This window comes from Nicotiana tabacum, chromosome 11, assembly GCF_000715075.1.
Source record: "Nicotiana tabacum cultivar K326 chromosome 11, ASM71507v2, whole genome shotgun sequence".
In the NCBI taxonomy this organism is placed as follows: Eukaryota; Viridiplantae; Streptophyta; class Magnoliopsida; order Solanales; family Solanaceae; genus Nicotiana; species Nicotiana tabacum.
In genome coordinates, this window is record NC_134090.1 from 155539905 (window position 1) to 155611993 (window position 72089).

Below are 72089 nucleotides of genomic sequence, written 5' to 3' on the forward strand. Positions count from 1 at the left end.
GACTGGCCGGGTCGTCACAACAGGGTTTCGCACCTAGAGAATCGGTAGTACAAAATTTGTGGTTGATTAAATTTTCACAATTAACTTGCCCATTTTCCCCCTCCCTTTTTCCCACATCTCTCTTACTCTATTCTTTCACAAATCTCTCTCTCACTCTAAATCTCTCTTGTTTCTTCCATTTTTCTTCCGCAAATCCTTCATCCTTCCATCTCCCTCTCATCTTCATTTATCATCAAGGTATAGTGTCACGCCGCCCTAGCAAACATTCTAACAAAGGTTCCTCTGAAGTTGCCTCTAGTAGTCGTCAAGGAGGTAGGCGGACACCTTCCCCCGACCCTGTGGAGGAGGAATAAGAGTGCATTAATCCAGATGTTAATATAGTACCAAACTGTAAGTATGGTATTCGGGTTGTGCCATGTCATACTAGGATATGGTACCGAACTTTTGTTCCAGCAGTGAGTTCCGACTTGGAAGTCAGTATTGATGATAGTAAGCTTGGTATTGATGATGGCAAGTCGGATCCACTTTTTTTGAATTGACTACATGTTTGAACTTTTTACCTCTCTAAAGCACTTGATTTTGTTATGAGATTGTAAAAGCTAAATGAGATATGGTTGGACTATTGAGTGGAGCTATAGAAAAGGGAGAAAGGTGCACTGCTTGAAAATTTTGAGATCCACTTGTAAAGAATTGAAAGAAAATTATCTATGCTTGTATTAGAAAAGAAAAAAATGGATTCCTTGCTAGTGATAGTTCTCATCTTGTTTATGGTTAAAGAAATCAGGAGCTTGATGTTGTTATATTGTAAGGGTTGGGGTTTGATTCAACATAAATGAGTGGTTTAAATTGAGAAGTTGTATGTATTAAAGTAGGTGTAGTCACTATTATCCATATGTATCATACCCGTCCTGCAGATTTCATTACAACCAAAACAAAGTCCTATTTGATCTTTGACTGAATTAGCTCAATTAGTAGAGCATTACACTACAGGCAAGCTTATGGTATATTCTTTGTGGCACATGAATTTTATTTCTGAGAGAGAGTTAATTCTTTCCATCTTGAGTTCCTATTTGTTCTACAATTTTATTGTATGTGGAACTACTCTCTATTGTTTGTGTGAGGGAACATAATTTACGAAGGTAAGGTGAAGTCTTTGACCTCTGAGATAGAGTAAGTGAGCAAGTTGTAAAAATTGTGTGGTGCTTGGGAGTCGAGTTTTGAGGCTAGGATGTCATGATATGGTGTTTAGTCTATTTTAAATATTCTTCGCATGATGTGTTAGGGAAGTTGTCTGATAAAAAGGTTGTCTCTATGTGAAGTGCAGTTTGATTGCTCGAGGACGAGCAATGGTTTAAGTATAGGGTGTTGATGGTAGGCTAGAAACCCGTATTTTAGCCATAGTATTGCACTCTAATTACTGCATTTTACGTGTGTTTGAGCTGAAATGATAGTGAATTGCACTTATTATGTATTTTATGCCATGAAGGAAACAATCCCGAGCTATTAAGATAATAGGAGCTAAATCAAACAAGTTGGAGCTTTGAAGTCTGAGTAAAAGCCCAAGCAACTGAACATGTATCACGTTTGGGGGTCGAGGACCAAGTCTTGATGTCAAAAAATGAATGAGCGAATTTACTTTGTGAAAAATGCACAGCAACACTGCATGGGGCGCCGCGACGCGCGATGCGGCTGTATAAAAATTGGCCAGATAAGATTTTGCCAAAAGCTCTGGAATTCCCTACAAGCGTGCTGCATGGGGCGGCCCAATAGTACGAAAATGTTAGAGCGATTTTCTATTTCGGCTAAAAAAGGATAGTTTCGTCTGGGTTTGTTTCGGGGACGGCTTAAATACACCAAAAACACCATTTTACAACACTTTTGACCTAGAGATGATTAGAGAACTAACCAAGGCGATAAGACTTAAGAATTCATCAAGATTTCAACCTGCAATCGGTGCAATACGAGAGTTTGTATCAAATCATTAGAATTGATATTTTCTTTGTTCTTAAACTTATTTGAGATATCTTATTCCATTTTTATGGAGTAATTTCTATTTGGGTATTGATAGATATGGTGTTTCAATAACTTTATTAGGGATTCGATTCTTGATAATTATTAGAATTGATTGATTGAGCTTTAATATGTATTGTTGAGTTATTTAGTATTTTGTTTAATCAAAAGAGGAGTTTTATATTGGATTTTTTCACATCTTATGCTCTAGTTTAAATTCCTGATTCAAATAGGTAATAAAGAGCCTCTTGAATTATTAATCGAACCCTTGAGATCATAAACATTATTTTATTGTTGCAATTGTTTGCCGTGCTTCAATTGTATTAATTACTGAAACTAATGTTTAATCAAAAGAGGAATATTAAATTCAAGTGTAATCTGATTATCGGTTGAATTTGTGAGAATCAACCGTATTATAGAGTGAATTAACTCAAGAATTGGATCTCGAGTCGGTTATTTTGCACCTGTCTAGTCAATTACCCTTATTTCCCTCATTGATATTTTTTCGAGCTCATCTGCTATTTTTTATGATCTATTGTTATTTGCTTAAATTTTAGTAGTTAATATTAGTAATAATCACCAAATCAAGTGTTAATTTTTCTGGATAGTAATCAACTGCAGATTATTCGAACACTATGTAAATTCAATCTCTGTGGAGATGATAATTAATCTATACTATCTTTGGCTAGCGAGCATAAATTTTTTGTTATGATTTGCGCTCGTCAACATCAAAAGGTACTATTGTTGACGAGCATCACCTACACTGAAAATATGTGCTGCAACGGAAAGCATACTACGAAGGAAGCTTCGTCGGTAGAAATAAGGCCTTTAAATGATAAGGCATGCAGACAACGAGTCACTATGCGGCTAGATAGTCTTTTGCTCGATAGCAAAATTCCTACCAGGAAGTAAAGTTTGCTATCGGGCTAAAGATTACCCGGTCGTTCATGAGTGCAAGCCATTGAGAGATTGCTAGATAATCTTTGGTTTAATAGCAAAGTTCCTAAGGGGAAGTGAATCTTGCTTTCAAGCTAGATTATCCAACCATTCACTAGTGGAATCTTTAAAGGAGTAAGACTTCCAGTGTTCAAATTCGCATTTTTCGCACTCGAACACTAGGGAGTGGGGGGAATGATATGAGAATACAACAATGACTGCCACATCGACCGGGACTATGAAATCCGAGAACAAAGTTTTATCATCGGGATCATGGACTATGCGGCCAGCCCCGTAGAAACAAGTTGTACAAGTTAGCCATAAGTAATGGCAATTTCATTTTAGCACATCGAATGCTTATGTACTTTTGAAATGGAAGGAATAAAGTAAAGTCCTTTTATTTTCATCTTTTTTCTTGTCCTATTAATGAATCAATTTTATCATTTGAAAGTTAAATAAGTACTTCAAATGCTAGTGTCATACTGAACAGGAAACACCCTCTTCAAGAACACCTAAACATAAGAGGTCCCTCACTTATGAAACCCTCACGGTAAAGGGTTGATTATGGAAGAACTTATGCCCAGAATTTAAATGTTGTTGGGGAAAAATACACCTGAAGCCTCGCATAACTCGACGTAAAAAAGTAAAACTTGCGCAATACTTAAACAAAAAGTACGCAAAGAGAAAAATTTGTGCAATACTTAAACGCAAAGAGAAATACTTTTATATATAGAAAACATGCCAAGAAGCATGAGTACAAAGTATGGAAAATAAAGAAAAGTGAAAAGAAAGCAAAAGGCTAAGCTACTGCATCTCCAAAATTCGGAGGAAGAGAAGCATATGCACCCCCAGGAAAAGTAGACGGGTCCGCCGCCGGCTCACCATCTTGGCCTCCACCATCATCCCCTTAAGGTTCTTCTTTAATTCCCGAGAACACGGAACCAAAACCAGAAGAGTCATTAACATCATGTTGGGCTAGGAGACCCCTTAGGGGAGTTGACTCTAGCTCACGGGCCGTAGCGATCTTGGCATCAAAATCAATGGCACCCGCTTTGTCCTATTCCAAGGTGTTTTTCCTTATGCTATACATAGACTACCATTTTCAACAATAAGGGAAGCCACTCGACGCTGAAGCTCTTCCTTAAGCTAGTCAACCTTGGTAGAAAGGTTATTCCTCTCAGATTATGGCTTGAAGGCTGACATCGAGGTAACAAATAGTGGAGTTAAAAATTGTATTATGCTCTATGTCTCTCTTATGTCTCTCGTCTAACGGGGCAAACTTCTCCTCAACAGCAGTAACTTCTTCAACTTTGGAGTTTAAGGTTGCCTCCAAATTATTCAATCTTTCAATAGAGGTAGCCTCGTGATCGGATGTAGAAAGAACGGCATTATGGACCTCAACCCATTTTGCCTTAGCTTCTTCAAATTGTAATATTAATAGGGCGGGTTCTTGGACGAGGTTCCCTCTTGCTTGCTTTGCTGCAATCGAGACTCCAACTCAACAGCCTCAGCAACTTGTGCTTCCTATTACGGAGGTGAGCAGCAATTTGATCATGCTCGGCCAACAATTAATCCCGCTCGGAGGTGAGTTTCTCCTTGTCAAGGATCAACCTCGGAAGCAAGGAAGTTAGCATGTAAATTAGAAGTATAAACTAAAAATCATGCCATAACAAAGATAGAAGAAACAACAGAGGAAACAAAGATTGTACCGTCGTTGCGTTGTGCATGGCATTGTTCACCATACACTCTCCCAAGAGAGATTGTATTTTATTCATATCCTTTTCTGAAGCCACAAGCTTCAGATAATTAGCAAGTTCCACTAGCGGGGATATCAAATGGTATCAGGTAGAAATCGAGAGGGAAACACTCCTCCTCCTCTGAGAATCTTTGAAGGCGGAAAAATAATTATGCCCCAAATTCCCATGAACTGGGGACCGGAGAAGAGGGACATCCTCCTCTTGGATGCTTCCGGCCAGTGGAGATGATGTAGCAATTGCTGGTGGCGAAGGCAAAGTTGGTGAAGAAGGAGATAAAGTTGATGGCGTTATCTTGAGAAGCAACTGCGGCAAAAGCAGTGCTAGTTGTTGGTTCCTGATCAACCGAAGATGGGAGATACCTGGTACCCAGCCTCACGGTATCGGAAATAGTGACTGGGACTCGGAAGCTAGAGTGAGCATCTTCCACTACATCATATTCCCCCTAGAGAGTCGGGACGTCATCCTCGGTTGGCGTAACTAGCTCAACAGATTGAGCATTATGTTGAGCTGATGAAGGTCGTCGTCTTCTATGTAGAGAAGCCCCCTCATCACTGGCTCATCCATCATCATGGATCACCATATTTTATATGGCTGGATCGGGCACGGTGTTCATCATCGCAATGTCCCTAGATGGTTCGAGAACGGTGCTCTTCGACTTTTTATATTTTCCCTCGGCCGTGGAGGCACTTCCTTTTTTGTTGCTTGTTCTTCGGTCGGGCACTTGCACTAGAAGCGAGGTCCGATGACACCCGTTCGGGTGCAATCTTCTTGCAGCAACCTCTCCGAGTCAGTAGGATCAGCCAAGACGTCCTCCTCGGGGACGGTAATAGAGACCAGCGGAAGACCTGAATTCAACAGGAAAAGAAATTAACCAATTTTCCTATATGATAAGTTCAACCTACCATGATTTTTGGCCTTCCACCCGTATTTAAGGGCCAGTTATTTCCACTTTCGGGTATCAGGCGTAGTGACATCCAAAATTTTCTGAACCCACTGGTCTGAACCTTCAACCCTTGGTGGTATCCATCGAGTTGCTGAAATAGTGAAAGAAGAAGAATAAATAATATCACAGGACAATCTTTAACTAGAAGGAAAGACAGACGATGAACTTACGAGTACGGTTCCATGATTCAGGAAAGAATGGATTTGTGGCCGGGATGATATCACTGGTGGTGACTACAACGAACCGATCCATCCATCCATGGTCGTTGTCATTGTCTATGCTGGTTAGTGAAGCATGGTGACCACGTTTGTTGAAGTTTATCATTCCCCAACGAAAATTCTTGGTAGAATAAAAGTTTACCAGTTGAACCAGGGATAGCTCTTCTCCCGTCTCCTAGCATAGATGTCGAAGACAAGCGATCGTCTGCTACACAGAAGAGCTCACTTATGCCAAGCAGACTTGGTAACGGATGTAAAACTGCAAGATAACAAAGTCAAGCCCTCCGATCAATGAGAATGGGCCCAAAGTGAAGGGGTACATATAAACATACGTAAAACCATTCTTGGAGAAGGTTACTGGCTCTGCTAGGTCAGGAGCAATGATATTCAAATCTTGACAACCACAGTCTTCCTTCACATCAGGGATGCTAGAAGGATGGATGGAAGAAAAGTATAAACTAACAACCCATGTGCGAGGGTTAGCAGAAGGGTACTTCTCTTCGAAGTCTTTAGTTGTAGTAAGCCTTCTGGATAATGGTGCTCACCATAGGAGGAGAAGCATCATCAGTGTTTTCTTTGTTCTTTGAAGCACTGGAATTTCAAGAAAAGGAGGCCATTATTATCAAAAGGAAGTAAGGGGTTTTCCTCCGAAGAAGAAGATTAAATGAAGTTGAAAACAAGTGTGAGTTGAGTAAAAAGAGTTTGAGATAGTTTAGAAAATTATGAAGTGTAAAAAGAGAAGATAGATGCGTATAACCAAAGGAATAGGCAACTAAAATCATGGTCATAATTACCTCGAGAACCGGGAAACGTTTTGTTGAATCATGGGATGACGCGTGTTCGGGGCATTAAATGCGGAGAGACGTGCGTCTGATCAACTGTCGAAAACTTTTCAGATGGGATCCGAGAATTTCCCTCCAAGAAAGGTATCTTCACAAACTTCCTGGTAACACAAGGATGTGCCACCGAAAAGCAAGGGGACTATCTGTATAGGGTAAAGTATGTTCATATTAAATGCTCACATAATAAAGTGACACGTGGAGCCGAAGGCAGATGGAAAATGAGGCAAATGGCAATCAGGTTCGAAGGCAATAATCATGTTTGTTCCTGAAGGGAATGATGCACATAAAGACAAAATAAATGCATATCACCCGGTAGCATTTAATGAAGAATATTCTACAGCATTAAGTGTGTAGTCCGTTACAGAGAATATGACATTCATTGCCTACCATTACACATTCTTCAATGGCCTCCATAATTGTCATTTAAGAGGGGCTTGATCCTAGGACCTTGTTCCCTTGGAACAACTATAAATAGTGAGCTCAACAACCATTGTAAGGGGAAGGAATTTTTTTACAAGCTCATAATATGCAATATTCAAAGTTCAATAATATTTTATGTTCTTGCTTATTAATATTGTTACTACTTCCACCGGAAGCTCTGCTCCCGAACCAAAATTTCTGATGTCTTATCTCGATTTCAACGATAAGTACATTCTTGTTTAATTTATTTGCCATTTTGGTATCAAATCGATTCAATTGTCTATAAATTATATATAAATTCAACTGTACCGTTTTACGGGTAAACAGAAATGTTCCTTTTACTAGGGCACTTTATCCCTCATCGGAAAATAAAAAGAAAATCCTTGTGCTTTTATAGAAAAGCACATCTTCTATCTCTTAAAAGAGTTAGAGAAGAAGTGGTGTCTCGCGCTGTCGTTTTCGAGCATCGCTTGCTCGTCATTGATTAATATAGTATAATTCGCGGTTTAATTTCCTTTTCCAAAAGCAAAATTAATATTAAAATTTTCGATTTAAATTTTTTATTTTCAACAGTAATTTCTAATCTAAAAGAACTCTCCCCTCTTTTTTTCTGTATATTGCATAGTTTTTCAAAGCAAAAAACGTAATTGTTCAGTATGATTTGCAACCGCTTGTTGAGTTCGCTAAAGTTCTGTAATTTTCATTGTCGGTATTACAGAATAGTTGTTTCATACTTCCATTCTATCTTGGGAAGAAATCCAATAACCCTAGGCAACTGTGAGGGGATTAAATTCATTAAGAAAGATACAATTTTTTGTTGACTTAGAACAATTTAATTCTCCTACTTCTATTTTTGTTTTATTTTTTTACAGAATTTATTTTCGAACACAATTTATTAACATTAAGTGTTATATAGGGGTAGTGGTAAAAATTAAACTAGTGCTTAGAAAGTTAAATAGTATGAGCAAGAAACAATCACAATAAGGTATAACCCGTTATTACTATTATTTTCATTTTCAATTTTTTAAAGTTACTAATTTAAAGATACTAGTAATATTTTACTATAAACAACATCTAGTTGGCTTTTAAAAGTTACACCTACTTGATTATGTAAATATGTATCCTTTACTTTTTTGTATACAAAATTTAAAATTCCTTACTTAAAAGAAAGGAGTATCAAACATTTGAAATTATTTAAAATAAAAAGAGTCATAACATTTAAAGTGGAAGTAATTGAATAGTAATTAACTACTAACTAAATCTAGACTTTTTCCTCCAATTACAAGAATCTGCATGACCAAAAAAATTATTCAAAACCACCCACCCCACCCCACCACATCACCTACTCCATCCCTATAAATACAGCTAACTTTGTCCATTTTCTGCTACTTCATTTTCTTTCAAAGGCAAACACTAAACAACATTTTTCCTTTCACTTAGAGAAAATTCAGATCCCTCATTTGGTTTCTTCTTTCTCATTTGGAAGGTTTTCAAAAGCAAAAGTTTTGTTTTAATTAAATGGAGAATCTACCAGTATCACTGTTTATGGAAACTACATTAACATCATCGCCAACGTTGCCTCCTAGCAACAACATTTCTTCTTCTTCTTCTTCACAGAAAAATGAGGGTCTTGATTTGGCTTCTGCCACCCCAAAACAGTTGGTGTTATTACTACATGATGTTAATCTTCGTGAAGAGGTTATCAATCAACTAACTAAGGTGACACGTTTTAAACCTTTTATCTAAGTGTTTATATATATGCACTTTGAGTACGTGTTAGTTTTTGTTCATTTATTTGTTTGTTGTGTTTTTGTCCTCTACTTTGTGGTTGTTCGGTGTGTGCATGAGAGATATAAAGGTATAAGGAAGTTCATTTGTGTTGTCTTCCATGCCTTCTTTTGCTCTTTGAATGATCGCTAGAATCCACATTGAATTCTCAGAATGATATGATTGAATGTTTTCTATTTCTAACTAGAGGTGTTAAAACGGGCTAGCAGGTTTTAGAATTCTAACGGATGAAGTATACAACTAGACCTCAAAATGGATGGTCGTGAGTTAGATCCCGTTCGTATTAGCTAAATTTACTGATAAGCTTAAAATGCTGAAAAATATTTTTAAGTGCTGAAACTGATTTTTTAATTAAGCATTCACGTGTTTGAATTGACGCGCCGAAACTGATAATATATAGTTGATGTGTTTGGCAGAAAAGTGCTGATAAACTGTTATTTTATTAAAATGGCTAAAATACCCTTAAATTTTAATAAAAGATGAGTATAAATTAAAAAGTTTCTTTGTAAAGAAAAAAATGAACAACGAATGTGGAACGAAGAGAAAGTTAAGAAATTTATTTTAGGAAAAGTATTTTCTGAACTAAAAAATATTATTAAGGATAAACTAGTAAAAGCATTGGTTCAAACTAAAAGTGTTTATAAGCCGAAAAGCCATAAGTTGGGGGTGATCAACTTATGACTTATGGCTGATTTTAACTTATAAACACTTGATTTATAAGCACTTTGGATACTTATTAAACGCGTAAATAAACCAAAAATACTTATAAGTCCGCCTGACTATAAGCTTAGCCAAATACCCTCTTAGTCCGCAATTGGGAGAGCTTGCAAAATGCTAGCCCAACTCAACCCTAAGTAGGTCGCGAGTTAGTTCGTGAGTTACCACTTTATATTAGTATGTTTTTTATTTTTTTTTTTAAAAGTTATTTAATTTTGTCAATTTGCCACGGTAATGTCACTTCTATGACGACAAGTAGTTCTTTATTCAATTTCTTAAGCAGGATCCAACACAATTATTTATCTTTTCCCATCAAACAAACAAGAACTATAACAAAGACTTGTATTCAATATGATATAAAAACATTCTTATAGCTTTATAGGCAAAATACATAAGTTGCCACCCGAACTATGACTCAAATCCCTGTTATATACTTTTGGGAACGAATATTACTTTACACACCCAACCATTCCAAGGTGTATCTAAGACATACCATTTTTTTCTTAACCAGTTTTACATAATATGTGTAATATCACGCACCAATCAAATAGTGACAAGTGTCATTTAAAAACTAAACAATTAAAATTACAATTATACCCGTCATCTTCCTCATCTAAACTACTATGGTCGTCTTCCTCCTCTCTCACCATCAAACACCATAGATTCTTCATCTACCTTTTACTTAATAACAAAGTCACCATTAACTAAAAAATTTACCTGAAAACACACCCAAAACTCTATCTTTTTCGCTGAAATTGAATCAAAATTTTGAGCCCAGATCCAACTCATTTTCTATTTCATTTCTGTAAAAGTTCGATCGCCATTAACTGCCATTGCGGCAAGTCAGCTATTTAAAAAATCAGCCATTAATAAAATAAAAGAATGTGCAAAAGCTTGATCTAAGCTTTAATGGTTGGAAAAAATTTCGGAAAATTTGACTTCGCCATGGGTAAAGCTCAAGTTAAGCTTCTATGTAACGAGAAGAGATATGAGAAATTGTGGTATATCTATTTGAGAAGAAGGAGATCGGGTGGTGGAGCTCGAGGAGTAGCTATGGCAGAATTTTAAAAAAGGAAGAAGATGACTCAATTTAAAATTTTAAAAAATTAAAAAAAATTGACATCTGACACAAAATTCTTCTGTTCACGCGACTCATTTGTTGGGAAAAGACGCATTATCCACGTGGACAAAGTAGTGTGTATTAGACACACTTTAGAAAGATTGAGTGTGTAAAATAATATTCGTTCCTACAAAGTGTGTAACATGGATTTGGGTCATAATTCGGGTGGCGACTTATGTATTTTGCCTTATAAGAATGAAATATACAAATCATTTAAACATGATGTGTTCCTTAACATCATCATCCATTAATTTTTTTTTTAACCCCTCCTAAATTAGGAGGATTTATAGTGTTTCCATACTTCTCCTCCAGCGTGACTCAAACCCAGGACCTAACGGTCATAGGTGGAGGTGCTTACCAACTGAGCAAGCCTCACTTGTCTCATCCATTAATTAAGATCCACAAAATAAAGGAGACCACATCCTTAATGTTGTGATTCTCGGATCAATATGAAGATTATTTGGGAGGAAAAACAACTCTATTTCACAAGAATAGAATTACAGAGAATTTACACCAAGAATTTCTCTCTACAAAAAACCTCACCAAACTCTTTTTTTGTTTTCACAATCTCTTCCTGGATTGTATTTTAATCTCTCTGGATTGTATTTTTTGTGTAAAACATAAGGCTCTATTTATAGCCTTAAAAAAAGTGGTTGGTGGTTGAATTCTTCATTCAACAATGGAGGCTTCAACAATGGTGGCTTCTAGAATGGGTTGGTGGCTTCAACAATGGTGGGCTTCTAGAATTGGTAAGTTGGCAGCAGCTGAAATTATCAATTCTCCCCCTTCAGTTGCATTCCAACACAGCTACTATTTGAAAGTTATTCCAACTATGTCTCTGCACAGCTCTAACTTTTATTGAGTGACCACCTTTGTTAACATGTCTGCTGGATTCTCCTTCGTATGGATCTTCACTAGTTTCAACAGTTGTTGATCCATCACCTCACATATCCAGTGATAGCGAATGTCGATATGCTTTGTCCGAGAATGATACATTGAGTTTTTGCTTAAATCAATTGCACTTTGACTATCATAATGTATCTTATACTCTGTTTGATTTATCCCTAGTTCTTGGAGAAACCGTTTTAGCCACAACATTTCTTTTCCAGCTTCCGCTACAGAAATATATTCTGCTTCAATTGTGGATAGTGCAACACACTTCTGCAATCTTGACTGCCATGACACAGCTCCCCCTGCAAAAGTATAAACATATCCTGAGGTTGATTTTCTTCTATCAGGATCTCCGGCCATATCTGAATCTGTATAGCCTTCCAAGACTGGATCAGCTCCCCCAAAGCACAGACTTGATTTTGAAGTACCTTTAAGATACCTGAAAATCCACTTAACTGTCTCTCAATGTTTCTTTCCAGGGTTAGAAAGAAAACGACTTACCACACCTACCGCATGTGCGATATCTGGCCTCGTGCAAACCATGGCATACATCAGACTTCCAACTGCTGAAGAATATGGAATTGTAGACATCTCCTCAATCTCTTTCTTGGATGAGGGGTACAAACTCTTGCTCAACTTGAAGTGATTTGCCAAAGGGGCACCTACCGGTTTGGCATTACTCATATTGAACCGTTTGATCACCCGTTCAATATAATTTTCTTGAGATAGCCATAACTTCTTGTTTCTCCTATCTCGAGTTATCTGCAATCCCAAAATATGCTGAGCTGGACCTAAGTCTTTCATTTCAAAGGACTTAGAGAGTTCTTTCTTCAACTGTCTAATTTTTTTTGCATCTTGTCCGACGATCAACATGTCATCTACATAAAGTAGAAGTACAACAAAATTGCCATCCGAAAATCTCTGAATGTAAACACACTGATCTGCAATAGTCCTTTTATATCCTTGACTTACCATAAATGAGTCAAACTTTTTGTACCACTACCTCGGTGCTTGCTTTAGGCCATATAAACTTTTTGTAAGCTTATAGACGAGAATTTCTTTTCCTGAAACCTCAAAACCTTCCGGCTTCTCCATATAGATTTCTTCATTTAGATCACCATGAAGAAATGTTGTCTTGACATCCATTTATTCAAGCTCCAAATTCAAACTGGCTACTAATCCAAGGATGATGCGGATTGAAGTCAATTTTACAACTGGTGAAAATATTTCATCAAAATAAATTCCCTTTTTCTGTAGGAATCCTTTGACTACTAACCGGGCTTTGTGCTTCACCACCTTTCCTCTACCATCTTTCTTGAGCTTCAATACCCATTTACTCTTCAGTACCTTCTTTCCTTGTGGAAGTTTCACAATCTCATAAGTGTTGTTTTTCTGTAAAGAGTTCATCTCTTCGGTCATTGCTTGCAGCTATTTTTCTTTATCCTTATGAGATATAGTTTCATGGAAACTCTCTGGTTCTCCATCTTCAGAAAGTAGAATATACTCGGTTTCTAGGTATCGAGTTGATGGAATCTGACCTCGTTCAGATCGACGAGGTTGTTGATTATTAGCTTCAGGAGGTGTACCGTCATCGTTCCCCTGTGATGGTTCTGTAGTTTCCTGAGGGGTTTATGCCTCCCCCTGCCAAACATCCTCCTATTCTGCTTCTGGTACTGCTTCATGCTCCCCCATGTTATTTGTGTCAAACTGCAATGGTAGTGGATCTGGACCAACTTTTGGGCACTGGAACCTCTTTCATAAGACATTGTGGGGTTTTCAATGTCTTCAATTGTCTGGTTTTCGTGGAATACAACATCCCTACTTTTGATCACCGTCTTTTGTATTGGATCCCATAATCTATACCCAAATTCTTCATTTCCATAGCCTATGAAGATACATGGTATAGTTCTACCATCAAGCTTCTTCCTGAGCTCCTTGGATACATGTGCATGTGCTAAACAACTGAATACCCTTAAGTGAGAATATGAGGGATTCTTACCAGACCATATTTTCTCTGGAACCTCAAAATTCAACGGGGCTGATGGTGACCGGTTGATTAGGTAGTAGGCGGCGCGAACTGCTTCTCCCCATAATGGCTTAGGCAGCTTTGCCATACTGATCATACTTCTAACTCTTTCCATAATTGTCCGGTTCATTCTCTCGGCTACTCCATTATGTTGTGGGGTGCATGGGACCGTCTTTTCATGTCGAATCCCTTGTCTCTTGCAATAGGAATCGAACTCCTTGGAAGTATACTCGCCTCCATTATCTGAGCGAAGGCATTTTAATTTCTTTCCCGTTTCACGCTCTACCATAGCATGAAATATCTTGAAATAATCAAAAGTCTGGTCCTTTGTCTTTAAGAAGTACACCCACACCTTTCGAGAAGCATCATCAATGAAAGTCAGAAAATACCTATTACCGCCAAGTGATTTCTCCTCCATGGGACCACAAATATCAGAGTGTACCAGACTGAGTAACTCTGATTTTCTGGTTGAAGAAAATGTAAAAGAGACTTTATGTTGCTTTCCGAATAAGCAATGATTACAAGGGTCTAAAGCAGCATTCTTATCCATTCTGATAAGCTGCTTTTTCGTTAGAATTGATATCCCCTTTTCACTCATGTGACCGAGTCTCTAGTGCCACAGGTTTTGAGACGCCTCTTTTTCCATAACATTGAGGCTGTCTGAATATACCTTCACATGAGTTTTATATAAGTTGCCACAAATATGACCTTGAGCGAGAATCATAACTCCTTTCAGCATTTTTCATGTGCCTTTTCCGAAATAACTTTCATAGCCCTGTTTGTCAAGAGCTATACCTGATATTAGGTTTAGACGAAGATCTGGCACATGACGGACATCCTTCAATATCATTGTACTCCTGATATTTGTTTGTATTTTGATATCACCAATTCCAACTATCTCACAGGAAGAAGTGTTCCCCATCTTCACTACTCCAAAGTCTCCTGCTTTGTATGTTGTGAAGAAATCTTTTCGGGATGTGGCGTGGTATGATGTTGCAGTATTTACCACCCATTCATTTTCTTCTTGACTTGAGACGTGAAGGCATGTCTCTTCTTGGATGGAACAAATGGCTACCTCTCCGTGGGTAGTGACTAATGCATCTCCATCCTTCTGCTTCAACTGCTCCTTCTCCATATGCAATTTTCTGCAGTTCTTCTTTAAATGGCCCTTTATTCCACAGTGGTAGCACGCATAAGATGACTTCCTACCATCTGTGGATTTCCTCTACTCTTGCTTCTGCCTCTCCTCTTATCTTGACTTCTTTCTTGTTGTCTCCCTCTTTCTGTAATAAGGGCATGCGACTAACCATGATCGATGTCCTTTCTTCTGGCTTCTTCATTAAATAAGGCATCTTTAACCATAGACATGGTCAAATTTCCACTAGGAGCTGAATTACTAAGAGAGACTACCAGCGTCTCCCAGCTATCAGGAAGAGAACTAAGAAGTAGTAGGGCTTGCATCTCATCCCCGAGCGGCATGTCAACAGACGATAATTGATTTATCAAGCTCTGAAACTCACTAGTATGCTCGGCAACTGAAGTTCCGTGCTTTAACTTCAAATTTACCAAACGCCTCATCAACAAGGCTTTGTTCCTTGCGGTCTTGGCTTGATACATCCCTTCTAACTTCACCCAGAGGGCATACGCGTCTGTCTCTTGTGCAACATGATGAAAAACGTTATCGTCAATCCATTGTCGAATTTGACCGATAGTTTTTTTGTTTAATTTCTTCCACTCTGCTTCTTTGGTGGAATCGGGGTTCTTACCCTTTGCTTCTATGGGATCAAACAAATCTTTACAACTGAGGAGATCTTCCATCCGAGGTCTCCACAATGTGTAATTTGTGGCAGTAAGCTTTATCATAGCTCCAGATGATGATGACTCTTCCATTATATCTTTAAAATGACTTGGTCAAAATTTTGGAGCAGAATCTCACCAAACGGACCTCACCAACGCGTCCGAAATGGTGAAAATTGGTAGGATTGACTCTTCTTGGGTCAAAATAGGGCCTCCAGAAAATTTTCAAAATTTACACCAAACTTTTGGGGGTTAAATCGAAAATATACTGAACTTGTGGGGCAGATTTATAATTTTAGTAACTTCAGGGGTTATTTCACTAGATGCTGACTGGATGATGACGTGGCGCTGACTGGGCAATTACTATTCATCATCTTCTTCCTTGGACAGAAGAAAAAAAAATAGTAAAATTTAAATTGTCATAACTTCTTCGTTTTAACTTTGTTTTGCCTCTGGAAAATTGCGTTGAATTTGTATCGACGCAAGGAATCTAATGAAATGATCAAAACACACCGAAGATCACGTTTTCGAAAAACGTAAATCCGGGTTGAAATTTTCAGTGTTCCGATATTTCTTGATGAACACAGAATCAAAAGCTATGATACCACTTGTTGCGATTCTCGGATCAATATGAAGATTATTTGGGAGGAAAAACAACTCTATTTCACAAGAATAGAATTACAGAGAATTTACACCAAGAATTTATCTCTACAAAAAAACCTTACCAAACTATCTTTTTGTTCTCACAATCTCTTCCTGGATTGTATTTTAATCTCTCTGGATTGTATTTTCTGTGTAAAACATAAGGCTCTATTTATAGCCTTAAAGAAGGTGGTTGGTGGTTGAATTCTTCATTCAACAATGGAGGCTTCAACAATGGTGGCTTCTAGAATGGGTTGGTGGCTTCAACAATGGTGGGCTTCTAGAATTGGTAAGTTGGCAGCAGCTGAAATTATCAATTCTCCCCCTTCAGCTGCATTCCAACACAGCTACTATTTGAAAGTTATTCCAACTATGTCTCTGCACAGCTCTAACTTTTATTGAGTGACCACCTTTGTTAACATGTCTGCTGGATTCTCCTTCGTATGGATCTTCACTAGTTTCAACAGTTGTTGATCCATCACCTCGCGTATCCAGTGATAGCGAATGTCGATGTGCTTTGTCCGAGAATGATACATTGAGTTTTTGTTTAAATCAATTGCACTTTGACTATCATTATGTATCTTAGACTCTGTTTGATTTATCCCTAGTTCTTGGAGAAACCATTTTAGCCACAACATTTCTTTTCCAGCTTCGGCTACAAAAATATATTCTGCTTCAGTTGTGGATAGTGCAACACACTTATGCAATCTTGACTGCCATGACACAGCTCCCCCTGCAAAAGTATAAACATATCCTGAGGTTGATTTTCTTCTATCAGGATCTCCGGCCTTATCTGAATCTGTATAGCCTTCCAAGACTGGATCAACTCCCCCAAAGCACAGACTTGATTTTGAAGTACCTTTAAGATACCTGAGAATCCACTTAACTGTCTCTCAATGTTTCTTTCCAGGGTTAGAAAGAAAACGACTTACCACACCTACCGCATGTGCGATATCTGGCCTCGTGCAAACCATGGCATACATCAGACTTCCAACTGCTGAAGAATATGGAATTGTAGACATCTCCTCAATCTCTTTCTTGGATGAGGGGTACAAACTCTTGCTCAACTTGAAGTGATTTGCCAAAGGGGCACCTACCGGTTTGGCATTACTCATATTGAACCGTTTGATCACCCGTTCAATATAATTTTCTTGAGATAGCCATAACTTCTTATTTCTCCTATCTCGAGTTATCTGCAATCCCAAAATATGTTGAGTTGGACCTAAGTCTTTCATTTCAAAGGACTTAGAGAGTTCTTTCTTCAACTGTCTAATTTTTGTTGCATCTTGTCCGACGATCAACATGTCGTCTACATAAAGTAGAAGTACAACAAAATTGCCATCCGAAAATCTCTGAATGTAAACACACTGATCTGCAACAGTCCTTTTATATCCTTGACTTACCATAAATGAGTCAAACTTTTTGTACCACTGCCTCGGTGCTTGCTTTAGGCCATATAAACTTTTCGTATGCTTATAGACGAGATTTTCTTTTCCTGAAACCTCAAAACCTTCCGGCTTCTCCATATAGATTTCTTCATTTAGATCACCATGAAGAAATGTTGTCTTGACATCCATTTGTTCAAGCTCCAAATTCAAACTGGCTACCAATCCAAGGATGATGCGGATTGAAGTCAATTTTACAACTGGTGAAAATATTTCATCAAAGTCAATTCCCTTTTTCTGTAGGAATCCTTTGACTACTAACCGGGCTTTGTGCTTCACCACCTTTCCTCTGCCATCTTTCTTGAGCTTGAATACCCATTTACTCTTCAGTACCTTCTTTCCTTGTGGAAGTTTCACAATCTCATAAGTGTTGTTTTTCTGTAAAGAGTTCATCTCTTCGGTCATTGCTTGCAGCCATTTTTCTTTATCCTTATGAGATATAGCTTCATGGAAACTCTCTGGTTCTCCATCTTCAGAAAGTAGAATATACTCGGTTTCTGGGTATCGAGTTGATGGAATCTGACCTCGTTCAGATCGACGAGGTTGTTGATTATTAGCTTCAGGAGGTGTACCGTCATCGTTCCCCTGTGATGGTTCTGTAGTTTCCTGAGGGGTTTGTGCCTCCCCCTACCAAACATCCTCCTATTCTGCTTCTGGTACTGCTTCATGCTACCCCATGTTATTTGTATCAAACTGCAATGGTAGTGGATCTGGACCAACTTTTGGGCATTGGAACCTCTTTCATAAGACATTGTGGGCTTTTCAATGTCTTCAATTGTCTGGTTTTCGTGGAATACAACATCCCTACTTCTGATCACCGTCTTATGTATTGGATCCCATAATCTATACCCAAATTCTTCATCTCCATAGCCTATGAAGATACATGGTATAGTTCTACCATCAAGCTTCTTCCTGAGCTCCTTGGATACATGTGCATGTGTTAAACAACCGAATACCCTTAAGTGAGAATATGAGGGATTCTTACCAAACCATATTTTCTCTGGAACCTCAAAATTCAACGGGGCTGATGGTGACCGGTTGATTAGGTAGCAGGCAGCGCGAACAGCTTCTCCCCGGAATGGCTTAGGCAGCTTTGCCATACTGATCATACTTCTGACTCTTTCCATAATTGCCCGGTTCATTCTCTCGGCTACTCCATTGTGTTGTGAGGTGCGTGGGACCGTCTTTTCATGTCGAATCCCTTGTCTCTTGCAATAGGAATCGAACTCCTTGGAAGTATACTCACCTCCATTATCTGAGCGAAGGCATTTTAATTTCTTTCCCGTTTCACGCTCTACCATGGCATGAAATATCTTGAAATAATCAAAAGCCTGGTCCTTTGTCTTTAAGAAGTACACCCACACCTTTCGAGAAGCATCATCAATGAAAGTCAGAAAATACCTATTGCCGCCAAGTGATTTCTCCTCCATGGGACCACAAATATCAGAGTGTATCAAACTGAGTAACTCTGATTTTCTGGTTGAAGAAAATGTAAAAGAGACTTTATGTTGCTTTCCGAATAAGCAATGATTACAAGGGTCTAAAGCAGCATTCATATCCATTCTGATAAGCTGCTTTTTCGTTAGAATTGATATTCCCTTTTTCACTCATGTGACCGAGTCTCTGGTGCCACAGGTTTTGAGACGCCTCTTTTTCCATAACATTGAGGCTGTCTGAACATACCTTCACATGAGTTTTATATAAGTTGCCACAAATATGACCTCGAGCGAGAATCATAACTCCTTTCAGCAATTTTCATGTGCCTTTTCCGAAATAACTTTCATAGCCCTGTTTTTCAAGAGTTATACCTGATATTAGGTTTAGACGAAGATCTGGCACATGACGGACATCCTTCAATATCATTGTACTCCCGATATTTGTTTGTATTTTGATATCACCAATTCCAACTATCTCACAGGAAGAAGTGTTCCCCATCTTCACTACTCCAAAGTCTCCTGCTTTGTATGTTGTGAAGAAATCTTTTCGGGATGTGGCGTGGTATGATGCTGCAGTATCTACCACCCATTCATTTTCTTCTTGACTTGAGACGTGAAGGCATGTCTCTTCTTGGATGGAACAAATGGCTACCTCTCCGTGGGTAGTGACTAATGCATCTCCATCCTTCTGCTTCAACTGCTCCTTCTCCTTATGCAATTTTCTGCAGTTCTTCTTTAAATGGACCTTTATTCCACAGTGGTAGCACACATAAGATGAATTCCTACCATCTATGGATTTCCTCTACTCTTGCTTCTGCCTCTCCTCTTATCTTGACTTCTTTCTTGTTGTCTCCTTCTTTCTGTAATAAGGTCATGTGACTCACCATGATCGATGTCCTTTCTTCTGGCTTCTTCATTAAATAAGGCATCTTTAACCATAGACATGGTCAGATTTCCACTAGGAGCTGAATTACTAAGAGAGACTACCAGCGTCTCCCAGCTATCAGGAAGAGAACTAAGAAGTAGTAGGGCTTGCATCTCATCCCCGAGCGGCATGTCAACAGACGATAATTGATTTATCAAGCTCTGAAACTCACTGGTATGCTCGGCAACTGAAGTTCCGTGCTTTAACTTCAAATTTACCAAACGCCTCATCAACAAGGCTTTGTTCCTTGCGGTCTTGGCTTGATACATCCCTTCTAACTTCACCCAGAGGGCATACGCGTCTGTCTCTTGTGCAACATGATGAAAAACGTTATCGTCAATCCATTGTCGAATTTGACCGATAGTTTTTCTGTTTAATTTCTTCCACTCTGCTTCTTTGGTGGAATCGGGGTTCTTACCCTTTGCTTCTATGGGATCAAACAAATCTTTACAACTGAGGAGATCTTCCATCCGAGGTCTCCACAATGTGTAATTTGTGGCAGTAAGCTTTATCATAGCTCCAGATGATGATGACTCTTCCATTATATCTTTAAAATGACTTCGTCAAAATTTTGGAGCAGAATCTCACCAAACGGACCGCACCAACGCGTCAGGAATGGTGAAAATTGGTAGGATTGACTCTTCTTGTGTCAAAATAGTGCCTCCAGAAAATTTTCAAAATTTACACCAAACTTTTGGAGGTTAAATCGAAAATATACTGAACTTGTGGGGCAGATTTATAATTTTAGTAACTTCAGGGGTTATTTCACTAGATGCTGACTGGATGATGACGTGGTGCTGACTGGGCAATTACTATTCATCATCTTCTTCCTTGGACAGAAGAAAAAAAAATAGTAAAATTTAAATTGTCATAACTTCTTCGTTTTAACTTTGTTTTGCCTCCGGAAAATTGCGTTGAATTCGTATCGACGCAAGGAATCTAATGAAATGATCAAAACACACCGAAGATCACGTTTTCGAAAAACGTAAATCCGGGTTGAAATTTTCAATGTTCCGATATTTCTTGATGAACACAGAATCAAAAGCTCTGATACCACTTGTTGCGATTCTCGGATCAATATGAAGATTATTTGGGAGGAAAAACAACTCTATTTCACAAGAATAGAATTACAGAGAATTTACACCAAGAATTTCTCTCTATAAAAAAACCTTACCAAACTATCTTTTTGTTCTCACAATCTCTTCCTGGATTGTATTTTAATCTCTCTGGATTGTATTTTCTGATGGATTATTATATGCAGCGGAAGCAATCCCAGTATCAAAATCACATGTAATTTAGACAACTAGCATAAACGGGATTTCACGGGTTACCTCTTGAAGCGTGAACATATCTCTTCTACCACGTGAGCCTTCAGTTCCATAACTTCTTAATGGAATCTCCATCACCCGCACAATCGTGATCCTCGAACGTTCCACGGTCTTCTACTGTGTTACCCAAATAATACCCGAAAATAGCAATTTCGTGTGGGCGAAATTTCTAGGAAAACTTGGCTGAAAATTTCAGCCACCATGTACTCATCCCTCTAGGTGGAAAACTTTATGTATTTATAGCACAAGTTTTAAAGGTTAAGACCCTTTTCCAAAACCTGTTAGGTTTTCTTTTCCACCAGAAAAAGGATTCCTTTATTTCCTATTATTTAGGCACAGTAGGGACCACAGAATTTAATTAACAAGGCTTCTAATTATGGAATTAATTTGTAATTTTCGAAATTAATATCCACCATAATTAATTACGAATTATTCCACTAAAAATTCGTAATTACACTTCTTATTCAATTTCGAAATTCATCCATTAAATCTTATTTAACTCCTCATGTTAAGATTCAGATACGAATCAATTAAATTAAATTACTGACGATTTAATTTATTGATTATTTCCTTTAGACTTTCGCTTAACTTATTTCATGTGTCGGATACAAAATTCACCGGCCGGGTTTACACATGAAAACTTATAAGCTTTCATAAAGGTATATCATCAATCTCTAAACCGAGACATGAATTCCATCAACTAACTATTACTTCGCCAATGTATATTATTATTATCCAATTTACCAGGCATATTGACCCACGAAAGAATCTCGCCTTTTAATAAATCAAAACAATAATAATATACACAGCTAATAATAATTATATCAAGATTAAGAGTATAAGTACATTTAATGGCTAGAGAGTTTATTTTATTAAGTCAGTATAAAATACTTATCTCTACATGGTCCGTTCAATACATACAAAATGTACTAGCACAAGAAGTTGGAATTAAACCATTCCCATAATCAAGATTAATTATATTTAATCTTGTGCTACAATCATTCCTGATGGTTTGTCCAATTCCATCATTAGATTGTGAACTCAAACTTTATACTTATAAGAACCGATGATTTAATCTTCCGTGTATAAGCTAAACTCTATACACTAAATCATCTACTATATAAGCAAAGGACACAGACTATTATATGATCTATTTAAAACTTTATTAAAACTGAATAAACAATTATTTCATAATAAATACTATATCTAAACCAAACTCATGGTTAATAGTATATATCCCAACATTTTCTGTGTAAAACATAAGACTCTATTTATGCCTTAAAGAAGGTGGTTGGTGGTTGAATTCTTTATTCAACAATGGTGGCTTCTAGAATGGGTTGGTGGCTTCAACAATAGTAGGCTTGTAGAATTGGTAGTTGGCAGCAGCTGAAATTATCACTTAAATATTGGAATTTTGACTTTGATGGACAATTAATTATCTTCTTATGAATGAGTGAAAAAAATCCTAAAAATAATTGATGATACTTACGCTACTAGTTATTTCACCTCTTGTATGTGGGTATTTCTTATTTATATTTCGGTAAAATGGTAATTTGAAAAAGATGATAATTATTTTGCTAGTCCTTAAGGATACAGCGTTGCGAGGTGGTGTAATGGTGTATTGCGACTTCATTGCAATTCCGTCTACATTAACAAAGGATTAGGCAATTTTTGTTTAATTCAATTGTTTGTGGTCTAATAACATAAATTTAATTTAAATTATTAGTTATAATATATATCTAACCAACTTTATTATTTCAGGAATTTAATGTCCTCTAATTTCAATTTGTGCAATTACTTCCTCTGTTCCAGTTTATGTGAATATATTTCTTTTTTGGTCTGTTCCAAACAGAATGACGTCCTAATGACAATTTAGCTTAAACTTCCAATTCTAGCTTAATTACAAGCTTTTATAACCACACAAATACTCTGGATCTCTTCTTGACTTGTTTAGGACCACAAATTAAAAAAAAAACTTCATTTTTTCTTAAATTTCATGCCCAATCAAACAAGTTCCCTAGGATTTTGCAACTTCATTAAGCACGTGAATTTAGGATTTATGTGAAAGTGCTAGAAAATATTGTGCCGAACGTCTTTCGAAAACAGTGTCTCTGCCTCCAGGTTAGAGGTACATATTACCTAGACCAGAATCCACTGTTTATTGTGACATATATCTAAGTTTGGGTAATTAAATTTTTCCTATTATTTCAGAAGCGAGACACATGCACAGAGCTACCTTTGCTGTTGTGGAACACCTTCAGTGCAGTCTTCATACTTCTACAGGTATATAATATACCTCTTTCGAATTTTCACTCATCTACCTAACTTCAGTTGGATAATGAATATATAAGTTTTAAGTTGAACCCGTCATTTTCATAATAGATAAATAGATGATTGTGCATATTAATTTTATTTTTCTTTTGAGTTATAATTTTCCTCCAACCAGCAAGTGTAACTTTCAGTAAAAAAATGTCAAATGAATTTTCTTTAATTGATTTGCTAAAATTTTAGAAGAATACGTTTAATCTGCAATTATAATTAGTTGTGAATACCTAATTTATCTGTTAATTTCAGGAAGTGATAGCAGTGTACCCGAAGTTGTCAACCTCAACGGTATCTATTAAGGAGTCAACTCGAGTGTGTAATGCCCTTGCTTTGTTTCAGGTCAGAAATGCAATACTAAATTATGTGTTTGACATGCACTTCTTTTATGCACTTGTGAAAAAACCTGTTTGATTTGGTGATCAATGTGCTTTATGCTGCAATTGTCGTTGGTTTCGAGGAAAATCAGAGATGTTATGTCCTTATTTTTCTTAGCTTCTAGCCCTCAAGTGAACGCAGCAGAGATACCCTTAAGTTTTTTTTAAATAAGTTCAGCCGAGTAGTTGTTGCCATGTGACCAAGAGGTCACGGGTTCGAGCCGTGGAAACAGTCTCTTGCAGAAATGCAGGGTAACGCTGCGTACAAAGACCCTTGTGGTCCGTCCCTTCCCCGCGGAAATTTAGTACAACGGACTGCCCTTTTAAGTTCAGCTGAGTAATATCAGATAAGATAGTAATATCTTTTTCATGGCCACAAGATTATCGTAATGTTCAGTCGATAGGAAGAGGAGGTCATGAAATGAATTTGATGATATCATGACATAACGTATTTTTGACACCAGTTTTTACTACTTCATGATATGCATCCACCTTACTGTTTTATGGTTATATTCTACAGTGTATGGGAAATCACCAAGAAACAAGAAGGGAGCTCATAAAAGGTAATAATGTCAGTTCTTGAAATGATACAAATTTAAACCTATATATGCTGTACTACTTGTAAAAAGTGAATCAAATTGCTGCAAGTGTATGAGCATGGGAAGATTCAGGTACACAGGTTTCAAAATGATCTATCGCTTTACAGTTTCAAAATGATCGTATTACATTATCTATTTTACCCTTTCAATAACCTTCTAGAGTTAAATAAATTTATCCACATCTATTGGCATATCTTCCTTCTCTATTCCTGCCAGCGTCTAAATGAGTAGAAGTACAAATTCTACCAGCTGTAGTCCGTTTTCATTCTATTCTTGTGTTTCATCTGTATAATCATTCAAAAGAAAGTTTCTATTTCTATAAACTGTGATTCTAATTTTGTCCCAACACAAATGGAATATGTTCATTCCATTATCATTTTTGTGGTGAAACGTGCAGATCATGCTTGCGAAACCTTTGCAAATCATATGTCCTTTTAATGCTCCAGTTTCCTCCAACTCTAATTTTTGCGCATTTTTTCAATAAATCGTATCGCTCTGCATCCCCCTCCCCATCTTCTCTTTTGATGGGAATGCTGGAGTAATTGCAGACTGAATTACAATTGGTTTTCCTATTGTTGAGAAACACAGTTTAACTCTTCTAGTAACTATTCTTTGCAGCTAAAATACCATTTTATTTTTACCCATTTCTCAAGACCAATGGAAAAAATGGAAATGACAAGCCTTTGGAGTTTATCAGGCTCACCAGCTTGGGTGTTATCGGTTCCCTAACAAAGGTATTCTTCCATTTGAACAAATACACGCGTGCCCTCTCCATTGTTGTCGCTCATTCATTTCATGCATTTGTTTTTTTTCAATTTTCTTCAAGACTGGATGTTCGGTAGTTAACACTACTTTACTGTTTACATATGCCTTAACTAGACATAGTGTAAGTATTAGTTACGGCTGATGGCTACCTGATAATCATTTCTTAAATCAAGTATCTGTATTTTCTTCTTGAGGTATCCATCTGCATTTCTTGAATCATTTATTCACAATGCTATATATGGCATTTCGTATTGGTAATTAGACCACTGATAATACACTTATAGCATTATTTGATTCTGAATTTTGCTTGCTAATGCAGTTTGATGATCCATACGGTGGTGAGATCCTTTATTTTTTCCTGGAAACAGAACTGGTTCCTTTGTGCCTGCATTGCATGGATCTAGGTGATGAATTGTCGCGTAAGGTTAGCCTGCTACATATTGATTCTGTTCCTTATTTGTTTTCGGTGTTGAATTATTAGGTTACAACTAGGATAATATATTTCAGACAGGATTAGTGTTATCAAAGGCACACTTAAGCCCTGAAGCGAGGCTCAAAATATATTGAGCGTTTCGTCTCGCTTAGCAGGCGCTTCATTGTTTTCACCAAGGCTCTAAGGTATACTTTTTCTTGTTAATGAGCGTAATCTGGAAGAGCAGACATTAAACAATTGATATTTCACTTTATCCTAAATTTTCTTCAATTTCTTTCTCCATATTAGTCTTGCACTACATATACATATTCGTAGTTTTTCTCCATTTGCGCCTTTCTTCCTTAAAGTCTACACTTTATTTTCACTTTGCGCTTAAAGCCCTAACAGTAACATACCTTAGAGCTATTTTGCGCTTTTCGCCTTTGATAACACTGGACAAGATTGTATCTATTCAATATCTTGTTTTGGCTTGTATAAGCTTGATTGCCCTTGCATAGGGAAAGGGAGAAAAGGATGCTTCAGATATGTTCGCGAAGTCCTGATTTTCCACTCTGCCTTACAAATTGTGTTTCGTATTAACTTTACTGGTTTGTGGCGATATGTTGATTCGTGCATCAAAGTATAACGTTCTATGTCCGCACAGGTTGCAACACTCATAGTTATGAAGATTTTGATGCAAGAGGAAGGACTAAGCTATTGCTGTGCGTTAGCTGAACGGTTTTACTCAATAGTACAGGTCTTGCATCGAGTAGTACAGAAACTTTCTCAAAAACCCTGTATACTGCTGCTAAGATATGTGATACAATCTTATCTGTGTCTTTCACAAGTATCAAGGTTCGTCGGGTAAACATCTTTGTCCCTGCTGCTCAGGTTTCATAATTTGTGATTTTTCTGTTATATTTCTCTTTGAATTTGTTGTTTGATCCACTTTCATAATGCAGGCCATCTGATGCATTCAGAAGCCAAATTCCTTGTCAGCTATTTGACAACACCTTTATGGACATGCTTCGTGTGAGTTCATCTTCTCTCCTCCTATTTACACACTAATAAACATGATGCATCTTCTAAAGCATTTCTACTATTAGAATATCATAATTTGATATTGCCTATATTGATCTTTTCCAATTACTGATACAACTTCATAAATCTGAGGGTCTACCGAAAACAGCCTTTCTATCCCACAAGCACAAGGTAGATGTAAGATTTGCGAACATTCCCCAAACCCCACTTGTGGGATCACACTGGGTATTGTTGTTATTGTTGTCGATACAACTTCATGTGTATACTTGTTTTGCATATGCCTTTGCAGGATGACCCCGAAACTTCAACGATGTTGCAGCAGCTATATGTCCATATAATGCGCTGATCAAGACAGTAATAAGATTGTAAACATGGATACAACAATTCAATAGACTAGGGGAAGAACTGAACTTGTTCTAAAGGAACTTCTTTCTCTCTATACTAGTAAGAAAAGGGGACATGAAACAGCAAATAGCCACCTCAGTTGGCTCATTTGGAATTTTGTATATTCGTAGGGATTTAGATTCCAAATGAGGGATAAAATGTTTTTGAGTTAACAATTCAACAGGAAATGCTTCTTGCATAATATAGCTTTGTTAAAACTAGTTTTGTCTTTGCTGGTGGACTACATTGTATACCAGTTTTTCCTAAATCTGCGCTTAGTGCTAAATAAGTGAATCGTTTAAGGAAGAGATAAAGGTAGCTCGGAAAATATTCTTATGATTACTGCAATTAAAATGTCTTTCCTATGCAAAACTTTAAAAGACGGCTATATGTGGAGAAAGTATCACCCAATGGATTAAATCTAAAGACCCCTTTCAGCCATTTTCATTTCGCACTTTTGCAGACTTATTTTAAGTGCCAAAAAGAGATATTGGATCTCAAGCAAATTAGACACATATCCCTTCTCCCTCAAGCTTGAATCTGTAATTAACCTTATTAAATTTTGTTCCCTCCCGATTTTCTATTAATCTTAATATCTGGCCAACACATAGAGTAGATTAAATGGAAAAAGAACTATGGTTAATGAACATAATAGCATCACGATAAGTTTGATGCACAAAGGAACATTGTGAACATCCAAACCAAGTTTGTCTCATTTGTTTCAAGCTAAGCCATTCAGGTGGTTTCTAATCGTATGCCAATAATAAAATCATTGTAAGAACACAATCTAATCTTTTTCTGAAAATGAGAACACAGTCTAATCTTTATATATCTTCCTATGCGTATGTCATAAAGTGGGTTCATTGACAATACATCTCAAACTAACATAGCAAATCAGAAAGCTACTCTAGGGATGTGAGAAAGTTCATTTGTTTACCTCTAAAAAGAAACAGGACTCTTCTTCTCTCTTCAGTTACAACATAATATCCCAACATATATGTGTTACTCCTTCGTACCCATTCAAGAAATTTAAGATAGAAAATTACAAAAGTAATCATATTCTCTTACAATAAAATACATGAACAGGATCGACCTGATTACAAAAATCTTGAAGGTTAACCAAGTGAACAAACCCAGGTATCAATCCCTGAGAAGAGAATTGTTGGATTTCGAGGGAATGGATAGATTGGTCTCCAGCATAAAAGAGAGATCATGCATCTGCGACATTATACCTTCTATATCCATATTATTCTTTGATGGATTTGATTCACCACGAATGTCTGCATTCTCTGAAGCATCACCAACCTTGCTTGGGGTATCAACGGCACTAAAATATGTCAAATGAAATGTAAGAAATTGTTGATTGAACTTATAATTAGGAAGTTAACAGTTCAATGACAAAAAAACAAAAATACAATCATGATTTAACATGGCAACCTCTCCAAGTATTGCCTCCTAAGTATTTCTTAGTTTCTTATTCTTCACTTAAGGTCGTAATGGGACCTCTTCCACTAGAAATGTTAAGTCTAGATATCTTTATATGACATAAGCTTCAACGATATCACTAGTGACTATTGTCAGCCATTATATATAGCTAAATGGCCCAATAGATACAGAAGCGAATTCAGAAAGTATCATTTTTTTTCTTTTTTTCTTTTTTTGTTGCTTTTTTTGGGGTGAGCAGGGTTGAGTTGCTTTGCTCTCATGAAATCTCTAGAATAAAAAAGAAAATCAATGTAAGGTTTAGCATCAATTAATCAACAGAGCTACTTGTTATTTACTCAAGGAAGATAGTTGGATAAATAGGTAATAAAGATCTATCGAGATTCGAGTCAATCACCGTGGAAATATCTATAATATCTCTTGATTTTTTTTTCCCAAAACTAGGTTGGATTTGAGTCATCGTTTTTGTTATTGTTGTGAGTTTACCTCTCTGGGAGGAAACATGTAACTCTCATCCTGGGAAGACGGAAATAATTTCCTCTCTCAGCTCCAAAAGAGCCCATGTAATCCTCCTCTTCTAGAAACTTCTACCTTTCAACCTCCAAGTCATTACAAATGTAAAACCCTTTAATGAACACATTCGTATCTTTTTTCCATTTCTCTGAATTTCTTGTTTTCAGGTGAGGGAGGCACAGGGTAGGTGAAAGGGGAAGAGGAATCTAGTGAGAATCGGACCTTGCACCTCCAGCGAATTCAGAAAGTATCATTTTTTTTCTTTTTTTCTTTTTTTGTTGCTTTTTTTGGGGTGAGCAGGGTTGAGTTGCTTTGCTCTCATGAAATCTCTAGAATAAAAAAGAAAATCAATGTAAGGTTTAGCATCAATTAATCAACAGAGCTACTTGTTATTTACTCAAGGAAGATAGTTGGATAAATAGGTAATAAAGATCTATCGAGATTCGAGTCAATCACCCTGGAAATAATATCTCTTGATTGATTTTTTTTTTCCCAAAACTAGGTTGGATTTGAGTCATCGTTTTTGTTATTGTTGTGAGTTTACCTCTCTGGGAGGAAACATGTAACTCTCATCCTGGGAAGACGGAAATAATTTCCTCTCTCAGCTCCAAAAGAGCCCATGTAATCCTCCTCTTCTAGAAACTTCTACCTTTCAACCTCCAAGTCATTACAAATGTAAAACCCTTTAATGAACACATTCGTATCTTTTTTCCATTTCTCTGAATTTCTTGTTTTCAGGTGAGGGAGGCACAGGGTAGGTGAAAGGGGAAGAGGAATCTAGTGAGAATCGGACCTTGCACCTCCAGGATGAAAGATAATCAATAGTCAATTCCTATTTTCTTCTGTCTCAAATTTGCACAAAGTTGAATTTTATACTTTCTCAAAATTTGCACAAAGTTGAACCAACAAAACTTCAAAACTGTCATAAGCTTATTGTACCCTTACCTTCTCCAAGGAACTTTCAGCTGATACTGCATTATTTTTCCTATATTCTTTTCTTCCATTGCTCCTTCCTCATACTTTTTGATTCTTTTTCCCATTTCACAAATATTTTATATTCTGTGATGCTTATTTTGATTTAATTCGTTTATTTTACTTTCAAAAGCCATGGTTGAAGCCTGCATTCTTCCAGATTCTCCTTTCTTTTCGATTGCTTTTTATTTGCCTCGTATTCTCTGATTTTCATTATGTAAAGATCTAATCCCTCCATTTCTACCTTAACTCTATGTTTGGCAAGGGTGAAAGAGAGAAATTAATTGGTTTATTTCCCCAAGGTAAGATTTTGATAATTTACTTCCAATCATTTGGTATAGAAGGAAATAAATCCAAATTATTTCTTCCTTTCTGTCCAAATCGGAAAATCTTATGTGGAGGGGTATTCTGACCCCTCTAAATTTACTTCACCTGCCTTACTCTTAAACAAGGGAAATAACGTTAATCCCCAGATTTCCTGCCGATCCTCCAGCCCCTCCACTTTTTGCCCCAACCATAGTATAAGAGCAATATTTGACGCCTATGTTCCTTGGAATCTCCACTAATCAAAAGAAGCCTTCCTAAATCAGCCATATTACAAAAATAATAAAAATATGCACACACCTGAATATGGTAGGAACTTCCAAAATATTGTCATTCACTTCCGCAGAAACATCCTCTTTACCAGGTGCACCTGAAAAAGGATCTGACTGCGAAAAACTGCCAAAATCCATATCTTCAAGGTTTGAACTGAAATTTGTTAGTTCTGCATTATTGTTATTTGCACCAGAACATTCTCAAATGGATCTTTGGTGGGTACAGAGGAGGTAAAAGTATTCCATTCATCATCCCCATTTGCAGTATCATGTTTAGGTGCAGGTGCATTCGCAAATGGATCTTTGATGGGTGCGGAGGAGGTAAAAGTATTCCACTCATCAAATGAATCATCATCTCCATTTGCTGCATCATGTTTAGGTGCAGGAGCATTCTCGAAAGGATCTTTGATGGGTGCGGAAGAGGTAAAAGTATTCCACTCATCAAAAGAATCATGATCTCCATTTGCTGCATCATGTTTAGGTGCAGGTGCATTCTGAGTCTGCCATGTGTCATCTTGAAACCAATCAATGCTAGTAGAGGGGTCGTTTGAACTATCTTGTAATTCAGTATCCTTAGGTCTCACAATTGTAAGAACTTCCCCAGCATTTTGCGATGCTCCCGAATTTGCATTATCCCATAGGTCAACTGCCGGCCAATCATTAGCTGCAGGAGAAACTGCTGCAACATCCGCCAGTTTTCCATCTATTGGGCCTTTTGGGGTTCCAAAAACCGTATCTAACTGAGCTGAAAGATCAACATCTAAGCCAACAAAAGTATCAGTTGATTTGGAACCCTCCTGCTGGTTTCCAGAACTTACTGTGGAACTCATAGAGGTGCCAAATGTGGTAAACACATGCTGACCTGCAGAACCTATAGGAGTGCTAGATTTGTTAGACACATTCTCCTCTCCTGAATCAGCACTCTGAAAATCTGCTTTCCATCCAGAAAAGTCATTCGTAGTTTCGACAGTAGAAGAGGTCACAGCTCGTTCAGAGGATCTGTCATCAGTAGTTTGGACTGTAGCAGAGGTCACAGCCGGTTCAGAGGATCTGAGATTCTCAAACAAATGAAGATCCTCATGACTTCCATCAGTTCTATTTACTGCAGTCCCAATATTATCGCTTATGTCTGCCTGTTATCTGTAAGCACTGGATATGTTTGTAAAAGAAAGGAAGTTGTCCAGGTCAACTCCAGTCGAACTGTAAGAGCTTTTGCTTTGCTCTAGCTTCTTATTTGTAATAGTGTTGTCTGTCTCCGGCTCAGTTGGCCATCTAATTTTCAGGTCAAGCAAATCAGACAAAAGAATTTCATCATGGGGTGAACTCGGCCCCTTGTTTACCTGATTCTTTTCAGTAGCTGCTCCAACCTTCTCCTGGAAACCAAAATGTAACAAGTTCTTAACAACTACTCCTAATTCAACAAGTTTACAGTAACAACCAAAGTCTATTGAAAATGCTAAAGGGCTTAAGAGAAATAAATGAAAGAAGAATGTAACGATTCCCACGTTGGAATCGTCATGAGAAAGGAAAACAAGAACTAGAAAAGAAAGAAAGAAAATGCAGAGAAAACAAAAGACTCAATTTTCATTCATCATGCTCCTGAAGGTGCCTTACATCAGTATTTAAAGAAAAGGGAAAATGTATAAAAAGCTAACTTCAGGGGTAAAAGTAAAAGCTACTATAATCTTTAGGACTAAAGTGTAACTCCGAAAAACTCTGCAAATATTCAGGAGGCTGCATTTGCAACAAAGAAACAGTGTGCAACAGAGGTGGATCCAGGATTATAGTTAGTGGATTTGAAATTCCACTCACCCACTACTCACCCACTAATTTTTTGTGAAAATGAGTTCTGACGCAGCATATGTATTCTTAAAAAATATTCAAGTATATAATGTGTATATAAATTTATAGCTCAAGCCGAATCTGCGTCTGCTAAGTAAAGCTACAGAGATATATATCGAGCCATAGGACTGAAGCATAATAACCAAAACAATACAAAAAAGGCAAATCTTGCATAATCGTCCAATAACAGGAAGGAAGAGACATATTGAGATAGAGCAATGAGCAAATTTTGTGTGTTTTGAGATAGAGGAAGAGAAACCTGACACAATGTATCAAGGAGGATGAGGATTTTAAGTTAGTAGATTCAGAATATCACTGCACCCACTAAACTTTTGTGCACACACTAATTCTTGGTCATGGATTAGAATCTATAATATATTTGTTTTTAAGAAAATCTCAACTATATAGCTCAAGCCAAATCCGCCCCTAACTGAAAGCAACTAACTTACCCATACAAAGCAATAAAGCAAATTGTCTGTGTTCAAGAGAAAGGAAGAGGGGCCCCAAATACCGATCCACAAGAATCTTAAGTCAGTGGATTTGAAGTACCAATGGAATCACTACTTCTTGGTTCGCATGTAGATATATACTCCCTCAATTCACTTTTACTTGGCACGTTTTGACTTTTCACGCCCCTTAAGAAATACTAATAAATGAAGTGCATAATTTACCATGATACCCATAGTAATTGATGCACATTATATTAGATTTGAGAAAATAATTTGAAATGCGTAATAAATAATGTGGGTATAACAGGAAAAAAAGATTGCGTAAAGTGACAAGTAAAAATGAAAATCTATTTTTAGTATACACGCCAAGTAAAAATAAAAGGAGGGACTATATATATAACTTTAGAAAGTTTCCAAGTATAGATATGTAGCTTAAGTTGAATCCACAAAATATAATAAAAAAGATCTAATCTTGCACTATTATTCCTCCATAACAGGAAGCAACCAACACACTCATATAAATCAGTGAGCAAATCGCGGACATTTTGAGACAAAGGAAGAGAGACCCAATACACCACTCATCAAGGGTTCAAGGGTTCCAAGTACCAAAGCAATCACTATTTCTTTATAACTATAGCTTGGAACTTAGTATAGTCATTATTTCTAAACAATGATTCAAAAATATTCTCAAGCCAACGAAAAAACAATCTTGCATTATCATTCCTTCATAACAGAAGCAACCAACACACTAACATATTGCAATAAACAACATGCGTTTCAGAAAAAAGTACAACAGCGACAACATACCCATCCATCAAGGCGAAGGGCTTGGAGAAACCATTGATAACCAACAGTGGACTTAAAGGAAATAGGGTCAGGAGCCACGTCAGCGTTTTTATGCAATTCTGACCGCAATATATGCAAATCAAGGACTGAAGCCCTCTGAGAAATTTGCCTCGGCAGTGTTTACAGCGGAGATAGGGTGGAGAAGGGTCGAAGGCGGCGACGGAGGCGGAAAGAGAAGGCATGGCCGGAAGTGAGGGGTCGTCTGGGTTGTAGTTGGGTAGACCCGCTTCGGTTCGGGTCGAGATCTTGGCTTGATGGATCAGATCATTTGGGAGCTCCAATGCCATTGTCGAGCAAAGCCAACAGAGTGGTGTATGTTTAGTTAGGGATTTTGTTGTTTTCTTCAGTTCAATCACTTGAATCTACTCTGTTCCCACATCATGTACTTTAGTACTACGTCTTTTCTTTTAGTATTTATTTTGGTCCTTAGCACATTATTTATTTATTTATTTATTTTTGGTAATTAGACTTTCATTTACCAGAGAAATATTTACAATTGAATCAAAAAACCCTTACATATATCCTAAGCTTTCTGTACTACTCCCCGTTTAACTACCTTGCTATTGCTATATTGTTTTGGCTATTACATAGAGTACCAATCCAGTCTACTTAGTGCTTTTTTCATATATTTATTGCTTCGACAGTGTAGTTATTGTATGATCAACTTGCCAAGTATCTCCTATCGTCTCACTTTATCTTGAAAGATTCTGGCATTTCTTTCCTGCCACACGTAGAATACACATGATGTCAATGTCATCTTAAATAATTCAGCACTTGTATTTTGCCTCTTCAACCATTTTTCAGCCCATGCTAATTCCTTAATCCATCCATATACTGGTCTTCTTATCCCTTGCCAAGTTAACAAGTTGCCCCATAACTCAGCTGCATAAGAGCACTCAAAGAATAGATGCTGAATAGTTTCACTCTCTTTTCTGTATAGTACACATACCTGATCAATTTGTATTCCCCATTTACTCGGTCTATCTTTAATATATAATTTGCCATGTGTTGTCATTGTTAGCATCAAAGTCCACCTAGGGCAGCCAGCATTAATGCATTTCTTCCAACTCACTTTGTTGAAGCTTCCTCTCAGTTTGTGATATATTTGCTTAATTGAACGGTTGTTCATCTTTCTGATATCTTCATGGTTAAATCCTGCTTCCTCAAATGTCTTCTTTGCTTTCATAATCTTGCTCATCATCCATGATGTTTGTTTCAGTTGGACTTCCCATATGTTCCTGCCTCTGATGTAGTAGCTGTGCATCCATTGAATCCAGAGCTTGTTTTTCTCTTTGCATAAGTTCCAGTATTGTTTACATATAGCAGCTTTGTTCCACACTGTGATGTTCAGAATATTGAATTCTCCTGCTGATTTGGGCATACATACTTTCTCTCATGCAAGCAATGCTTTCTTAGAGATGTTACCCTCACTTGTCCACAAGAAACTTCTACAGATTGCCTCAATTAGCTTAGTGATCTTCTTTGAGAGCACAAAGATTTGTGCCTAGTATGTTTGGATAGAGAACATAACACTTTTGATCAACTGATTCCTTCCAGCATAAGATAGGAATTTAGCTGTCCATGAGGTTATTCTGCCTGCTATTTTGTCAATTAATGGTTGGCATTGGGCTACTGATATTCTCTTGGAACTTAAGGGAACTCCCAGGTATCTAACTGGTAATTCACCTTTTTGGATTCCCAGGAATTCTAGAATAGCTTCCTGAACATCTTGTGGTACTCCTCCAAAGAAGATTGAACTCTTCTGCTTGTTGATCGCCAATCTTGAAGCTTTGGAGAACTCCATGAAGCAGTTGTATAGTAGCTTGATTGATCCTATGTCACCCCTGCAAAAGAGTAATAGGTCATCTGCAAAACCAAGTTGCATAATTTGCAACTTTTCACGCTTGGGATGATAATTGAAGTCAGGAATCTGGTTCAGTGTCTTTAGGCTCCTTGTCAGGTATTCCATGGCAAGCACAAATAGAAATAGGGATAATAGATCCCCTTGCCTCAGCCCTTTCTAGCTTCAAATGGTTGAGTCAATGATCCATTAACCAAGATAGTATATGTGACACTTTGCATACAGCTCGTGATCCATCTCACAAACTGGTCTGTAAAGGCCATTGCATTTAGCACCTGCTCCATAAGGCCCCATTCAATAGAGTCATATGCCTTTTGCATATCCAGCTTCATCATACACCTTGGTGACACCCCTCTTCTTCCATATCCTTTTACAAGTTCATGGCTGAGGATAATGTTGTATGTTATCACTCTTCCAGGGACAAAGGCAGACTGTGATTTATCAATTAAAACATCCATCACCTTTTGTAGTCTCTTAGTTAGGATCTTAGAGATCATTTTATACAAAGTAGTGCAGCAGGAGATTGGTCTAAATTCTTTAATGCTTGTAGGATTCCTTACTTTAGGGATCAAAGTGATTGTTGTGCAGTTGATAGGTTTGTACATTTGAGTTGATTCAAAGAACTCTAGAACAGCCTTAGTCACATCCTCTCCTATTACTACCCATGATTTTTTGAAGAAAACTGCATTAAAGCCATCATAACCAGGTGTTTTTAAATCACTGATGTCCTTTAATGCTAGCCACACTTCCTCCTTGGTCACTAGTTGAATGAGTTGCAGTTGATGCTCCCTACTTAGTATTGTTACTATCTTCATGACATTTGGATTAATAGCAGGTATACTTTCTGCTTTTGAACCCAATAACTTCTTGTAATAACCCTTATTTATGCCTCTATATATTCTTCTAGCAATAGTTGGATCCCCACTTCATTTGTTAGAGCCTGGATGTCATTCAAGTTATTCTTGTTCTTCATTTGAGCAAAGAAATAGGCAGAATTGGAATCTCCCAGTTTCAGCCATTGGACTCTAGATTTTTGCTTGTAGATTCTCTCTTCAATCAGTGACCATTTTTCTTGTTCACATTTAAGTGTTTTCTCCTTCTCAATTAAATCTGATTGGTGCACTCTACCACTCATCTCCTCTTGAACAGCTAGCAACTCCTTCCTTGCTTCTTTAATTCTATTCTCCACACCTTGGTAATGCTGAGTGTTTATCCCTTTTATAATCTCTTTGACCTTTTTGAGCTTGTTCCATACATGCTGCATCATTTCATGTGTTCCATCATCCCTCCATACTTGTTCTACATGTTGTATAAAGTGAGGATGGTCTACTATACAATTGAAGAACCGAAATGGCCTATTCTTCTTCCTTTGTATCTGTGTAATCATTAGCTTGAGTGGAGAGTGGTCAAACACTGATGGTTCTAGCACCTGTATTTTCAAGCTTGGCATTGTCAACATCCATTTAGCATTAACCAGCCCATGTCTATTCTACTATATGTATTATTATTGGTCCAAGTATAGTCCCTTCCCACAGTTTGCAGCTCATTCATCCCGGTATCCTTCATGAACTCTTTGAAGTTTTTTTATCTCCATATCTTGTACCACTGAGCCATATTGTCTATCATGTTCATTTAACACAGCATTGTAATCTCTCCTTGCTAACCAGGGTCCTTGTTGTGTACTGTGAATCAGTCTCAATTTGTTCCACAGGCGCTGCCTATCTTTAATGGTATGTAGTCCATAAATTATTGTAAATCCAATTGTAAACAATTTAGAAACTACACTGAGTTGACCATGTATTACTTGCTCATCTATTTCAATTGGTTACATACATAGATTCTAGGATCCCAAATCACTCAAATTCTGCTTTTGTTCATAGTACTAAAATTGGTTATCCATTTCCACCCAGGTGCAATCTTCTCCATTACATCTCTAGTTTTCTGCTCTTTTATTCTGTGTTCTATAAGGACTATTACTGCTTTTTTATTATCTTTTATAAACTCCTTTATCTCCTTTTTCTTATAGGTTTTATTCATTCCCCTAACATTCCATGTGATCACACTCATATTGGTATGAATTGAGTACCTTGATACCACTCTTGCACCCCTTCACTCCTCATCTGCATACTACTTGTGCCTGGGTCACTATTTGCTTGATCATTTCTCACCGACTGGAATCCATTGTTACCAATCAATCTTTGTTCCTCATTTTGTTTAGCTTTGGCTGCCCTTGCTGCTGATTTACCAAGTATTGTTACCCACTCATCTTGCTTTCCTTGATTCTCATTGTCCTTTGTCTTTGCCCCTTGTTCTACAGTTTGGATTACTTCATTCTTTCCATTTAGCTCAGCCTCATGTTTGTTTTCATTTGATCCATCTCTATCAGTTCTAAGCCAAACTTGTTTGACTTTAGTCATATATCTTTTTCTGTGGCTGTGGGCCTCTAGTTTCATTACAGTCATGTCCTATTTTCAGACATTTAGCATAGAATGCTGGTTCCCAATCATATGTAATTTCCTGCTGTATAATTTTGCCTTTTGGATCTTGTAGCTTCATTGTTCTAGGCAATGGTTTAGTGACGTCCATTTCAATTAGCATCCTTGCATAAGATATTCTCATTGCTTCAGTAGTACACTCATCGGCATAAACACGATTTCTCAGAGCACTACCTAATTTGCTTAGGGCCTTCATACTCCAGCAATTGAGTGGTAGATTTGGGAATCTGACCCACAGGGGAATGGTTTTCAGTATTTCATCATGCAAATTAAAATCAGCTGACCATGCTTTCATGATTATTGGACGATTGTTCACCGTGTGAGGCCCGGAATACAGTACTTGGTCTCTTTCTTCCACATTGCTAAACCTTATCACAAAGTAGTCATCATTATGATAGTAGATCTGTGGCTTCACTAAAAATTTACCTAGTGAGCTCAGGAATCTTTCCATTGCTCCAATAGTAGGTGAATCCCCTATCACATACAGCACAATCACAGAACTCCACTTCTCATTTTCCTGTTCTACATCCTCAAGGTCTAGTTTTACAATCTTCTCCCCATTTTGGATTATCGGAGCAATAAATTGTAGATTCATACCTTTCATCGCTAGTTTGTTGCGCCCTACCACATTTGCCCATGTTTGTGTCTTCCTCTTTTTTCCTGGTTCAGCACATTTATTGTTTTCGACAGTACCTGAGCTGCATGGTACTGTTCCATTGTTACTCGGAGTCATCGCTTGTTTTTGAGCTATCCCGCTCCCAGATCCGCCTGCTATAGCTTGTGCAGCTACAGGTGTGGCATCTACAGCTTTCATTTTGCCATTTCTACCAGCTAGATATGCTTCATCCTTGCTATGTTCGCTTTGCATGCTCCTAGGTGTGACTGATTCATTTGGTTCTACAATCCTCACTCCTTTTGGTGATACAAATAGCTCTAGGACTGCATTTCTGGCTTTCGCTGATCTTTGATCTGTAGCTGAAACCTTCATAAGGTTCCTCTTAGGTCTGCCTCTCCCACTCATGGCTTCCTAGGTGCACGTTAGCTAGGCCCCGTTAACGTGCGCCGAGAGAAAACTCTAGAGAGAGAAAACTCAAGAATGATTTTTGCACATTATTTATTTAGTTTACCTGAGTTAGTTTTTCTTTTATTCTTTCCCTTTTCATTTGGACATCTGCTTTCCTTTTTCCCCCTTAATTCTTGTCACATTATAGGGAAAATAAGTTTTCATGGTCATTTATAATAATGTTGAAATTAAGAAAGTACATTTTTTTATGTGTAAAAGTAAATCTTTCATGTATTCTTTCCCTTTTCATTTGGACATCTGCTTTACTTTTTTGCCCCTTAATTCTTGTCACATTATAGGGAAAATAACTTTTCATGGTCATTTATAATAATGTTGAAATTAAGAAAGTTCATTTTCTTTTATGCGTAAAAGTAAATCTTTCATGGGTAGAAAAAGTGATAGGGTTACAAAATTAAAAACAAGTTTGTAAAGACACACAAAACCATTTGACACCCTATAGGTTTTATCCTTACATCTATTCAATATAAGAGCTTAACTTATATAGATTGCTAGAGGAAAGAATTTTTACATTGGCACATCATTCCATAAATATGTAATTTCCCTCAATAAAAGTGAGATTTGTAGTTAATTTCCCAATTATACTTTTTACTTGTCCGGTTAAAGTAATAGGTCCCCCATAAATTTGGAACATGTTATGGATCCAATATCCACAACTAAATACAGAAATAACAGATTGATATATTGATTCTGATAACAAGGAATTACACTGAAAAGGTAACAATAACTAAGGATAGTAACAGAAAGAAAGGGGATGGGAAGACAGAGCCATAGAGAGAAATAGTCGAGGGAGAGAGAGAGACCAGAGAGGGGAAGTTTCTACAAAATTTAGCCTAGTCCTAGTATTGCTACTCTACCTTATTTTAACCAGTTTTGTTAATTGTTTACAGTACTTGGGCCCATCAACCCGGATCCCACATCATGGCCCATTGACTATTTTTATTCATAACAATACTCCCGTCCTTAAAAGGAACCTTGTCCTCAAGGTTCGAGTAAAGCAACATTGGTAGCATAGAGGTGAACATATGAAGATTCAAATAGGGATCAAGAGCTCCTCCATGCTCTTTCAGTTGATTGCAGAGAGCTCCAGTTACTACATTCACTTTAACCTTGGTGTCCTCGCCCAAAGGAATGTGGGGCAATTCTTTGCAAGGATCAAACCAACAGTGTGCCAAACTATCAACTCCAGGATCCCAAATTGATCTCATAGTATAGAAGTACTTCATAGTGACCAGAGAAATTAAGAGCAACATTTGCTCCAAAGCCAAGCAAGGAATAAAATCGTCTAGCCTCCTTAACTGTAGTAACAGGAAAATTTTCTTCATCTCCCTCACTATCCGGGCGGGTACACAGTATCAAAAGAACTCTGGGCTTGGCATCTCCAAAAGAATCCTGTAAGAACATTATTGATTTGTCTCCAAATGGTATAGGGAAGTTATCATTAAGAATGGATAAGACTACTTTTTGTCGTGTAATGTGTCCTTGATAAAGTTGTGTAGTCCGCAACTTTATTTTCTGCCCAAATTGACTAACTTGATCTATATTCTTGGAAACAATCATATCCACAAGCAATTGCCACCCTCCCATTGTTGGAACTCCACCCATTACTTCAATAATTTTGCAACCAATTCCTATCAGTTTATCCAAAACAAGATTAAGGTCACTTGCTCCACTCCATTCACGTATCTGTATAAGTTTCCTAAGAATTCTAACACTAATGGCATCATTATTAGAAATACCTCCCATAACAATTCTTATGAGAATAGTTTTACCCAAATATTTCGTTGTTACCGAATCGTATGCATCAGCAGTATTTCGCAGCTGAAGTTTCAGAGGTATAATGCTTGAATTCCACAATTGACGTTATGACCTTATCATATGCCAAGTCGCTTGACGCAGAACAGAATACACAGTTTCTTGTAACTTTAAGGAATGTGATAAACAAACTAGAGCCAGGATCAAATGAAAACTCTAAACCGAATTGATCAGGTGGAAATTGAAGCAAAGGTAAGAGAAGTTCAGCATGACCAAGGTCACTTAAGTGATTACATATACCTTTATTTAGAAGTTGGTTGGAACTGCAAGCTGAATCCATACAAGACATCTCCACCAAACATTGGGCTAGCTCAAGTCCATGTTGATCATCAAACATGACGAGGTCACTGGAAATAGAGAATGCAAAATCAATCCATGATGGAGCCTTCTCTTTGATTGTAGTAACAAAGTCCAGAGTTTCTTCTCTAATGGTAAGAATTTCTGCTTCATCATTCTTGTCTTCATTTACTACAACCTTAGCACAATCATTTGCCGCATCAGTTGGAGCGACGAGATACATCGAATCATTATCGAAATGTTCCTTAGTAGTCGCTGTTTTCATCGTAAACTCTTTGTGTGGCTCCTGAATAGCATCTGTTTCCTGAATGGCATCTTTAGACCAATCCGACAATTCATAAAACACCTTGTGCACTCGTTGTTGTTGCTGTTGTAGTCAAATAACTCAACAAAGTATTGTGGCAACGGAAACTCTATATCCTCTTTGTTGTCATCCAAAACCGAATTGCAGACCTCTTCCTCCGCGTGAGTAACCAAAACTGCAGCGTCGTCAGTTTTAATTAGTACAGATGGATTCATAGCACAACTTTCTGGCTTCATTGCATCTGGTGCCTGTAATTTTGTGTTAGTAACTATCACATTATCAATTTCCCTATCTGGCATTTCCCCAAACAACTTGTGGGCAATGTTCAGGTTGTTGTAGTTTAAGTTCGAGTGAACATGGCAGTATTGATGCAAAGGCAAGTTGGCCATGTTGCTCCATGATGGAAGAGCCGTCGCTCAGGCCGGATAATAATCCCTCGTGGTAAACTGCCGGAGAAAGGCTAAACGACTGCCAGGTGCTTCCCGATTGCGACGTCGAAAACGAATAAACAATTTGTCCACGAAATGGTCCCAGCCTGCAAGTTGTTTGTTTCGAAATAACCAATGATACCATTCCAAACATCTCCATCCCATGACAGTTTATGCTTTGATGAAATATTGTAGAAGTGGAAATACTTCTCTGCCTGAAGAACCCAATCCAGAGGATTCTCACCGCTGAAACGACCCATTATTGCTTGAGATAGGTCCATCATGGAAGATGGAGACAATGAAAGCACTAATGTTATGGATCCAATATGCACAACCAAATACTGAAATAACAAATTGATATATTGATTCTGATAAAAAGGAATTACGTTGGGATGGGAAGACAGAGCCATAGAGATACAAGGGAGAGAGACTAGAGAGGGAAAGTTTCTACAAAATTCAGCATGGTCTTACTATTGCTACTCTACCCTATTTTAACCAGTTCGGTTAATTGTTGAGAAATTTTCGCAAACCACTATTGTTTAGGGTGATTAGCTAGTTGTAACTATCATTTATTATATTACTTTCTATAGCTATGTTTTCAGGGTTTTTAGAATGTATTTGATGTATTTAAATTGTTGTATTCATGAATACAGAGACAGATTATTGTATTCGATTGTATTCACGATATGTATTTGTGAATAGAGTAACGTGAATAGCGCAATTCATGGTCTACTCAGTCGTTTTTAAATGGAAAGTGAATCAATTAACATAATAGACTCTTAATATAACTCAAACTCAATTATAACAGACAAAATTTGTATTTCCAGTTATAAAAAATATTCTCAATCGAAAAACACCCCAAAAACATAGTAATCTTCAGAGAAATTATATAATTAAATTGAATACAGTTAAATACATAAAAATACATTGAATATATGAAGTATAGCAGGTCATCTATAGTACAAAAATATATGAATACATACTGCAGATACATTTGAATACATATATACATCTGAATACATAAATTATATTTGTCACACCTCCTTTTTCCGCCCCCGTGAGGGTACAAGGGAGTTTTTTCCAATTAAAGGACAATCAAAACTGGATTTGTTTATTTATTTCAGAGTCGCCACTTGGGAGATTTTAGGGTGTCCCAAGTCACCAATTTAATCCCGAATCGAGGAAAAGAATGACTCCATATTACAGTCTGCGTACCAGAAATCCGGATAAGGAACTCTGTTAACCCGGGAGAAGGTGTTAGGCATTCCCGAGTTCCGTGGTTCTAGCACGGTCGCTCAACTGTTATATTCGGCTTGATTATCTGATTTTATACATATGTGAACTTATGTGCAAATTTTAACTTTTGACCGCTTTTATCATTTAATGTTATTTTTATCAAGAATTGCAACATCGTGAAAAACACACCTCGAACCACGTTACAATCAATGTACCCGTGGTTAAAGCTACGTTTCAACTCTGTTGAGATTGGGATTTGGGTCACATAAATGTGCACCCGAGTTTAAGGAGATAACATTATTAAATACGCGCCTAAAATGACTAGCGTATCATTATTTCGGGGAAGCCGTGGAATTTTGCTAAACGGTCCATCCCGAATTCTAAGCGATTTTAAAACAAATATTTACTGAGGGCCCCGCGATTTTTGTATATATTTTTTCGGCGAGGCTCATCTTATTTTTATTATTTTTTTTTTAAAAAAAAAAAGATAAACCTACAGCGACTACATTTTCTATTAAATTCTTCTCTAAAAAAAACTCTTAATTAATTACATGCTAAAAAACGTAGCTTATTAGTTATTAGTTTACGGTTGATACAAATGAAAAATTGCAACGGAGTTTGCACAAAGAGATATTGCTTTTGTTCTCTATTCTATTATTCAAGAAAATTTGAAACATGAGATTAACGTACAATGATATCGAAGCAGATTATTTTAGGCGAAGAGATTAGACATATTCGGCCTTATTCATTGACGAGCATACGTACGAGGTTCAGTTAATTATTCCTTCCATGCTTGATACTTGAAAACGAAGCAACTGAAACGAACCTATCTAAATTAATGTGATATTACTACATGTTTGACTACACGATTTTTTCCTTTTGCTTTAACCCAGATTGCCCAGTGCATTCGAATTATGCATTACCAACTGACGAGTTAAGGTGAAGCTAATGCGATTAATGCATTTCAATTCAACAGACCCTATGTAAAATCATTGTTGGCCGAGTATCGTTACTATCCAGCTAGCTTCTTCCTGATTTATATACAACAATAGATTACAAGACTAAATTCCTTATGGACTGAAAATTGTTTTATTACATAGTTTGAAAGCCAGACTTTACATGTTAAACACACAAATATTCTAAACTACAAGCAGCAGAATAAAAGTAACCATGTTAATGTTTAAACTACAACACTTTTTATGCCCTTATTCAGCTTCATACTCATCATTACATCAGGGAATTTAGAATGTGTACCTGGATGTTAGGACAATAAGAAGAGGAAGAGAAAAAGTATCAGCAGCATGCAACCAAATAGCAACAACACAGCCACAACAATCAACAACAATGTCGCCCATAGTCCAAAGACAACCAACAACAGTTTCAAACGACGAAACCCACAATGGTTGAGCACCAGACAATCAAACCCAGAAACAGAGTAGTGAGGCAGTCGAGAAAACCAGAATATTTGATGCAATAGCAACAAAAATTCAATAAACACAAAAGCTCAGCAAACAACCAACAAAGCTTCGATAATCAGTGAGATCAAGACTCAAATCCACAACCTATAGAAACTCATAATAGTAGTAATCCCAGCAGAAAACAAACAGAATCTCCTAATGGAATGGTAACAGCCCCAGTTAGAACAACTGACTTGGCCAAGACAGCTTAACCAACTTAATTTCTTATGCAGCTTTGGCCAGTGTTTAGTTACAGTGTTCTGAAAATTTCTTCCTGTTTTTCTTTCAGTTTTTCTAAGAAAAACCTCTCTCCTCACTCAAAATTCTTTTTTTTTCTAATGGAAGGTCTGCCTCTTTTATAGCATAACAATCAGCACTTTACAGTCTGTTGGACAACTCAGAATCCCCCCTCCCTTTTCTGTTGTTTTTCCACTCATTTTTTTTAAAAGTAGAACCCTCTCATGATATTCCCTGACATCCCCTTTTAATCCACTTATTAAACTAAACAAAGGTTTGGGCAGGCTGCCCATGGCCTGACAGCCCATGCTGTCCCATTTGTTCTAATTATTAAAGCATTATGGTGCACATGCTATCAACTCAGAATTCAAGCTGAACTAAAATCACAAACTAAACTTATAAATGTTTCTGATTCACACCAAACAAATACAGACAACACTCAGTTTCTAATTTGACTCAAACAAAGTTTTAGCAGGAAACAAATCAAATTGTTCTTATTCAAACAGTTGAAACTGATCGACGACATGAATCGAATCGACTATACTAGTTATAACATATACAACCAATAGCCAATGATCATAAATCCAACAGTATTATCATGCGATTCAAATTGTACTGACTAAGCAAAAGTTGTATTGGGGAATTAATTAATCAATCAAACTTAAGTTCAATCAATTGTACAGCTTACACACATACACATGATCAGTAAATGGAAAGAACTTGGCCACTACAGAGGTCCGAGCAAGGTGGACAACAACAGTCAACAAAAATTCAATAACATAAATTAAACAAAACTTTTGGATATATGAACAAACATTTAATTACAATAGACAAAATAAACTGATAAAGAAAACAAAAATTACCTTAAAACCTTGAAAAATCAGAAAACCCCAGCTCGGATTTGAAATCGACCTTTCTTGGGGTTGAATGGACTTTAATCGAAGTGTTCTCTAACGAAAACACTTCGACTAAGGTCCATTAGACCCTAATCATCTGGTTCATCTGACATAGATCGGACATGAGGACTCCTAGGGTTCCTAGAGGGATTTGGGTTTCCCTGGTTAGATTCGGACCAAACCAAGCATGGTTTGGTCATGGGGGAGGTCAGGGGGTTGTCTAGTGTGAATTTGGGGTAGGTTGGTGTAGATCGAGGTTTGGTATCGAATCTTCAAATCAAGATTCGAGATGATGGAGTGTGATTCGAGGTACATGGTTGGTGGATTCGGATTCAGGGGGTTGAGGTGCATCAGGGGTGGTCACCGGCGTCCATGCCGCCGGCTTTATGGTGAAGGTGCACAGGGGCGGCTAGGGTTTGGAGTGGGAGGTCTGGGTTCGTGTTTGGGGACGATGGAAGGGGGGTATTCGGATAGGGGGGCTGGGTAATAGGTTAGGCTTATATATGTAATGGGCAATTAGATCCTGGCCGTTGGATGAATCGAGATTGATGGCCAGGATCTTTCACTTAATACGGAACGACACCGTTTTGCCTTGGTTAGGGGTCGGTTCAAATAGGTTACTGGGTCTGGTTTTGGACACGGGTTGCTGAAAGGGGTCCTGGGCTGTTGGATTGGCCTGGACGGACGGCTCAGATCATATGCCCCATACGGCGTCGTTTTGGGGTCGTGCCTGGGCAGGCCTAGTTTGGACTGGATCTTTGTTTTGATTTTGGGCCTCATTTTGGGGCCCAATCTGATTTTCTTTTCTTCAATTAACAAAAATCAAACTAAAACTCCCAAATAAATTGCAAAAAAAAAAAATAGAAATACAATTACACACATATTGGTTATCACCTATAGTAATTAATACACAATTTTAACATCAAAATAAAAATCACTCAAAAATACTTACGCATATATTTTTGATTTTCTTTTTCTTTTGGAGTAATTCCCGTGAAGCAAAATTACATGCTTACAGCTGCCCCTCTTTGCCCGAAGACACGAAGGGTTTTCGTGCAGAGATAAAGCGAGCGATTTTTGCTTATCCGAGTGCTCCGTGTGAAGCAATTTTTGAAAAAGATTTGACCGAACCTTTGCTTCAGAGGCTTCCTACATATCCTGGGCTGAACAGGAATCAGGTCAATGTAGTTCGGGAAGTTTTGGCAGCTGGGACTACCGTGTGACTGTCATGTTTGCTGTTGTTGTGTGCTGTTACATGCTGTTGTATGCTGTTGTTGCTTAGCGATCACCTTTGTTACATTGTTCTAAAAGGAAAAACAAGAAGCTAGGCTAGACTGTGGATCATAAGATCTATCTTCAACTTGTTCTTGTTGCCTTGCTTTCTTGTCGGCTTGTGCTTCCTCCGATGCTTTTATTTTGTGAACTTGGGGGATGACACTGGTCCTTTGCCTTTTCTGAATGCCAGTTTTCATCATTTTGCTTGGTCCGCTGGGGACATGGCTTCCTTCATTAAGCTTTTCGGCGGTTCCTCTGGGGATACGGCTCTCTTCATCAGATCTGTTATACTGGGTATAATTTTACTGTTCACATGCCGCTTCTTTCAAGACGTGTCTTTTCTTCCTTTTGACTCATGCGCTTGAAACTTGTGCTAGGACCTCTTGTTGTAACCTTCTGCTTTCTGGTGCTGGGGATTTTTATTGTTTCCTGCTGGGGGATTCCTGTTGTAACCTTCCACCTTCCGGTGGGTTACTGATTTCAAGATCTACAGTATAAGACTCAAAAGTATTCCTCTCGTTATACAGGTGGGTGCCTGAATGTAAAAATATGAAATGTATGCCCGCATTATACTGGTAGGCGACCTAGAACATGAAATGTATTCCCGCATTATACTAGTGGGCGACCTAGAACATGAATGTATTCCCGCATTATACTGGTGGGCGACCTAGAACATGAAATGAAAAGACCGAAATGTATTCCCGCATTATACTGGTGGGCGACCTAGAACAAAAATATATTCCCGCATTATACTGGTGGGCGACCTAGAACATGAAATGTATTCCCGCATTATACTGGTAGGTGACCTAGAACAGAAATGTAATCCCGCATTATACTGGTGGGTAACCTAGAATAGAAATGAAAAGACAGAAATGTATTCCCGCATTATACTGGTGGGCGACCTAGAATAGAAATGAAGAGACAGAAAATGTATTCCCGCATTATACTAGTGGGCGACCTAGAACAGAAATGTATTCCCGCATTATACTGGTGGGCGACCTAGAACAGAAATGTATTCCCGCATTATACTGGTGGGCGACCTAGAACAGAAATGTATTCCCGCATTATACTGGTGGGCGACCTAGAACATGAATGTATTCCCGCATTATACTGGTGGGCGACCTAGAACATGAATGTATTCCCGCATTATACTGGTGGGCGACCTAGAACAGAAATGTATTCCCGCATTATACTGGTGGGCGACCTAGAACAGAAATGTATTCCCGCATTATACTGGTGGGCGACCTAGAACAGAAATGTATTCCCGCATTATACTGGTGGGCGACCTAGAACAGAAATGTATTCCCGCATTATACTGGTGGGCGACCTAGAACAGAAATGTATTCCCGCATTATACTGGTGGGCGACCTAGAACAGAAATGTATTCCCGCATTATACTGGTGGGCGACCTAGAACATGAAATGTATTTGTTTCCTCGTTCCTCCGAGAAAATTTTTGACAACGACAGAAAATTTTCTACCCCGATTTTGGTGACCTTTCTGGCATTGTGTCCTTCTGCCATCATCAACCTTTATTTTCCTACAGCAGACAAAAGGACTTTGTTAGTTTTAATCCTAGTGTTAATTTTCCGGTTTTCTTTTCTTTCTCTGTGCCCCCACCACTGGTTGGGGGACAAAGTTGCTTGCTAGGGTAACCTGTCTGATAGGGATGGTTTTCCCCCTTTTCTGCTTTTCTCTTTACAGAATCAAACTGTGGGAGTCTGCTTCCCTCCCGAAACCACTCTTTTAGGAGTTTTATTTCCTCCTGGAATGGCAAGGCATAGAATTGCATTGCCTGGGGATATCTTGCACCGGATTGATTTCCCTTTCTTGTGGCGTCTGACCACTTCGAATTTGGGTCCGGGATTTATCAACATTCTGCGGGAAAACCTTCTCGGAACTTGGTCCACAAGTCCTTCACCCGTCATTTTCCGCTCTCTTTACGTCACCCTTCTTTCTACACAATTCGTCCTTTGGTTTTACAGCCGATGCCTTTTGTCTTATTGCCTCGGCTCTTGGCCTATCCTTTCGTATTTTGCTTTTGTACCCCTTCGGCCTCTGGTAGTAAACTTTGAAAAATCTTTTTCAAAATGAATTCTTAGCAAGAAAAATGAAAAAGATAGAAAAGGAGGAAAATCTCTCTGAACCAATACTTGGTGGAAAAAAGGAAAAGAGAAGAACTTATCTGGAAGACATGACTGGTCCTTGTGATCATGACATGCACCGTAGATTCCTGACCCAGTCTATTTGTATCAATCAACTTGCCTGATGACCTTACTTGCTGGGGATAAATGGGTGTCCATTTCTTTGCGAACGCGGACCCTTTTGTTGATCTGTCTTGTCGCCTCATAGTGCCCTTCGAGGGGTTTTCACTAATGATACTCTATCTTTTCTCTCAGCTCCCGGCGCCTTATGGTGCCTGTGAAGGTTTTCACCGATAAGACTCTCTCATTTTATATCTCTCATCTTTCGTCGCCTTGTGGTGCCTGCGAAGGTTTTCACCGTCAAGACTCTCTCATTTTATTTCTTCAACGGAGAATTGGAGTGTTGCCGATATGATCCTCTCTTTTGGAGATTCCTTTGGACTATCAATTCATTTCCAGTTTTATGATCCTCTTCTTCGCCAGGGATCAGTGTATTATTCTCGGCTTTATTTGCCTGACTTGGCACCTCTTGGATATTGATCGGGAGGTCTTTTGGACGTCGATGTTGGTTTTGGTGTGGGGCTAAAAGAAAGGCTATCAAAAAATGAAATAACTTTGATGGGTGATCCGCTACAACTTTTGGAATCAAACCTTTGTTGGAACTTTAAAACATAACCTCTGCCCTAGTTTTCTTGCTTGGGGGGTTTTATTTTTTACACTATGTTGAGCTACGTGCGTTACGCACACTGTGCCTATTATGCACACTATGTACACTATGCACACTATGACCGAGCCGTGAGGCGCCTACGTATCCTCTTTGGGGAATCAGGTCAAACGTAGTTCCCAACGGTTTTGTTTTTTCTTGTGATTTTTATCTTCTTCTTTTTCATTTTCTTTTACAATTTTCTTTTTCCTTCTCTTTTTTTCTTTTCATATTTTTTCCATTAGTGACTCCAAAAGAGGGGTATGAAAGAATAACTTAAGGCTCAAAAAGGGGGAAACTAGGGTTAACAGTGTTTGGATAGAAGAAAGAATTGCCTCTGTCATTTCATTATCCAATAAGTATCAAGTACAAACAAACGAACCAATAATTGCCATAATCAAAGAAATTACGCATAATATATTTTGACTGCATCCGAATTGATAGCCATGTCAACACATCTCCCATCGATATCCGTCAAACACAAAGCACCGTTGGACAACACTCTGGTCACGATATAAGGCCCTTGCCAATTTGGGGCGAACTTGCCTTTTGCCTCGACCTGATGTGGGAGGATCTTCTTCAATACCTGCTGCCCTATTTCAAACTTCCTAGGGCGTACCTTCTTAGTGTATGCCCTTGCCATTCTCTTCTGATATAGCTGACCATGGCACACTGCTGCCAATCTTTTCTCGTCTATCAAGCTCAACTGTTCTAGTCGAGCTTTGACCCATTCATCATCATTAATTTCGGCTTCAGCGATAATCCGGAGGGACGGAATTTCGACCTCCGCTAGTATTACGGCCTCAGTTCCGTACACCAACAAATAAGGAGTTGCACCTATGGAAGTCCGGACGGTAGTGCGATAACCCAACAAAGCAAATGGTAATCTCTCGTGCCATTGTCTGGACCCTTCCACCATCTTCCGCAGTATCTTCTTGATGTTCCTATTGGCTGCTTCGACCGCTCCATTTGCCTTGGGACGATATGGGGTGGAATTGCGGTGTGTAATCTTGAATTGTTGGCATACCTCTCTCATCAGGGTGCTGTTAAGATTTGCACCGTTATCCGTGATGATTACTTTTGGGATCCCAAATCTGCAGATGATATGGGAGTGAACAAAATCCACCACTGCCTTTTTAGTTACCGACTTGAAGGTTTTAGCCTCAACCCATTTGGTGAAGTAATCAATGGTTACTAGAATGAACCTATGATCGTTGGATGCTGCCGGCTCGATAGGTCCAATGACATCCATGCCCCATGCCACAAACGGCCAGGGTGCTGACATCGTATGTAACTCTGTTGGCGGAGAATGAATCAGATCTCCATGTATCTGACATTGATGGCATTTTCTCACGAAAGAGATACAGTCATGCTCCATGGTAAGCCAATAATACCCTGCTCGAAGGATCTTCCTTGCCAATACATATCCGCTCATATGCAGCCCGCAAACTCCAGCATGTACCTCTGCTATGATCGTCGTGGCTTGACCGGCGTCTATACATCTTAACAATCCCAAATCCGGGGTTCTTTTGTACAAAACTCCTCCGCTGAGGAAGAAACCATTCGACAAACGCCGAAGGGATCTTTTTTGGTCTCTAGTGGCCTGTTCCGGATATATCCCCATTCTGAGGTACTCCTTGATATCATGAAACCAAGGCTCGCCATCTGCTTCATCTTCCACCGCGTTGCAATAAGCGTGCTGATCACGAACCTAGATGTGCAGAGGGTCAACATACATTTTGTCAGGGTGGTGCAACATTGATGCTAAGGTGGCCAATGCATCCGCAACCTCGTTATGAACTCTCGGGATATGTTTGAATTTCACCGATCGAAATTGCTTGCTCAGATCGTGCAAGCATTGTCGATAAGGTATGAGTTTCAAGTCCCGTGTTTCCCATTCGCCCTGAATCTGATGTACCAAGAGGTCCGAGTCTCCCAAGACCAAAACGTCTTGGACATCCATGTCCGCAACCAATCGCAGACCCAAAATGCAAGCTTCATACTCTGCCATATTATTGGTGCAATAGAAGCGTAGTTGAGCCGTAACAGGATAATGGCATCCTGTTTCAGAAATGAGTACTGCTCCTATTCCAACCCTTTTCGCGTTTGCAGCTCCATCGAAGAAAAGCTTCCAACCCGGTTCCTCGGGTAACGCCAGCTCACTTGTATGCATCACTTCTTCGTCGGGAAAATACGTTCTTAAAGGCTCGTATTTTTCATCAACGGGATTCTCTGCCAAATGGTCGGCCAGCGCTTGGGCTTTCATGGCTGTCCTCGTCACATAAACGATATCGAACTCTGTGAACAGAATTTGCCATTTTGCCAACCTCCCTGTGGGCATAGGTTTCTGAAAGATATACTTCAATGGGTCCAAACGGGATATGAGATAAGTAGTATACGAGGACAGGTAGTGTTTCAACTTCTGAGCTACCCAAGTTAGGGCGCAGCATGTTTTCTCGAGTTGAGTGTACTTGACCTCGTATACTGTGAATTTCTTGCTAAGATAGTAAATGGCCTGCTCCTTCCTTCCTGTGTCATCGTGTTGCCCCAATACACAACCAAATGAATTTTCCAGGACCGTTAGATAAAGAATTAAGGGCTTTCCTGGCTTAGGTGGGACCAACACGGGTGGATTAGACAGATACCATTTGATTTGGTCGAAAGCCTCTTGACACTCTGCCGTCCAACTTACCGCAGCATCCTTTTTCAGCAGCCGAAATATGGGCTCACAAGTTGCTGTGAGTTGAGCGATGAACCTGCTGATGTAATTGAGTCTACCCAAAAGACTCATTACCTATGTTTTGTTCTTTGGCGGTGGCAAATCTCGGATGGATTCGATCTTAGATGGGTCCAGCTCAATACCTCGTCGACTGACGATGAATCCTAACAGCTTTCCTGATGGAACCCCGAATGCGCAGTTGGCCGGGTTAAGCTTGATATCATACCTTCGGAGTCTCTGGAAGAATCTCCTTAGGTCTGCTACATGGTCTTCCTGACGCCAAGACTTTATGATCACATCATCTATGTACACCTCAATTTCTTTGTGTATCATGTCGTGAAACACAGCAGTCATTGCTCGCATGTACGTTGCCCCGACATTCTTCAGTCCGAACGGCATTACCCGATAGCAGTAAGTTTTCCATGGCGTGATAAATGCTGTCTTTTCCGCATCTTCCTCGTCCATTAGGATCTGATGATAACCCGCATAGCAATCCACAAAGGATCCGATCTCGCGCCCAGCGCAATTATCGATCAAGATATGGATGTTGGGCAATGGAAAATTGTCCTTGGGACTTGCTTTGTTGAGGTTGCGGTAGTCGACGCACACCCTGATTTTCCCATCCTTCTTTGGAACTGGTACTACATTGGCCAACCACTCAGGATATCGAGTGACCCGAATGACCTTCGCCTGCAACTGCTTAATCACCTCTTCTTTGATCTTTATACTCATTTCTGTTTTAAATTTCCTTAGCTTTTGCTTGACCGGAGGGTATGCCGGGTCAGTGGGCAATTTGTGAACCACTAAATTGGTGCTTAATCCCGGCATATCATCATATGACCATGCAAAAACATCTTTGAATTCCACGAGGGTTTTGATCAATTCTTCCCTGACATTCGGCTCAATATGGATGCTGATCTTGGTTTCTCGGACATTATCAGCGTCTCCTAGATTCACAGCCTCAGGGTTATTTAGGTTAGGTTTGGGTTTTTCTTCAAATTGGCACAGTTCTCGGTTTATCTCTTTGAAGGCTTTATCTTCGTCATATTCAGATTCATCGTCACAAACGACCTCTTGTATCATTAAGTCGGATGCGGATTGATTTATTAGACTAGGTCGAAGATCCGTTGTGCATGCCATGTCATTAGAACCAGTAAAAAGAGAACTGTTCAGAAAGAAAAAGAACAAGACAAAATTAAAATGAGACAGAAGAAGAGAACTTTATTAAACTTGCGGGATAAAAGGGTTCACACTTTTATAAAACAAAAGTAAAATTTGGATTACACCCTAGAATAATCCGAACAAAACAAAACAAACAAAAAACATAAATCAAAGCCTACTACCAAGACTCCCCTCAGACAGGAAGAGGAGTAACCGTCCAATTGTTGGTCTTGGCCTCAGGCCCCACAAATTGTATCTCCGCCCTGCTGGAGCTCTCTCCAGCTTCTACCATACTGACATCAGCGAATAGCCTCTCGAAACTCTGATTCAGGTCCCCATCCATACCAATCAATGGTCCTAGAATATTTGGGACTGGCGGCCCCTTGGCGCTTGCTCTGACAAAAGACCTTGAGAGACGTGGCACCGGCTTGGGCAGAAACCAAACTCTCTTCTTCATTTTTTGCGCTTGCTTCCTATCTGCCGCGGTTGGTTTGAACCCCAAATCGAAGTTTTCCAAGTTCTTGGGCAGGGAGACAGGTTGGACAATCCCCTGAAGCTCAACTCCCAGGCCTTTTCCCGGCACGAACCCGTTGCCCAGCATTTCCGAGACCATCATGATTGTTGCGGAAGCTACCCTAGGGTACTGAAGGATCTCACCCTCAGAAATCTTGTTTGCCGACATTGTATCGAAAATCTGGTAGACCCAAGGACCTTTGTCATCATCGGTCTCTATGAATGGCACAATGGCGCCACCCATGGTACATGACGTGTCCTCGCCGTGTAGTACGACCTCTTGTCTATCCCACTCGAACTTGACCATCTGATGTAGGGTGGAAGGCACTGCTTTGGCTGCGTGGATCCATGGTCGTCCTAGCAGCATGTTATAAGATACTGTGGCTTCTAATACCTGGAATTCCATGGTAAACTGGACCGGACCGATGGTCAATTCAAGCACAACATCCCCCACAGTGGCTGTTCCATTTCCGTCAAATCCCCGGACACAGATGCTATTCTTGTGGATTCTTCCGTGGTCAATCTTTAACTGGTTCAGAGTGGATAATGGACAAATATTGGCACTTGAACCGTTATCCACCAATACCCGAGCAACTACCGAGTTTTCGCATTTGACAGTTAGGTAGAGAGCTTTATTGTGCTCCGTACCTTCCACTGGCAGATCATCATCTGAGAATGTTACCCTGTTCACCTCGAAAATCTTGTTGGCAATGGTTTCCAGGTGGTTTACAGAAATCTCGTTGGGTACATGAGCTTCGTTTAATATTTTCATCAGGGCCCGACGATACTCCTCAGAATGGATTAGTAATGACAACAGCGAGATCTGGGCCGGTGTTTTCCTCAGCTGTTCGACCACGGAGTAGTCCTGTACTTTCATCTTCCTCAAGAACTCCTCAGCCTCTTCTTCGGACACAGGTTTCTTGGTTGTAGCGGGGTTGGTTCTTCTCAGCTCCACCGGAGCAAAACACCGACCTGATCGAGTCAGCCCTTGCGTTTCACAACTAACTTCCTCCACTTGTTTTCCTTTGTACATCACCACTGCCTTCTCGTATTTCCAAGGCACAGCCTTGCTATCAATCATCGACAGCTGAACTACAGGCTTTATGGTGACCAGTTCCCTGTATACCCCTTTCAACACAACCGCAGGTGTGGGCGGAGCCCCTGATATTACCAACTTGTTTGGCTCGGGTTTGCTTGTTATGGCGGACGGGCTCTTTCCCAATATCACTACCGGCTTGATGCCTTCTCCCTGGGACTGTACCCCCGTTCCTCCACTGGTCGGTCCTTCTTTCGGAGCGGCCTGGATCATCATCACTGTTTGTGAGGGTTTTCTCAACTCTCCTCCCTCATACACCAACTCAATCATGTGAGTCTCGTGGTGCGCTGGCAGTGGGTTCTGGTTGATGTTAGGAGCCTCCGGTGTCTGGACCTCGATCTTATTGGTATCAATAAGATCCTGTATGGCATGCCTCAACTTCCAACACTTTTCGGTATCATGCCCCAGCATACCTGAGCAGTACTCACAGCTTACTGATCGGTCCAAATTCTGGGGTGGGGGATTTGGTTCTCAAGTCTGGACAGGACTAACCAAACCCAATTGCCTCAATTTGTGGAACAAAACGGTGTAGGTTTCTCCCAACTCGGTGAAAGTTCTGTGTTTCCGCAGCCTGTCATTCCTAGCATCCGGATTTCCCCGAAAGCCTGCCCCTGGAGGGTTTCTATATGCCCACGGTGGAGGATAGGTGTTTTGTGGTGGTGCATATATGTTCTGGGGAGCCGGCGCGCGCCATTGCGGGAGAACCGGAGGCTGAGTGTATGTCTAGGCTTGGTGTATGGAGAAATGTGGTTCTCGAGGTGGGTAATAGTGTTGTGTTGGGCTGTATGGGTAGTTTGGCCTGTGGGGCCTGGGTTGGTTGTAGTGGGGTTTGCCAGACCTGGGCCAACTGCTTGCCTCAATCGTGGCAATTTCTTCTTTCTTCCTTCTTCCCAGCGCACCTCCCGTGCCGCTCTGAATAGCCTGGGTTGTGGCCTTGAGTGCCGAGTAATTCAGGATTTTGTCAGACCTCAGACCCTCCTCTATCATGACCCATATCTTTACTACCTCGTTGAAGGATTTTCCAACCGTCGTCACCAAGTGACCAAAGTAGGTTGGATCCAGTGTTTGCAAGAAGTAGTCCACCATTTCTCCCTCTCTCATGGGAGGATCCACTCTAGCTGCTTGTTCTCTCCAGCGGAACCCGTACTCGCGAAAACTTTCCCCGGGCTTCTTCCCGGTCCTCAATAATGTGAGACGGTCAGGGACTATCTCGAGATTGTATTGGAAATGACCTGCGAAAGCCTGCGCCAGATCATCCCAAGTGTACCATCTGCTGGAATCCTGCCTGGTATACCATTCTAGTGCCGATCCGCTCAGACTTTGGCCGAAATAAGCTATCAGCAGCTCATCTTTGCCACTTGCCCCTCTCATTTTGCTACAGAATCCCTAGCAGAGTCGCCAAAGCTGTCACACCTCCTTTTTCCGCCCCCGCGAGGGTACAAGGGAGTTTTTTCCAATTAAAGGACAATCGAAACGGGATTTGTTTATTTATTTCAGAGTCGCCACTTGGGAGTTTTTAGGGTGTCCCAAGTCACCAATTTAATCCCGAATCGAGGAAAAGAATGACTCCATATTACAGTCTGCGTACCAGAAATCCGGATAAGGAACTCTGTTAACCCGGGAGAAGGTGTTAGGCATTCCCGAGTTCCGTGGTTCTAGCATGGTCGCTCAACTGTTATATTCGGCTTGATTATCTGATTTTATACATATGTGAACTTATGTGCAAATTTTAACTTTTGACCGCTTTTATCATTTAATGTTATTTTTATCAAGAATTGCAACATCGTGGAAAACACACCTCGAACCATGTTACAATTAATGTACCCGTGGTTAAAGCTACGTTTCAACTCTGTTGAGATTGGGATTTGGGTCACATAAATGTGCACCCGAGTTTAAGGAGATAACATTATTAAATACGCGCCTAAAATGACTAGCGTATCATTATTTCGGGGAAGCCGTGGAATTTTGCTAAACGGTCCATCCCGAATTCTAAGCGATTTTAAAACAAATATTTATTGAGGGCCCCGCGATTTTTGTATATATTTTTTCGGCGAGGCTCATCTTATTTTTATTTTTATTTTTTTAAAAAAAAAGATAAACCTACAGCGACTACATTTTCTATTAAATTCTTCTCTAAAAAAAAACTCTTAATTAATTACATGCTAAAAACGTAGCTTATTAGTTATTAGTTTACGGTTGATACAAATGAAAAATTGCAACGAAGTTTGTACAAAGAGATATTGCTTTTGTTCTCTATTCTATTATTCAAGAAAATTTGAAACATGAGATTAACGTACAATGATATCGAAGCAGATTATTTTAGGCGAAAAGATTAGACATATTCGGCCTTATTCATTGACGGACATACGTACGAGGTTCAGTTAATTATTCCTTACATGCTTGATACTTGAAAACGAAGCAACTGAAACGAACCTATCTAAATTAATGTGATATTACTACATGTTTGACTACACGATTTTTTCCTTTTGCTTTAACCCAGATTGCCCAGTGCATTCGAATTATGCATTACCAACTGACGAGTTAAGGTGAAGCTAATGCGATTAATGCATTTCAATTCAACAGACCCTATGTAAAATCATTGTTGGCCGAGTATCGTTACTATCCAGCTAGCTTCTTCCTGATTTATATACAACAATAGATTACCAGACTAAATTCCTTATGGACTGAAAACTGTTTTATTACATAGTTTGAAAGCCAGACTTTACATGTTAAACACACAAATATTCTAAACTACAAGCAGCAGAATAAAGGTAACCATGTTAATGTTTAAACTACAACACTTTTTATGCCCTTATTCAGCTTCATACTCATCATTACATCAGGGAATTTAGAATGTGTACCTCGATGTTAGGACAATAAGAAGAGGAAGAGAAAAAGTATCAGCAGCAGGCAACCAAATAGCAACAACACAGCCACAACAATCAACAACAATGTCGCCAATAGTCCAAAGACAACCAACAACAGTTTCAAACGACGAAACCCACAGTGGTTGAGCACCAGACAATCAATCCCAGAAACAGAGTAGTGAGGCAGTCGAGAAAACCAGAATATTTGATGCAATAGCAACAGAAATTCAATAAACACAAAAGCTCAGCAAACAACCAACAAAGCTTCGATAATCAGTGAGATCAAGACTCAAATCCACAACCTATAGAAACTCATAATAGTAGTAATCCCAGCAGAAAACAAACAGAATCTCCTAATGGAATGGTAACAGCCCCAGTTAGAACAACTGACTTGGCCAAGACAGCTTAACCAACTTAATTTCTTATGCAGCTTTGGCCAGTGTTTAGTTACAGTGTTCTGAAAATTTCTTCCTGTTTTTCTTTCAGTTTTTCTAAGAAAAACCTCTCTCCAGACTCAAAATTCTTTTTTTTCTAATGGAAGGTCTGCCTCTTTTATAGCCTAACAATCAACACTTTACAGTCTGTTGGACAACTCAGAATCCCCCCTCCCTTTTTTGCTATTTTTCCACTCATTTTTTTAAAAGTAGAACCCTCTCATGATATTCCCTGACAACCCCTTTTAATCCACTTACTAAACTAAACAAAGGTTTGGGCAGGCTGCCCATGGCCTGACAGCCCATGCTGTCCCATTTGTTCTAATTATTAAAGCATTATGGTGCACATGCTATCAACTCAGAATTCAAGCTGAACTGAAATCACAAACTAAACTTATAAATGTTTCTGATTCACACCAAACAAACACAGACAACACTCAGTTTCTAATTTGACTCAAACAAAGTTTCAGCAGGAAACAAATCAAATTGTTCTTATTCAAACAGTTGAAACTGATCGACGACATGAATCGAATCGACTATACTAGTTATAACATATACAACCAATAGCCAATGATCAGAAATCCAACAGTATTATCATGCGATTCAAATTGTACTGACTAAGCAAAAGTTGTATTGGGGAATTAATTAATCAATCAAACTTAAGTTCAATCAATTGTACAGCTTACACACATACACATGATCAGTAAATGGAAAGAACTTGGCCACTACAGAGGTCCGGGCAAGGTGGACAACAACAGTCAACAAAAATTTAATAACATAAATTAAACAAAACTTTTGGACATATGAACAGACATTCAATTACAACAGACAAAATAAACTGATAAAGAAAACAAAAATTACCTTAAAACCTTGAAAAATCAGAAAACCCCAGCTCGGATTTGAAATCGACCTTTCTTGGGGTTGAATGGACTTTAATCGAAGTGTTCTCTAACGAAAACACTTCGACTAAGGTCCATTAGACTCTAATCATCTGGTTCATCTGACACAGATCGGACATGAGGACTCCTAGGGTTCCTAGAGGGATTTGGGTTTCCCTGGTTAGATTCGGACCAAACCAAGCATGGTTTGGTCATGGGGGAGGTCAGGGGGTTGTCTAGTGTGAATTTGGGGTAGGTTGGTGTAGATCGAGGTTTAGTCTCGAATCTTCAAATCAAGATTCGAGATGATGGAGTGTGATTCGAGGTACATGGTTGGTGGATTCGGATTCAGGGGTTGAGGTGCATCAGGGATGTTAAGGGGGTGGTCACCGGCGTCCATGCCGCCGGCTTTATGGTGAAGGTGCACAGGGGCGGCTAGGGTTTGGAGTGGGAGGTCTGGGTTCGTGTTTGGGGACGATGGAAGGGGGGTATTCGGATAGGGGGGCTGGGTAATAGGTTAGGCTTATATATGTAATGGGCAATTAGATCCTGGCCGTTGGATGAATCGAGATTGATGGCCAGGATCTTTCACTTAATACGGAACGACATCGTTTGGCCTTGGTTGGGGGTCGGTTCAAATCGGTTACTGGGTCGGGTTTTGGACACGGGTTGCTGAAAGGGGTCCTGGGCCGTTGGATTGGCCTGGACGGACGGCTCAGATCATATGCCCCATACGGCGTCGTTTTGGGGTCGTGCCTGGGCAGGCCTGGTTTGGACTGGATCTTTGTTTTGATTTTGGGCCTCATTTTGGGGCCCAATCTGATTTTCTTTTCTTCAATTAACAAAAATCAAACTAAAACTCCCAAATAAATTGCAAAAAAAAAATAGAAATACAATTACACACATATTGGTTATCACCTATAGTAATTAATACACAATTTTAACATCAAAATAAAAATCACTCAAAAATACTTACGCATATATTTTTGATTTTCTTTTTCTTTTGGAGTAATTCCCGTGAAGCAAAATTACATGCTTACAGCTGCCAATTAAAAAAACATATGAATATATTCATGGAATATAGTAAGACAGTGAATACAATGAAATAATGGAATATAGCGGGATACATTGAAATACAATGGGAAAAAAGACAATGAATACGACGAAATACATAGAATACAGCGAGATATATTGAAATACAATGGAAAAAAAGGTAACAGACTCTTCAAGTTGCACAGCCCCAAACTCCGTCGTCTTTGTTCAAGAACAACCCTAATGTCGTCTCGTCAAGAGGACCGCGATTCTGACTCGGAACTCTTCCATCTTCATCTTCATCGAATTCCATTCATCTTTCCCTCAACGGAAAGGACGACGTTTCACCCTCTGAAGAGACGCTTCAATCCTTTGGTATTACCTCCGATGATCTTATCTTCTTCACTTTCAAGCCAAATGGGTTTTTAATTTCAACTGAAACCCATATCCCCAAATCTAAACCCATCAAATTGGACACCCAAATTATCCAAAAACTTGAAACTGTCAAACAATTGGATAACCAAATCATCCAGGAATTTGAGACGAAAACCGTAATTTCGATACTTGAAGGAGAGGAAACGGAGGAGTTTATGGAGGTCGATTTTTATTGCAAAGCAACGGCCATCATAATGGGGTGTCTCTTTCTCTCTAGTGCTTGATTTCGACATTGATTCAAAGCCCCAACCCACTGACAATGAAAATTTCGCGAGACAATGGAGATGAATCAGTGGAGATCTCGATGAGATTGATATTCCAATCTTTCTTCTTAGAACGTATTGATTTGACCCCATAAGCGGGACCAAGCATGTTGCCGCCAGAAGCAGAACCCCGTATTTCTTCTAGAGAATCTCCTAATTGTTCCAGAGCAACTAGAAAGAGATTCTTTAACCAGAAAGAATTCGGTTCAGATGTAGGATACCTATCCAGAAGTTTTCGCAAATAGTGGTTGTATTCATGGAGAAAGAACGGCGTTGAGAGAGAGAGAGTGGAGAAAATTCTGAAAGAATGCAGAGAAAAATAATACAAAGAGTATTTTATGGCTTAAGGGTAGGAGGTAACCATAAATAGATAGGCTATAAAAATCAAAAAGTAGCCAGAGAGGGGAAGTTTCTACAAAATTTAGCCTAGTCCTAGTATTGCTACTCTACCTTATTTTAACCAGTTTTGTTAATTGTTTACAGTACTTGGGCCCATCAACCCGGATCCCACATCATGGCCCATTGACTATTTTTATTCATAACAATACTCCCGTCCTTAAAAGGAACCTTGTCCTCAAGGTTCGAGTTTTACTTAGACATGGAAATACAATTCCCCTGTCTAGATTCCAGATATAGTCGATCGGACCTCGCATCTCCAAAGGACCTCTATTCTCAATTCATAATTCGAAAAATATAGAAATAATCAAATATATAATTATGGCGAATAGTGATGAAAAATTAGTACATTGTCATTTGTACTCTAAAGATCTAACGGTGATTTTTGGGACAAAAAAAGATGAGCAAGTTCACGGTATACGACGACAACAACAACAACAACAGACCCAGTGTAATTCCCACAAGGAGTCTAGGAGGATAGTATGTACGTAGACCTTACCTCAAGCTTCAAAAAGGCAGAAAAGCTGTTTCCGAAAGACCATCGGCTTAGGAAAAGGTAAAAGGAAGGGCAGCAACAAGTTCATGGTATAAATATAGTTTTATTTTTTTATAAAGCACTAGAGACGGAGACTAGTTTACATCACCAAGAATTAGTAAAGCACTCAGGTAAAGAGCATGTATCACCAATTCACCACGCATACACTTAACAAATATATTTGAATAGTTCAACCACTAGAACCCCATTTGGTTCAAATCCTAGATTGATAGCTTATGATCATAGGATACTTGCAGACGACAACAACAACAACTCAGTAAAATTCCACTAGTGGGGTTTGGGAAGGGTAGTGTGTACGCAGACCTTACCACTATCCCGAAGGGATAGAGAGGTTGTTTTCGAAAGACCCTCGGCTCAAGAAAAAAAAAAAAAAAAAGACAATATTAGTATCACCATTGAAATCATAGAAAAATAGGAACAACATGAAATCCGGAAGAAAGATGCAAAGCAAAGCAAAAACGATAGCTAGTAAATAGATCCTGCACTGAAAAGCGAAATAGTAAGACACAACGTTGTCACTATCTGTCTTAGACAAAAACCCTACTAGCCTAGTCTCACAAAGGTACGAAGTAAGGCAAGAATCAACTAACTTCTAACCTAGAACTCTAATACTCGACCTCCACATCTTCCTATCAAGTATCATATCCTCGGAAATATGAAGCCTCGTCATATCCAGTCAGATCACCTCTCCTCAATACTTCTTAAGCCGCCCTCTACCTCTTTTCGTGCCCTCCACAAAGAGCCGCTCATACTTCGGATAAATCTCCTAGAAATATTTCTGATCTCCTTTTGACTTCTCACTTCATGAATCCAATGCAACACAGCTGTTACAATCCTTAATCTGAGAGAGGAAGAGAAAGAAGGACGATTTCCACGAGAGGGGAAAAATTTTCATTAACTATATTACACAGCTTGCAGATATAACTTGAGCTTCTCATAGGTTGAAGCTCTATGTAAGTGAAAGTAAATATGGAAATCAACTAACAAAATGAATAGAAATTATCCAACTGCTATACAGTTGCTGACTTCCAAACAGATTTTCTTAAAAACTCTCTAGCTGCATCTTATCTCAACTTTGCTCACAGCAACTGCTTGAATTTTCACGAATCACATTATTCCAGCTTATTCCGAGAATACAATATTGCATATGCTGCGACCATACTTGGTGTACAATCAGAAAGTGGAACGCGCATCTCCCCCTAGGTTGAGCAACTAATGTTCATCTTTGGAGGTCTTAGCAGCTCAATAACCTCTTCGGCAGCATTAATTTGTTTTTCTCGAAGGTTGTCATCAAGTATTAAATCCCTGTGATTTTAAGATTCCCAAGGCATATTTAAGCCGTTTTTAAAGATTTACTGCATGTACTCTTACGCAAACAGAGGCAGACAAATGCTGCTCTCTGTTGTTCTTTTTTCTTGATTGGTTTGGTTTACTTTTGACAACCAGAAAACAACAAAACTACAAGGGACAAGGATCATTTAGTCGAAGCTTACTTGAGTAATGATGCCAATTTTGAAGGAGTGCAATCATGAAATAGAGCTTCAGGGATTATAGCTGAATCCAAAAGAATATTAGGAAGAGAGATGTATGGTATAATAGCTTTGTATCGTATAACTAATTCTGTCAGGAGATGGGCTCGATACGCAACAACACATGGCAGTCTTGCAAGCTGCACTTCCATCGCAACTGTACCAGAAGTACATAGTGCTACACTGCTTGCCTGCAGAAGAACAGTTCATGTTACCACATCCACCTTGAAACATGAGGCAACTTAATATATTCATGAATCATGAACCAGAAAAGTAAAGAACTGAGAATTATCTCCACATTGATTTAGTCATTCATAGGTATGTTACTTCTTTACGCAAAAGATGATTTAACAGCAGAAAAATTGTGGGCCATAGGCCATGTATATCCCCCTCAATAATTTTAAAAAAAAATACATTAAAGTTTCACTTTGTGATAAAAAATTGGATAAAAAGGAAAAACTAATTATAGTGACAAAGTGCAAAGCACACAATTCACATAAAATGCAAATACTAATAACTATATTTAGGAAGAGTCTTTTGGATAAAACAAAGATTTTCTGAAACAGATCTTGGAGTTACTGCTGGCACTTAAAAACATACCTATAGCTTGCCTAGTATCAAATCCACATAAAAAGTCTTGAATAACTGGAAAAAAAAATGAACAATTTGAAAGAAACTCGTAACAAGCATAAAGTACCATTTACTTGTTCTTGATTAATAAATAACTTCAGCAAATCTGCCAGGAGCTTAAAGGATATACCATCTATTATCAAGAACAAAACTAGAAGTAGAAAACATGGTAGCCAATTGGCAACCTCTAGTAGCAACGACTAGGTTTCCATCCTTGGAAATGAGATCCACAAGATCCAGACCAAGTGTCTGGCTCTTTCCTACTCACAATGTATCATACTCCCAACATTATGAGGAACAATTAAATACAAATAAAAGATAAAAAAGGGAAGCCCGGTGCACAAAACATCTCGCATTCACGCAGTGTCCGGAAAGGCCGCACCCTAAGGGGTGTGATGTAGTCAGCTTACCCTAATGCAAGCATTAGTGGCTGCTTCCACGCCTTGAACCCGTGAACTATAGAACACACGGAGACAACTTTATCATCGCTCCAAGGCTCCCCTTCATAGATGCTAATTATCCATTGCAAGGCACGTTCATCGAGGTCTGTACCTTAAAAATACCGTCAAGGGACTAGCTCCATTTCCAGTTACACTCTTTTTCCAATTCATTGAGTCACTTCGACCACAGTATGTCCCAAACAGTTAATTCTTCCAGAATAATGAGCATTGAAACCTTTTCCTATTCCCCAAAAGTTCACAGCCGGAATAGGAAGCATAATTCTAGTCCAAGCTACATCACTTCAAAATGTAAAGATACAAGAGTCAAGGCCTTACACTAAATGAATTGTATTTAATCTGGTGTGATCCTCCAGGAACCAATACAACAGATGATGGCCACTTACAAACAGCTTTATCAATGTAGTCTTCCACATGTTGATTAGGTGCCACATGAACTGCTGTTACCAAGTCCGGAAATGAACCTTTCAAATGTTCCAAAGTGCTTGAGAATATGGGGAACATTCGAGTAACCTCCTGTAATCTACTTCCAGGAAGCAAGGAAATGACTGGGGATCCTTCAAATTAAGCTAACAACACAATTAGAAAGTTGGCAAGGAGAAACAAAATTGATAGAATAGCACAGTCAACCGATAAAAAGGTAATAATATCCTCTCTTCTTTTCAGTAAGCCACTGAGAAGGAGACACAGAGATTTTGACAGATTGGAAGTAAATACAGAGAACACGATCTTGCATCATTAGATAACCGACAAATTACAGCAAAAGCATAGAAATAATATTTTCTTTTTGAAATGGTATAGAAAATATATATTGTTCATACAAACTGAAATTTTTTCACACCATAGTACTTTCATCACGGGTATGAAACTTGGCTATACTATGCACATATATAATCTATTATGATGCATCATATACTTTCTCACAATATATTAGTACAAGTTAACATACCTATTCCATGATCAGTTAGAAATGCTTCAGCATTTCCTTGAATTCTGTATCTTCTTTCTGTGGCATCCTTCACCTAAAATTGAATATTAGACAACATTACGCCATTACACTATATAAAATTATAATTTCACTGTTGCATTGGTAGAATAACTTTATTCCCCACTTGTTCATATTTCTTAGCATTTCTCTTCTCTTTGTTCCCCTGGTGGGATTCATCAGTGTATACAAAATGATTAATTAGGTGGGTTGTTAATTGACAAGACAAAAAAATTGCAATTTCAAAAGTTAAAAACAATACTTTAACGTGACGACAGCATTATCAAGGAATCACTCGATCCCACCAGGAAATTGCACAGAAATTCTTAGTGGATAGTTTCTTGACAGGAAAGAAATTTTATCACACTAATGAAATCATCACTTGGTAAATTGTTTCTTGGAAAGAAAGAATATCTGCATGCTCAAAAGCTAAAAATCCAGACACTGGTATATGAAGGCACTATTTGAAAGACGAAGTCTTTCATGTACCAAATGTAGAATAAAACACAAATCAAAATACTGATTTACCTGGAAATCCGAAATATCTTCAAGGGTGGGATGACCAACAAAGGTTGCTGCTAGGCCGTTTGATCTACAAACTTCTGCCTCAAACGGAAGAATGCATAACACATGATCCACAAACTGAAGAAGTCCTTGTAGTCTTGCTTCACCACCTTTCCAAGGCCAAAATGACGGTGATACATAATGGAAGTGCAAAGGGCTAACCATCCCCTGCTGAACACACGTAGCTGCAAAAAGTTATTCCCAGTGCACAAGGAAAACACGAGAAATCTCTTTCGAACTCACAAAAGCTACAGAGCGTTACCCCTCAAATGCTTTAAGAAACGGAAGGAGAATCCTTTAGAGTCTACAGTGAGTACGACATGAGGCCTAAAAGAAAGAGCTGCTTCTATAGTTTGTTTCAGCCTAACCTGTCATTTCAAAATTCAAATAAGGTCCAAATTTCATGCATGGATAATTATTAATTTTTACTTGGAAAAACTATAACTTGATTTTTAGTATGCAGAAAATTCAAAATAATTCATACTCTAAATTGATTAAGATATGGCAGCAACTCCCATATGCCCATTACTGCAATATCCTCTATTGGGAACAGAGTATTCAACCCTTGTTTACACATCATCTTCCTGATAAACATACACACCACAGAAAGAATAATGATAATTAAAGGAGTTGACAACTTGACTTAATTATAGCTGCTGCAACTTTTAACTAGTGAAAGCATATTAATAATTTCAAGTTTCAATTATAATTTTAAAAATATTACAAATAATTAGAAAAAAGGAGGGGGGGGGGGGCAGATTACCCTCCAACACCAGCAAAACGGACAGGCAAAGGAGAAAGCTTTTCTAGAGAATTCATGACACGGGAACCAATGGTATCACCAGAAACCTCGCCGGCAACAATGAAGACCCTGAGTTCTGCATCTTTTGAAGCCAAATCAACTGCACTTTGACTTGAAACTGAGAATGTTCTTCTCATTTGCCGCATCAAGTTTAGGTTTGTTTCAGTATTCGCATTCCAAATTCTTCTAATAAACATATCTTGGTCTCCCTAAAACGAAAATACTACTTAATACGCAAAAAGAAAAGTTAGTGAAAACCTTATTTTGGAAAGTATTAAGTAGCAAATGAAATGGGAATTTCAGCAAAGCACTGAACTTGTAGTATCTTCTTTTTTGTGTGTGGAAAATGGCAGTCTCAACCAGCGCTCTCTCTCTTCTTTCCCTTTTTTCTTTTTTCCCACTCTTTCCTTTCTAATTTGATGATTCGGGTCGGTAAAATGAAGCGGACCAGATAGGGATCCGCGCCAAAAATTATTTATATATAATACCCGTAAAAAGGCATAACATGCAAAATGTATATTTATATATTTTTCGACTATTATTTGTACAGTATCATTATCCCCACCAAATAAGCTTGGGCGATTGATAGAAATAGCCTCAGGATTGACCTTAGCGGAATGTCTCCGATATTTGGGATATTTAAAAAATAACCTGACCCATACACAGTTATCGCTCTTCGGTATGTTCCTACATGATTGATAGAGTCTAAGCTATATTTACTCTACTTATTTGTTAAATTGTTCAACAAAATATGCCAGATTAACATAATTTTGTTCTTCATAGAATTTTTTCTATCGAATTGCTGGAGTTTATGCTATGTTTACTCCAACTATCTATTAAGTTGTTCATCAAAGTCTACTCGATTAGCATCTTTTTTTTTTGTTGTTATTTTAACAAAGTGTTCTTTGAATTTACAACTTCAATTTCGATCAAAACACCCCAATTTTGCTCCAAATGGTTTTAAATTTGAAACGAAGCTTTTAACTACCAGCACACAAATCATAATCACCAATTTATTCAAATAACACCAAATCAAAAAGGCCTATTTTGTATTTTTTAATATTTTTAAGGTCCAATAATATAGTTTTGAAATTTTTACAGTAAATCAATAAATCAAAGTTTGAGCTAAAAGTCTAAGCATAAATTATCAACATTCAAATATTTTTAACAATAATGGATTATTACTCTTCACTTTATATTAACAAACAAGAACTTTAAGCTTTGAAATATTGAAGAACTATGGTGTTTAAGTAAAAAAAAAAAATTGGGATATTTTGCTAAGACCGTAAAAAAAAAAAAAAAAGAGGGAACATTCTGTCAAGATCAATCCCCGTAAAGTGCAATTTTTTAAGGGAATCTTACAGAAATGACCCAAAAAAGTCCCAACTTACCAATTTATAGTCATTAATCGTGGACTTACCAAAATTAATCAAGCACATATCAATTAAAAACCCAAAGAAAAAAGGGTCTTTCTCTCAAAGAATCACACACAAAGATCTCCTTCCATATTTTTAAGCGCGATTAGTAACATTAGATGTAAGACGAAAAGGAAAATTCATGAATAAGATAGCAAATAAGGTGATGAAATACAAAAAAAATATACAAGGTTCCAAAAATCTAAACAAAAAGAAATTTTTTCAATTGGTATGGTTGAGATTCATTGAAAACATATAGACGAGTCAATATATAAATTTTGAGGAAGATTGGAGGTGATTTTTACTGAATTAGTATCAAAATTCGTAGTTAAAATCGAGTTCAAAAAGTTCTTTTGCGACACTTGTATTACGCATGTATCACACACGCAGGTATACATGGATATATATACATGTGATACACATTTGATACAAATATAATATATATCTGATACACAAGTGATACATAGTGTGATACACGTGCCTTTTTTTCATGTTCATCTCCTACTTCGAATTTTCAATTTAAACCACCTTAAAAGTCCACCAAATCATCCCAAATCTGAGATTCAAGCTTCTTAAGATATATCTTATCTATTCTAATAACACTCACTCAAAAGAAAATAAATATTTGACTTTTTGGCTACAAATAACTAAGTGGCTAATATTAGTAATATTTTACGAATTGGCCAATTTTTCTAATAAACTACTTATAAATGGACATAAATGATATTTTTCTTTTTTTTAATAAGCTTAGCAGCCTATATTTTGGGCCCACTTTATAATTGACACTTAAATGGAAGAAATGACACCAGGTAGTCATTCGAGAAAGCTGCTATTTAAAAATTAGTTAATGTGTCATGTGTTCAATTTTTCAACTCAAATTTTAAGGACACAAATTCTGAAGTTAAGATTTTTAATTTAATTTTAAAAATAAAATAAATACTGGCTAAATCCTAAATAACAGCTTAAAAATTGTTATTTGTGCCCCCCTCGGCCCTCCCCCCTCCCCTTAATGGAAGGCTTAGCTGCTGTTGCTGCTGCTTACCATTTGCCCTCTTTGTAATTGTGATTGCAATTTGAAGCCCTTCTTTTTTATTCCTCCAACACACATATTTTGTCAAATATTCTGTATAAATTAAAGTAATAAAGTTTAGCTGCAAAGAACCCATAAAATAAATGAAAAATGACGAAGAATACTCCTTCGCCATAAAAACTACGTATTTAAGTTTACCCTCCCTTTGAGCAGGGTTTTGCATAATTTGGTAAATATCAAATTACCGTACTGAAACTGAAAATTTTGGTATTTGGTATTTGTTATTATAGTATTCGGTATGGTATTTGATTTAAATTTTTAAAAAAATGGTATTAGGTATGGTATTTGGTATTTTAAAATAAAATATCAAAATACCGATACCGTACTGAAATATGTATTATATCATAACATACACATATTATTAATTATAACATAAATATAAAAAATCTAAAATTTTACTTCCATTTAGTCTCTAAGTTCATCAATTAATTCTAAGAAAGTAACAAGACATTTCTAATGATCAAATTTATTCCTTTATGTATAGTTTTCTCTCTCTGGGTTGATATTTCCTGATTTTGGACAAATTTTATCCACAAAGGTTTTTAGTTTTGTACTTTTGAGTACTTTAATTAGGTATATTATAGCCTACAACGCTAAGCACTAGTTAGTATTCAAAGTTACCGAATCGAATAAACCTAAATCGAAACCGAAAGGAGAAAAATCGAACCATACCGAATTTAATTATGCATGATATTGATATAGCATTTTAAAAAATCGAATACCAAAAATACAAAATTGAAATATCTAAATACGAACACCCCCTACCTTTGAGTAACCGAATCGAAAGACTGTTACTATATAGCTGTTGAATAAAAAGACCTCAGTCTAACGGAGACTTTGAACGGCTATATCGCATATGATCACCAGCTATGTTAGCTAAGCTTCTCTTTATGCTATTACCACCCTTCATTGTACATAAATACAAACCAAAAGTTAAATATGATGGTATGGAAGGAACCTCCCAATTAAATATACTTGTAAAAGAAATTTGATGGACCCATATTTTTCATTAACGCTTAAGTGAGAGGAGGCAAATTCTTGCCATTTTAGCCTGGAAAATCAATCTGGAAGAAGCTTAACGCAAATGAATCACTGACTTCAAAACGAAGAACATATTAATAATAAAACATAGAAAAACACCATCACCTCAAATGAAAAATAGGGAGAAATATTTTTCACATAAAAAGTATATTGTAACAGTAATGCATAAGAAATCAAAAGAAGTCCAAGCTTGTAAAATTCCAATTCCAAAGGAAAAATAATAAGGCTGATGCGAGTTTTGTATCATTCGTACTTTTTAAAGTATTTTCCGTATCTATATGCTCCTCAAGTTTTCTCAAATGAATTATTTAAATTTATAAGAATAAAAATGGGTCCAATAACAGTAGTGGACAAAGCCACACCTGATGATTCGTGCACTCTTACTATTCTGCAATTTCAAAAAAAAAAAAACAGTCTACCAAGCAGAGCAAAAATAAAATATATCAATAACATGTAACTGAAAATCATACCTTGCAGCTTTAGTGTGTGGATGACAGTAACACCAAATGGTGACCTTAAGTCTTGAATAATGGCCGCAGAGTAATCAAAGTAAGATAAATTGGCCTTTTTCTTGAAGATTCCTTGCTCAGTCGCTCCTAGAGATTTCACTGTCTGCAGCCAAAATAGGAGGAGGACACAACGATATACTCCCAATAAGGTGACTTAGACATATAATCAAATACCATGTATAGACATGTGATTTTTGACCATCCCCAAGATTTTTCATATTTTAGCACGAAAATATTTAGTTTAGACCTAATATAGTTATTTCAACTAATTTTGACTCTATTTGTTTTATTTTATCACAAAAAATAAAATTACAAAAAATATTTTCTCTTATTTAGCTAGTTAATATTTTTATCTAGTTACTTTTAATTTGTCTACTAAATTCAAAAATACAAAAATAATTCTAGGAATGTTATCTTAATGATTTTTCCATTTTAGTATGATATTTTGAAAATACCAAAAATAGTTTTGTTTTAACGGTCAGTCTTATTTTAATAGTTATTTTATTTAAGTAAATTAAGTAATAAATAAGGTAGTATTTTAGTCTCGTTCGCGGTGAGAGAATAAAACTTGGGTTTGAGCAACCCATTTTTAGGCCTAATTTTTAGATATAGCCCATAATCCCTCAAGCCCATAATCCCTAGGCCCATACCCTTTAACCTAAAAAAAACCCTATAAAATTAATCTA

At 38.1% G+C, this 72089-nt stretch overlaps 3 protein-coding genes across 5 annotated transcripts; 1 reads left to right on the top strand and 2 right to left on the bottom strand.

Moving 5' to 3' along the window:
- The first annotated feature begins 23408 nt into the window (after positions 1–23408).
- Positions 23409–27370, top strand: LOC107826913 (uncharacterized). 2 transcript variants are annotated; one of them, XM_016653956.2, is made up of 8 exons: positions 23409–23524; positions 23816–23905; positions 24461–24503; positions 25158–25273; positions 25624–25728; positions 26381–26580; positions 26679–26748; positions 27047–27370. In XM_016653956.2, the coding sequence occupies exons 3-8, from the start codon at positions 24464–24466 to the stop codon at positions 27101–27103; spliced, it is 588 nt and encodes a 195-aa protein (XP_016509442.1). In that variant the 5' UTR covers positions 23409–23524; positions 23816–23905; positions 24461–24463; the 3' UTR covers positions 27104–27370. The 2 variants fall into 2 exon arrangements, with proteins under 2 accessions (XP_016509442.1, XP_075082044.1); XM_075225943.1 differs by lacking the exon at positions 23409–23524 and having other exon boundaries at positions 23630–23905.
- A 597-nt stretch (positions 27371–27967) lies between these two features.
- Positions 27968–42668, bottom strand: LOC107826912 (uncharacterized). Its single transcript, XM_075225608.1, has 3 exons — positions 33764–42668; positions 30694–32038; positions 27968–28468 (listed from the first exon to the last, which is right to left on the bottom strand). Exon 1 carries the CDS (start codon positions 39177–39179, stop codon positions 38073–38075), a length of 1107 nt encoding a protein of 368 aa, XP_075081709.1. The 5' UTR covers positions 39180–42668; the 3' UTR covers positions 27968–28468; positions 30694–32038; positions 33764–38072.
- A 20580-nt stretch (positions 42669–63248) lies between these two features.
- Positions 63249–67690, bottom strand: LOC107795892 (putative lipid-A-disaccharide synthase, mitochondrial). 2 transcript variants are annotated; one of them, XR_001650264.2, is made up of 9 exons: positions 67310–67690; positions 67031–67130; positions 66809–66914; positions 66511–66731; positions 65947–66019; positions 65384–65554; positions 65092–65279; positions 63874–64100; positions 63249–63685 (listed from the first exon to the last, which is right to left on the bottom strand). XR_001650264.2 is itself a non-coding variant. In XM_075225609.1 (8 exons), exons 1-8 carry the CDS (start codon positions 67543–67545, stop codon positions 63580–63582), a joined length of 1308 nt encoding a protein of 435 aa, XP_075081710.1. In that variant the 5' UTR covers positions 67546–67690; the 3' UTR covers positions 63249–63579. The 2 variants fall into 2 exon arrangements, 1 of the variants encoding a protein (XP_075081710.1); XM_075225609.1 differs by lacking the exon at positions 65092–65279 and having other exon boundaries at positions 65316–65554.
- Positions 67691–72089: the final 4399 nt, after the last annotated feature.

What these genes read in the sequence shown, in the direction of transcription:
- LOC107795892 (XM_075225609.1), bottom strand. Translation starts at nt 67,545, where the DNA reads ATGTTTATTAGAAGAATTTGGAATGCGAATACTGAAACAAACCTAAAC. An exon ending in TCTAACTGATCATGGAATAG is followed by an intron (nt 65,555 to 65,946) that starts GTATGTTAACTT and finishes CTTAATTTGAAG; the next exon opens with GATCCCCAGTCATTTCCTTG. An exon ending in AAATTGGCATCATTACTCAA is followed by an intron (nt 63,686 to 63,873) that starts GTAAGCTTCGAC and finishes TTAAAATCACAG; the next exon opens with GGATTTAATACTTGATGACA.
- LOC107826912 (XM_075225608.1), bottom strand. Translation starts at nt 39,179, where the DNA reads ATGAGTGGGAGAGGCAGACCTAAGAGGAACCTTATGAAGGTTTCAGCT.
- LOC107826913 (XM_016653956.2), top strand. Translation starts at nt 24,464, where the DNA reads ATGGGAAATCACCAAGAAACAAGAAGGGAGCTCATAAAAG. An exon ending in TTATCGGTTCCCTAACAAAG is followed by an intron (nt 25,274 to 25,623) that starts GTATTCTTCCAT and finishes TTGCTAATGCAG; the next exon opens with TTTGATGATCCATACGGTGG. An exon ending in CCTTTATGGACATGCTTCGT is followed by an intron (nt 26,749 to 27,046) that starts GTGAGTTCATCT and finishes ATGCCTTTGCAG; the next exon opens with GATGACCCCGAAACTTCAAC.